The sequence below is a fragment of the Macrotis lagotis genome, chromosome 1 (genome assembly GCF_037893015.1).
Source record: "Macrotis lagotis isolate mMagLag1 chromosome 1, bilby.v1.9.chrom.fasta, whole genome shotgun sequence".
Taxonomy (NCBI): Eukaryota; Metazoa; Chordata; class Mammalia; order Peramelemorphia; family Peramelidae; genus Macrotis; species Macrotis lagotis.
Window position 1 is genome coordinate 730013514 of NC_133658.1, and position 72089 is coordinate 730085602.

At 36.5% G+C, this 72089-nt stretch overlaps 1 pseudogene; it reads left to right on the forward strand.

The window, feature by feature from the left end:
* Window positions 1-39411: 39411 nt before the first annotated feature.
* On the forward strand, window positions 39412-39890 carry LOC141506452 (large ribosomal subunit protein uL11-like; annotated as a pseudogene).
* Window positions 39891-72089: the final 32199 nt, after the last annotated feature.

The window sequence follows — 72089 nt, forward strand, 5'->3', positions numbered from 1 at the left end:
TTTGTGATGAGAAGGTCATGAGATGCACAAGTCTTTAATAGTAGGTGACCATTACTGTTGCTTTTTTTCAACTCTGTTCCTCTCAAAGACTCTCTGCCATGTCTGCTACTCTGAGGCTACTCTAGCATTAAAGTCACCCAGATAATAAGCTTGTACTTGTTGATAAGGGTCTCCAGGTCTTCATAAAATTTTCTTCGATTTCATCAGTATTCATCATGGTAGGAGCATAGACACTGATGATGGTGGCATGATGTTTTCCAGGAAGTGGAAATCTCATTGTCATCAGCCTGTCATTCACTTCTTTTGGTAGGCATTCAAGAATGCTGACTAGATTAACTTTTGAAAATCCACCCCAGCTTCACAGATTTTCCCTTCACTGCAACCACTCCAGAAAAATATGTATCCAGCTCCAACTTCAGTAAAGTGGTCTTCAATTGCCAGTCTGTTTCACTCAAGACTGCTATTTGGATATGATACTAGCTCTTGCAGCAAGAACTGTTGGACTTTCAGATTTACTGAATCTTGTGTTGTCTAAGAGTGTGTACACATTCCATGTACTGATGATTGGGTGATGGAATGTGTGCCATCTTCTCTGAAGATGTTTTTGTAGGGAGTGTTCAAAGAAGACTTGTACCTTGGTGTGAGGGCTACTGAATTCTCTTCAAAGCTGCTTTCCAGTTTTGATGTCCACCTGAGCCACCTTACTCTCACCTGTGGCTCCAAGAAGTTGTAGCATGCACAGTGACCACAAACCATTTCCACAGGCAGGCTAAACCAGGTTGAGGGTAACAGAGGGAGTCTCAAGCTCATCAGTGAGTGGGGGGGGTTGTCTACCCCAAGCATGTGAAGTCTTATGCTGGAGGAATAGGCAGAAGAGAGCAATTCATTTCAATGGCCATGAAGTCAACTGAAGCAGGTAGTGTGGAATGCTTAGAGCTTGGTTAGATAATAAAGATACTAAAGTCATCCATTGGTTCTGGAACCATCACCAGTTGTCTGGATTCTGTCTTGCTAATGGATAATGACTTTGGAAGAGAGAGTGAGGCAGATGATTTTGTACAACTCTACCTCACTTAAATACAAATTACCCACTTAACAAAAGACATCACTCTTAACCATTCCTCAAAGTCCTGTAGCAACAGGCAAATGACAAAGCAGCAGGTGCGGATACACTGGGAGCTGTAGTCACAACACTGCACACAGGTGGCCCAGGCCATGAGATTCAGCAACCCCTGATGATTGAGCAGTCCTTTTAAGGTTCTCACTGCTCACTTCCTGATGTGAGGAAGGGGCTATAAGACATACCCTAAAAATCATCTGCTTATCCAACCCTGACTGGATTACCACAGCAGGTAGTGTGGTTGAGACACAAAAAAAAGTCACAAATCCTGTTGAATGGGGGGGAGAAAGATTAAGTTACTTTAATGATTAACAGATATTATTAATTAATATTTGGCATAGGAATTTGATATTAATGTGATTAATTAACATGATCAATCTAGAAAATCGCAAAAATGTCAATAGAAAATGATGCAAAGTGAAATAAGCAGAGTCAGGAAAATAATATCCACAAAAACATCAGCAATATAAAGTGAAAGAACAACAACTACAAACCAGTCAATATTGAATTGTGAAATTTAAAAAAGAAAACATACCAAAAAGACATCTCTTTTTTTTCTCCTCATCCTCCCTCTTCAACTCCTTCAAAAAGTCAATGTTTGGGGCAGCTAGGTGGTGCGGTGGGTAGATCACTGGCTCTGGAGTCATGAGGACCTGAGGTCAATTCCAGCCTCAGACACTTAATAATTACTTAGCTGTGTGACCTTGGACAAGTCACTTAACCCCACTTCCTGGTAAAAGCAAAAAAAGGTCATGGTTTCTGATGTGGAACATTGCATATAATATAATTTTTCAATATGTTAATTAGCTTTTCCAAATTTTTCATCTTTCTCTTTAAAAAGCAGTTCTTTAGAACTTCCAGTGGAGAAAGATGGTGGAGTAAGGCAGGAACTCTCTGGAGTCCTCCAAAATTTGCCCTTACCAATCTAGGATTGGTAAGAAGTTTACCAGCATATCAAGAGAGGTCTATCTCACTGGGATGAGGGGGATCATGATGGGCAAGCAGCAATGGTAGAACATATGCTAGGGATCCTGCAATGAGATAGGCCACATCCCTAGTGCTGATCACCAATGAAGTTCTATCCTTGTTGCTGACCATTAACAAATCCTCACCAGCAGTGAGATGCTACCTACAAAACAAGGCAGCAGCAAGATCTTATTTCCCAGATCAAATCAGTAGGGAGGCTCTGCTTTCAGTGCAAACCAGCAGGGAGTCTCCCTTTCAATAAAAGGCAGAAGAAACTAGTCCCTGAAGCCCAGAGCAAGTCAGCAGCAAGTCCCCAAGTCCTAATACAAGAAGCATGCAACAGTGTAAGAGCTGAACCCAACACTTACATAAAAATACAAATTCATAAAATAAGCAGAAAAGTGAGCAAAAAGCTAAAAGATAACTTGACCATAGAAGGTTATTATGTTGATAGAGAGGATCAAGGCACAAATTTAAAAGAGAATACCAGTGTCAAAATCATTCCATGAAAAGCTTCAAAGAAAAATGTAAACTGGTCTCAGGCTTAAAAGAATTTCTAAAAGAATTCAAAAAGAATTTTAAAAAGCAAAAAAAAAGTGGCAGCTAGGTGGCGCAGTGGATAGAGCACCGCCCCTGGAGTCAGGAATACCTGAGTTCAAATCCAGCCTCAGACACTCAATAATTCCCTAGCTATGTGGCCTTGGGCAAGCCACTTAAGCCCATTGCCTAGAAAAAAAAACTAAAAAAAAGCAAAGGGAACTAGAGAAATAATTAGGGAAAGAAATGAGACTAATGGTGGAGAATCATGAAAAAATAGTCAACAACTTCATAAATGAAACACAAAAAATGGAAAAATATATACAAAAACATCCCAAATTAAACAATTCATCAAAAAAGTAGAATTGGTCAAATGAAATGAAAGTACAAAAATTCATCGAAGAAAACAACTCCTTAAAAAGTAGAATTGGCTGAATAAAAAATTAAGCATAAAAGATCACTAAAGAAAAGTATTCCTTAAAATTTAGAATTGAACAAGTGGAATCTAATGATGCCATGAAACATTAAAGGGTTAAAATAAAATCAAAAGAAAGAAAATGTGAAATTTTTCATTGGAAAACAACTGAAATAGAAAACAGATCCAAGAGATGATTTAAAAATTATTCAACTACAATGAAAGCCATGATCCAAAAAAAACCCCAGAGACTTCATATTTCAAAAATTATCAAGCAAAACTGCACTGATATCATTGAATTAGAGGGCAAAATAAAAATTGAAAGAATCCACAAATGAAAGCTCCCAAGAATCACAGCCAAATCCCCAAACTCCTCAGAAAAAAATATTGCAAACAACCAGAAAGAGACAATTCAAATATCAAGGAGTCAGGATCCCACAGGTTTTAATTTCATTTAATTTAATTATTTTTTTAAAAAGTTAATTGAGTTACAGGAGGAAACAGACAATAAAAGTAAATTAGTGAAGGATATCAGCTTTCCCCTCTTGGAACTAGATAATTCAAATAATTCCATTTACAAGAAATATATCTAAAAGACAGACATCACATTATCTTTTAGCTTTTTGCTCACTTTTCTGCTTATTTTATGAGTTTGTTTTTTTTAATGTAAGTGTTGGGTTCAGCTCTTGCACTGTTGCAAGCTTCTTGTACTAGGACTTGGGGACTTGCTGCTGACTTGCTCTGGGCTTCAGAGACTAGTTTCTTCTGCCTTTTATTGAAAGGGAGACTCCCTGCTGGTTTTCACTGAAGGCAGAGCCTCCCTATTGATTTGATCTGGGAAATAAGATCTTGCTGCTGCTTTGTTTTGTAGGTAGCAAAGGAGCTAGGATTACAAATGAGAATCATCTGCCTAGCAAAATTAAATATACTCTTTCAGGGGGAAAATGGCTATTTGATGAAATAGAGGACTTTGAAGCATTCTCAATTAAAATATCAGAACTGAATAAAAATATGATCTTCAAATATAAGGCTCAAGAGAAACATAAAAAAGTAAACAATAAATGAGAAAAAGAAAATAAGAGATTCAATAAGGTTAAACTGGTTAAATATGGTTATATTTCTACATGGTAAGGTGATATTTGAAGGTCTCAAGAACTTTATTAGTATACAATTGAATAGGAGTCTACATAGACACATGGTATGGGTATACATTGACTATGATGGAATGATATCCCAAAAAGAAAAAGTAAGGGATGAAAAAAGAAGATTGCTGTGGAAGAAGAGGGAAGGGGGAGATAGGATGGGGTAAATTACCCCACATAAAAGAGTATTGCAGCGCAGGGGGACATGGAGGGGACTGGGCAATGCTTGAATCTTGCTCTCATCATAATTAACTCAAAGAGGGAATAGCATAAACACTCAGTTGGATATAGGAATCTGTCTTACCCTATAGAGAAGTAAAATTGGAGGGGAAATAAGAGAATGGAGGGAGTAGGGCTGGGGAACTGATAGAAGAAAGAGCAAATTGGGGGAGGGGATAGAAGTAAAACTTTTATGAGAAGAGGCAAGACTAAAGGTGAGGAAGAGAGAGCAAGAAAGAGGTAAACAAGGGAAAATAGGATGTAGGGAAATAAAGTTATCCTAACTGTAAATGTAAATAGGATGAGTTCACCCATAAAATGGAAAAAGACGGTAGAATGAATTAACAACCAGAATTTTACAACATGTTATTTACAAGAAACATATCTAAAACACAGAGACACAAATAGAATAAAGGTAGGGGAATGGAACAGAGTCTATTATACTTTAACCGAAGTAAAAAATAGCATTGGTAACCTCAACAAAGCAAAAGCAAAAATAGTTATAATTAAAAGAAATGAGGAAGGAAACTATATCTCATCAGAAAGACACCATAATCAATGAAGTAATATCAGTGCTAAACATAGATGCATCAAATGTATTAACATCTAAATTTTTAAAAAAGTTAACAGGAGGAAATAGACAATACAAGTAAATTAGTGAAGGATATCACCTTTCCCCTCTTGGAACTAGATAATTCAAATAAAAAAATAAACAAGAAAGAAATCAAGGAAATTAATAGAATTTTGTAAAAAGTTATATATAATAGAATTCTGGAGAAAATTGAATAGGAATAGAAGGAGTATACTTTTTTTCTCTGCTATACATAGCACCTAAACAAAATTTGATCATGTATTAAAACATAAAAACCTTACAACCAAATGAAGAAAGTAGAAAATTTTTAAAGTATCCTTTTCAGGTCAAAATGGAATAAAAAATTAAATTCACTAGCAGGCCATGGAGATATAGATTAAAATTTCATTGGAAACTAAATAATCTAATCCTAAAGAAAGAGTGACTCAAAAAATGTCTCATCAATTATTTCATTAAAAAGAAATGGCAAAAATTTACACCCCATAGCAAAAAAACAGCATTTAAAGGAAAAGTTATATCTCTATGATTACATCAATAAACTAGAGAAAGAGCAAATCAGTGAATTGGCAAGCTCCTAAAAAAGTAGAAAAAGCACAAATTAAAAATCTCAAATTAAACACCAAATTGAAAATTCCAAAAATCAAAAGAGAGATAAATAAAAAACAATTAATTTTAGCAAGGTCACAGAATATAAAATAAATCCATATAAATCCTCAGCATTTCTAATATTACTAGCAAGATACAGGAGTTAGAAAGAGAAATTCCAATTAAAATAACTTCAGACAATATAAAATACTTGCGAGTCTACCAACCAAGGCAGACTTAGAAACTCTATGCAAACAACTATAATACACTTTTCACACAGATAAAATAAGACTTAAATAACTGGGCAAATATCAACTGCTCGTGGATAGGCCAAGCTAATATAATAAAAATGACAATTCTACCTAAATTAAACTAAATATTTAGTGCCTTACCAATCAAACTTCCAAAACACTACTTTAATGAACTAGAAAAAAAATATAACTAAATTCATATGGAGAAATAAAAAGTCAAGAATATCAAGGGATTTAATGAAAAAAAAAGTGCAAAAGAAGGTAGCTTAGCCTTAACAGATCTAAAATTATATTATAAAGTATCAGTTATCAAAACTGTCTGGTATTGGCTAAGAAATAGAATGGTGGATCAGTGGAATGGAGTAAATGCAAATGAGCCATCAGGAAATGATTGCAGTAATCTGCTGTTTGATAAACCCAAAGAGCCCAGCTTCTGGGATAAGAACTCTCTCTTCAATAAAAACTGGTGGGAAAATTGGAAGTTAGTATGGTAGAAACTTGGGTTAGATCAATATCTCACACCCTATACACCAAGATAAGATCAAAATAGGTGTGGGATTTAAGCATAAAAGACAATATTATAAGCAAACTAGAAGAACAAGGAATAGTTTACCTGTCAAATCTATAGAAAGGGAAGCAGTCTATGACTAAGGAAGAGATGGTAAACATTATTAAAAGCAAACTGGATAATTTTGATTACATTAAATTAAAAAGCCTTTGTAAAAACAAAACCACCATAACCAAGATCAAAAGAAATGTAGTAAATTGGGAAACAATTTTTACAACTAGTGTTTCTGACAAAGGACTCATTTCTAAAATATAAAGAGAACTAAGTCAAATTGATAAAAAGGAAAAAACAAGTCATTCCCCAATTGACAAATAGTCAAAGGATATGTAAAGATAATTTGCAGATGAGGAAACAAAATTATCCATAGTCATATGAAAATTTGCTCTAAATCATTACTGATTAGAGAAATGCAAATTAAATTATCTCTGAGGTACCATCTCACACTTCAGATTGGCCAATGTGACCAGAAAGGACAATGACCACTGTTGGAAGGGATATGAAAAATCTGGAACACTAATACATTGTTGGTGGAGCTGTGAACTGATCCAACCTTTCTGGAGAGCAATTTGGAATTATGCCCAAAGGGCAATAAAAATGTGCATACCTTTTGATCCAGCAATACCACTACTGGGTCTATACCCTGAAGAGAATATGAAAAAGGTAAAAATATCACTTGTGCAATAATATTCTTAGCAGCTCTGTTTGTGGTAGCAAAGAATTAGAAATTGAGGGGATATCCATCAATTGGGGAATGGCTGAACAAACTGTGGTATATATATGTTATGGAACACTATTGTTCTATTAAAAACCAGGAAGGATGGGATTTCAGAGAAGCCTAGAAAGACTTCAGTGAACTGATACTGAGCAAGATTAGCAGAAGCAGTAGAACATTATACACCCTAACAGCAATGTGGGGGTGATGGTCAACCTTAATGGAGTTGCTCATTCCATCAGTGCAATAATCAGGGTCAATTTTAGGATATCTGTGATGGAGAATACCATTTGTATCCAGAGAAAGAACTGTGTAGTTTAAGCAAAAACTGAAGACTATTACCTTCAACTTTTTTTAAAAAAAAGTCATCTTATATACTACATAATTTTGCTATCTCTAATATTTTATTTTTTCTTCATGGATATGATTTTTTTCTCAACACATTCAATTTTGGTCAATGCATAGCATTCAAACAATGTAAAGATTATCAGATGGCCTTCTGTGGGGGGAGGGGAGGGAGAGAAGGCTGGAGGGAAAAGTGTAAAATTAAAAACCCTACCAAAAATTAGAAGCTACTATTGTACATAACTGGAAAAAATAAAATATTTATATAATAAAACGAGACAGAGAGAGAGAGAGAGAGAGAGAGAGAGAGAGAGAGAGAGAGAGGAATAAAACTTAAAGGAAACCTTTGAACTAATAAATAAAAATTTGATTTAAAAATGGAAAAAAGAAAAACAAATAACCAAAAATGAAAGGAATTTTTTTGGGGTCAACTAAGTGGTGCAGTAGATAAAGTACCATCCCTAGAGTCAGGAGGACCTGAGTTTTTATCTGTCATCAGACACTTAATGCTAATTTAGCTGGGTGACTATGGGCAAATCACTTAACCCCATTGCCTTGCAAAACCAAAAAAAAAAAAAAATGAAAAAAGGGAAAAATGAAAGGGATGAATTCACCATTAATGAAGAGGGGAAAAGAAACAATTATTGGGAATTTTTACCCAATTGTATGCAAATAAATCTAATAATCTAAGTGAAATTGATGACTATTTACAAAACTGTAAATTGCCCAGATTAACAGAAAAGAAAATAGAATACTTCAATGACTGCATCTTAGTAAAAAAGAAATTGAACAAATCATCATTTAACTCCCTAAGAAAAAATTACCTGGGCCAGATGAATTCACAATAGAATCCTACCATTTAGAGAACAATTAATTTATATCATATAAATATCATATAAATTATTTGGAAATATTGACAAAGAAGTTTTGCCACATTCTTCCTTTGACAAAAATATAGAACTGATATGCAAACCAAGAAGATTGAAAACAGAGAAAGAAAAATATAAACCAATTTCTCTAATGAATATTATTTTTGTTAAGTCAATGGGCTTAAGTGACTTGCCCAAAATCACACAGCAAGTAAGTATCAAGCATCTGAAGCCACATTTGAACTCAGGTCCTCCTGACTCTAGAACTGATGCTCTAGAATCCACTATGTCATCTAGCTGCTCCCTTCCTAATGAATATTGATACACAAAATTTGAATAAAATTCTAGCCAGGAGGTTATAGCAATATATTACAAAGATTATGCACAATGACAAGATGAAGTTTATGCCAGGAATTAAGAGCTGGTTCAAAAATAGGAAAATATCAGCATAAATTGCATATCAATAACAAATCCAACAGAAAATACATGGTTATCTAATAGATACAGAAAAAGCCTTTGACAAAATACAACACCCATTCCTATTAAAAACACTAGAAAACAAGAATAAAAAGATTTTTCCTTAAAAATGATAAGTTGCTCCTCTCTAAAAGCTTTATCTGTAATAAGAATAAGGTAGAAGCCTTTTCAGTAAGATCACGAAGTACAGATGCCCATCATAAGGACTGTTATTCAATGTTGTGCCAGAAATGCTAGCTATGGTAATAAGAGAAGACAAGGAAATTGAAGAAATTAGACTGGGCAAAATGGAGACAAAAATATTATTCCTTGCAGATAATATGATGAATAGAGAATCCCAGGTACTAAACTAAAAACCTAATTGAAATAATGAACAACTTTAGCAAACTTGCAGTATAAAATAGCCCATTAACATGTCTATGTATTACCAACAAAATCTAGCAGCAAGAGATAAAAAAAGAAATTCCTTTTAAAATACTTGTAGACAATATAAAATACTTGGAAATCCACCTGTTGAGTCATCTAGGAACTATATGATCACAATTATAAAATGCTTTTCACCCAAATAAAATCAGTAAATAAATGGAAAAATATTAATTGCTCATGGATAGGTTGAGTCAATAATCAAAATGACATGTCCACTTAAATTAATCTACTTATTTAATGCCATGCCAACCAAACTACTAAAAATTGTTTTATAGAGCTAGAAAAATAATAACAAAATTTATCTGAAAGAATAAAGTTCAAGAATTCAATTAATGAAAAAATGTGAAGGATTAATTCTTCCAGATCTCAAACTATATTATAAATCAGTTATTCTCAAAATAATCTATTTCTGCCAAGAAATAGAGCGTTGAATCAGTGGAATAGATTACAAGTATACAAGATACCATGACAAATGACCATTAGCAATTTAATGTTTGATAAAAGATCCAATATTTGGGGACAAAAACATTTGACAAAAAACTCTTGGCGTGGTTATGAAGCACATATAACTTAATGTTCCTCTTTTTCCTTAAGTCTTGATTGTGTTTCAGGCACTTTATTAAAAGCTAGGAATAGGGGTGGCTAGGTGTCACAGTGGATGGAGCACTAACCCTGGAGTCAGGAGTACCTGAGTTCAAATCCAGCCTCAGACAATTAATAATTACCTAGCTGTGTGACCTTGGACAAGCCACTTAACCCCATTGACTTGCAAAAACCTAAAAAAACAAAAACAAAAACAAAAGGCAAAAAGGCAGTCCTTATCCTAGAAGAGCCAGGATAAATAGGAATTAATAGAGAGAGGCACGAGAATTAGGGTTAGGAATAACACAGAGAAAACTCAGATTTGCCTGTATGCTTTCCTAGCTAAGAGACAGGGGCAGCAAGGAGGCAGGGGCAATAAGTGATACAGAGGACAGAGCACTGGGCTTGAAATCAGGAAGATTCTTCATTAAAGTCTGGTTTCAGACACTTCTTATCTCTATGCTCCTGGTCAAGTCACTTAACCCTGTTGGCCTCAGTTTCCTCTTCTGTAAAATGAGAGGAGAAGGAAATGGCAAATCATTCCAATATCTTTGCAAAGTAAAATTCAAATAGGTTCTGGAAGAGTGGGATATGACTGAAAATCAAATGAATAACTTTTCTAGCCCAAATAGCTTAATAGCAGCTATGGGATACTAACTAGACTTCCCTCTTAACCTGGAAGCCAAGCATTGCCTATTCACCAAAGCTCTGTCTCCACACCCCATTTCCATGACATAGGTATTCCATTTCTTCCTCATGCCTCTTCAGATACCACTCTATTGCAAGACTATTGTTCAGGTCATCTTGCCCCATGACTGTTTATCCTTAATATGTCACTGACACATTCGAATAGCATACCCAGGGTGAGCTTTAGTGAACAGATTCTTCTATTGTTCTAGGAAGTTTGTTTATATGTCAAATGTCTGGACCTCTGTCCTTGTTAGGTTAGTTTTTCTGTGACTTTCTGAGGCCTACTATTAATCTTTTATAACTTCTATTGTGTTGATTTCTCCAGCCTGTCTTCCCTTTCCCACCACCCTTTTCCCACCCCTATTCCTTGAGATAAATTACCTAGGAAAATACTGAGGTTGTAGACTCCTTAATAACACACTGAAACTAGCGCAAAAACTTCTAACACCTCAGCCTCTAATATTAGGTATAGACCAGCTACTGCTTCCAACTCTTGTCATATTTTTTAATCTTCCTTCAAATTTTAACTCTAGCTCCTATTACATCTGTATCATGGGAAAAATAGTATGTGAAACTGGGAATTTCATAATGACCCAACCTTGTATTGCATATTGAGACAGTCAAGGATGAGAGAAACAGAAAGATGTCTTATATTTCTAGCTGCTATGTAAACTCAAATGTGAATTTAAGGTTTTTAGGAACAATTTTATAAGAGAGACTTTAGAGTCTAATGTGATACTTGAGGTATAATACAGAACTCTGAATTAGACATGGATTCAAACAGGAGAGATTTTTCCCTTTGAAAAGGAGATTTATTGATACTCACATGCTTGGTATCATCTCTTTAAAGTAGTAGACAAGGGGGCAGCTAGGTGTTGCAGCAGATAGAGCACTGGCCCTGGAGTCTGGAGGATGTGAGTTCAAATATGGCCTCAGACACTTAATAATTACCTGTGTGATGATGGGCAAGTCACCTCATTGCCTTGCAAAAACTAAAAAAAAAAGCATTAAACACCTGTAGAAGAATGGCAAATGCCACAGGAAAAAAAAACTGAGAGCAAGCGTAGATGTCATGCTCCATGTACCTACAACAGACAGTATGAGACTGTAAATGATTAGCAAGTTTCTAGAAGAGTTGCTATTAGATAAGGGTCAATATTTTCCATGAGATCTGATGAGTGCTCTATTACACGGAATTATAGAATTTCAGAGTTGAAAGAGATACCATAGATCTCATTTATCTTGAAAAAAATCCTTCTCTAACATGGGTGTAATATATAATCATCAAGCAAGCTCTATCAACCTAGAGAACCTATATTCATTGCCCATCTTTGACATTTAACTAAGTTTATGAACCTGGAAAAGTCACATTAATCTTCTCAGTTTCCTCATCTATATGATGAGAGGATTAGTTTAGATGATCTCTGAAGGTCTCTTCCTATTCTCAATCTTAGTAGAATTCCTTCTGAATCAAAGAGGACCATACCATCACATACATAATGATATTGCTTACAAATTATGTTTATTAATAGGAAATGGAACATTTTGCAAAGACATCCTTTTCACTGCCTCTCCCAGAACCATTATCACCACATAATCTGATCTGTTTTATTAGGAAAAAGGACTTCTGATGATAGCCCATATGCTAGGGGAGTCCTTGGATTTATGGATGTGGGTCTGTCCTATACCATCAAGGAACTATGGCGCTCTAGCAATGCTGGGCAAGGCACAGCATTTGATTTTCTGATGACAGAGTAACAACAACTTGTCTTTCATTGGTCCAATCATCAGTGCAGTGATTTTTATGGTGATAGTCTTTGCCAATAAACTCAAGTCAACATGTCTCACAACAGACTACTCAACAATATGGTACAAATTTTCAGGATTATGACATAATCAACCTATCACATAGAAGTTTATACTCCTCCACTCTGCAAGTATACTCCCCTGAATTCTAGTTCACCAGACATCATCGGAACTGCAGTGATCTTCTAGATCTAGGGTACATATCTGAAATACAGTCATTTAGACTTTGGTCAAAGACCACTATGACAATCTACTGCAACTGTGTTGTTTTGGGATCTTGTTGGGGAGGGTATATGTGGAGATTTCAATAGCAGTAGCAAACCATAGAAATTTGTTTATATGTCTATGAACTGGGGGCAGCTAGGTGATGCAGTGGATAGAGTACCAGCTCTGGAGTCAGGAGGACCTGAGTTCAAATTCGACCTCGGATGATAATTACCTGTGTGACCTTGGGAAAGTCACTTAACCCCATTGTTTTGCAAAAAAAAAAAAAAGATGTCTGAACTGAAATCAAGCAAAGTATGCAAAATCAGGATAGCATTTTACCCAATGACTATAGTAACATAAAAGGAAACATTAAGTGACTCCTTAACTCTTTTTTTTAATTTATTTTTTATTCTCATTTTGTACAATTTTTTTTACATTAATAAAATATTCTTGTTTACAAATAAACAAAATACCCCTCCCCTCATGAATATAGATAGACTTGCTTGGGCAAAAAAAGTAAAGGGGAGAGAAAAAAAATTAAAATTAAAAAAAATAATAGTAATAATTGCAGGTATGGCCAGGTGGCGCAATGGATGAAGCACCAGCCCTGGAGCCACAAGCACCAGAATCCACATCCAGCCTCATAAACCCAACAATCACCCAGCCATGTGACATGCAAGTCACCCGATCCCCACTGCCCTGTGAAAACCAAAAAGAAGAAAAAAAAAAAAGACCCAAAATAAAATAAAATAGTAATAATAGTAGGGGTGGTTGGGTGGCAGACAGAGCATTGGCCCTTGATCCAGGGGCACCTGGGTCCAAATCCGGCCCCAGACACCCAAAGATCACCCTGCTATGTGGCCCCAGGCAGGCCACCCAGCCCCCCTTGCCCTGCACCATCCCCCAGATAATAATAACAGTCTTTGTTCCAACACCAACAACTCTGTCACCAGTGTATCACATTCTTTATGATAAGTCCATCACAAAAGTTACTTCCATATTTTTCCAACGTTGCCATTGCTGATTGCAACTCCCTCCTTTCTTATTTCTCCACTAGCATGTACTATATTTTCTCTCTCCTTTCACTCTGACTCTGCTGTAGGGTCGCTGAGTGGCGCAGCAGACAGATCCCTAGTCCTGGGGCCAAGAAGCCCTGAGCCCCCATACCACCCCTTAGGCCCAGAATCCACCTGGCCCTATGGTCCTGAGCAGGCCTTCCAATCCTAGCCCCTTGCAAGAAGTAAAAAAGAAAATGTGTTATATCTGACCACTCTCCCCCCCATGGTCCATCCCCACCCCTTCCCCCTGCTCCCCCCCTCCTTCTTACTCCAGATGTCTATACCCCATTGAGTATATTTGCTGTTTCCTCTCCTAGCCATCTCTGATGAGAGCAAAAGTTCCCTCATTCCCCCTTGCCTCCCCCCTTCCATATCATTGCAATAGCTCATTGTAATTAAAAAATCTTATTATGTGAAATATCTTGGACTATTCCCCCTCTCCTTTTTCTTTCTCCCATTCCATTTCCATTTTTTTCTATTGACTCCATTTTTACACCATATTTTATCTTCGAATTCAGCTTTCTCCTGTGCTTCAACTATAAAATCTCCCTCTACCTGCTCTATTAACTGAGAAGGTTCATATGAATATTATCAGTATCATTTTTCTATACATGCAGTTCATCCTCATTAAGTCCCTCATATTTCCCCCCTCTCCTCCAATCTCCATGCTTCACCTGAGTCCTGTATCTGAAGATCAAACCTTCTGTTCAGCTCTGGCCATTCCAAAAGGAACATTTGAAATTCCCCTGGTTCATTGAAAGTCCATCTTTTTCCCTGGAAGAGGACATTCAGCCTTGCTGGGTAGTTCATTCTTGGCTGCATTCTAAGCTCTTTTGCCTTCCAGTATATTGTATTCCAAGCCCTACGAGCTTCCAATGTAGTTGCTGCTAAGTCCTGTGTGATCCTGACTGCAGCTCCACGATATCTGAACTGTGTCCTTCTGGCTGCTTGTAATATTTTCTCTTTGACTTGGGAGTTCTGGAACTTGGCTATAATATTCCTAGGGGTTGGTTTTTTGGGGATCTCTTTCTCGGGGGGATCAGTGGATTCTTTCCATTTCTATTTTGCCCTCTGCTTCTAGAATATCAGGGCAATTTTCCTGTAGTAATTCTTTGAAAATGATGTCAAGGCTCTTTTCCTGATCATGACTTTCAGGTATTCCAATAATTTTAAATTATCTTTCCTAAGTCTGTTTTCCATATCAGTTGTTTTTTTCAGTGAGATATTTCACATTTTCTTCTAATTTTTCATTTTTGTGGTTTTGACATATTGATTCCTGATTTCTGGTAAATTCATCAATCTCCCTGAATTCTATTCTTTGTCTGAAGGATTTGTTCTCCTCAGAGAGTTTTCTTATCTCTTTTTCCATCTGGCCAATTTTGCTTTTTAAAGCATTCTTCTCTTCAATAACTTTTTGAACTGTTTTATCCATTTGACCTAAGCTGGTATTTAGCATGCTATTTTCTTCAGCATTTTTTTGGATTTCCTTGACTAAGCTGCTGACTTCATTTTCATGTTTTTTCCTGCATCTCTCTCCTTTCTTTTCCCAGTTTTTCTTCCAACTCCCTCATTTGATTTTCAAAGTCTTTTTTGAGCTCTGTCATAGCCTGAGCCCATTTTCTGTTTTTCTTGGAGTCTTTAGATGCAGGAGGTTGTGCTTCCTCATCTTCAGACTGAATATTTTGATCCTTCTTGGGCTCATTTGCAAAATATTTCTCAATAGTCTTCCTCTTATTTCTCTGCTTGCTCATTTTCCCAGCCTGGGCCTGGTTTTGGGGTGCTTCCTGAGCTTTTGGGACACTCCCACAGGGGTCTCAGTGTGTGAAGCTTTGTCCTCCCTCCTGGCCTGTGAATGACCATAAGTGCCCACCTCTGCCATGGGGCCGAGGTGGGGGGGCCCTGCTCTTCTATGGGGGGGCCTAGACTGCGATCAGGATCTGAATGTGGTCAGAGCCCCAGAGTCCTGTTCCAGGGGCAGAGGACAGAGCTGGGCAGTCTCTCTCTCTTCACTCCCCTCCCTCAGCTCAATGGGCCACCTGCTTCTGTTTCCGGATATGGGCTGCCGAAAGACCACGCTCCTCACTGTGTGCCCTGAGGGCTGGGCTCCACGTGCTCGCTCTGGCAGAGGTCCCCCGCTGTTCCCCCACTTTGTGCCCGGTGCTCCCAGGGGTGCAGCTCAGGAGACCCCCCCCACTGCTGTGAGCCACGGCTCCCAACCCCCTGGGGCTGCCTCCAGGAGGCTGAAGTTCTTTTGCTCTGGCAGGCCACCCCTCTGACCCCAGGAGCAGAACCTTTCTGCTCTTTTCCAGGTTACCTTGAGTAGGAGAACTGCCTCACTGGGTCCCTTTGTGGGTTCTGTCTCTCGAAAGTTTAGTTAGAGTCCTTAGCTTATGAGTTTTATCGGAGAGCTCCTAAGACTCAATCCTTTCTTGTGGCCATCTTGGCTCCGCCCCCCGACTCCTTAACTCTTATGAATGCAGTGACCCAACATGACTTCAGATGACTGATGATATGCCTTCCCTTTTTCAACAATGATATATATGATAGACTTTGGGTGGAGAATAGGGCAAATTTTTTCAGATATGGTAAATCCATTAACTTGTTTTTCTTCACTGTTGTATTTGTTACAAGGGAGAGTTCTTTAGGAGTGTTAAAGAGTATTCAAACAGATCTGTGACCTCATTGATGTGGATATTCCCTCTAACAGAGCAGATCACAACATAGCCAAGCCTGTCCTTGTCATCCTATAAGGTTACCACAGACAGTTTACTCAACGTCCTGGAGGACTGACTACTCTTCCTAGAATGGCATGGATTCCAATGGAACACTCAAAATGTCTACCTTTCATTCTTTGCCCTCACTGAACAGCCAGTCCTTCTCTTCCTAGCATACATGTTCCTGATTGCAATTTTTGCCTCTGTTCTATTTTGCAGTCCCTTGTTATTTATATATTGCAATATGCTCATATGCACAATACATCTTTCCAATGTCCTCTGTGGGATATTATATTTTAATTCTTCAGACACTGCAGTGCAGTGCTGTGTATTTCACTAGTAGAATGTTGGTATTAATGATATGGGCTTCAGTTTGTAGGAAAAGTTTTGAGGACTCTAAAGTATATTTGCAATATCTTGAAGGCAAGTTAGCCCATTATTTTTTTGTTTAATTTTCAACTTGTTATCCATTTGTACCATTTTCCCAGATACACATGCTGATAAGACAAGTTCAGTAAGTAAATATATGCATGTCATAGTCTTTGCAATAGATATTCTTCATACATTTGGTCTTTACTGTGGACCATTTTAAACTCTTGTGAATGGTTATGGATTCCTTCAATGAAGCTCTGAAATGTTTCAGTGCTTGATAAATAACAATAATGTTACGTATAGCTTTTATTCTTATTATCTCCTTCCAAATATAGAAAGTAAATAGATATAAATTCCAAAGACCTTCTAATGCTTATATTCTACAAATATATAGTTAGTTTTTTTACCATAAGTAAAAGTTTTCCTTGATTCATATGACCAAAGTCAGCATGTAAAGCTTCTGTGGACAAGATATGGACATATTTTGGGTGCCACCAGTTACTTCCTGAAGATGATTTTTTAATTCACTTAATTCAGAAAGGAAAAAAAGAAATTTTAAAAATTAAGAGAAATTTTAAATAGGGATCCTTGGTACTGTACGGGCTAAATCAATCAAGCTTCCCTACTAAGTTCAATTAATATAGTGAACTCCCAGATTAGCCAAGGTCAGAAATGAAGCAGACATGATCAAAGTGAGATTAGGACTGTGGATAGTTTATATCACTGTGAAAATCTTTGTATTACAAAATACTTCCAACACTTTGACCAATGTCCCAATTTCTAAAGTCATAATAGCATTTCTGAACAATAATTTGGAGAGATCTTCAAAGTTCCTTGTAAAGAAGACCTATGGTTTATATAATTAATTGTGGGGAGAGGTGAGGTTTGGCAGAGTAGAATATACCAAAATCTTCTATGTGGGCCAGTGTGTGAACTTTAGATAAGTAAGTAACTCAGAATAGATTAGGAACATGGCAATTATATTAAAATATATCTCTTACAAGTCTATAAAACAAAAGCTAATTCAGAGTATCAGAGAATGATACCATATAAAAGAATCTTATTGTAAGACTTTTTGTGCAAGAAAAAAGTGTTTTGAATTATAAAGTGAATAATCACATGTAAAATTAAGATGCAATTTGTACCTTTATGAAATTTGTACTTTTATGAACTGGATTTTCTAGTCATTAGATACACAGAAATATTTTGTCATTTCATAACCTTTCTTTTTTTTTTAACATATTATATGTGTAACACTGTGTTAAGAAATGGGCATACTTGGGGTGGCTGGGTGGTGCAGTGGATAGAGCAACAGCTCTGGAGTTAGGAGTAACTGAGTTCAAATCCAGCCTCAGACAGTTAATAATTACCTAGCTGTGTGGCCTTCGACAAGCCCCTTAACCCCACTGCCTTGCCAAAAAAAAAAAAAAAAAAGAAAAGAAAAAGAAATAGGCATACAAATAGAAAAAAAGAACATTATAATCCCTGTTAAAGGAACTCATATTGTAATGAGAGAAACAACATCAGTTGGAGATTTTAGCACAAAGTCATACAGAAAAGCCTATGATCCTTAGGTTTAAGTGGTATAGAAGATGGCAATGCATTTTCTTCAATGTAATTTTAATTGATAAAATGGGAACAGTAGTGTAGAATGAGATAAGATTAGAAAGATAGGATGTCATTAGATTGAAATAAACTAGACAAAGATTTAACTTTACTTGGAAGGGAATAGGATGCCATTAGAAGGTTATGAATAGGAGTGACAGGACCTCACATTAGGATTGTAAGTATGAGAGCAAAATAAATGGGATTTTTAGAGCAGAGAGAAACAAAGGAGGAAAGACTCTATTGCAATATGCCAGGTAACTATGGGTTGACTGTAGGATTAGAGAGTAAGGGATGAATAGGAGATTTATTTCAGAGGCAGCCTCAGTAGAGCTTGGTAATTGAATATGAGGGATGAAACAGGAAAAGGAAAGAGTCAAGGATTTTGAATATTTTTGAATGGATAAAATTGATGCCATTGAGAGAAATAATAGAGTCAGAAAGAGTTGGAGGGTATGACAAAAATATTAAGTTCCTTTGTAAACTTTTTGAGTTTAAGATACTGGGGATATATCAAAGTGGAGAAGTCTTGGGTAGTTTGAGATGATCTGGGGAGATTTGAAGAGAAGATGATTAGAATCAATCCTTGGGAAATATTCACCATGGAGCAGAAACCAAAAAAACAGCAAGTGATAGAGGAAGAAGACATTAGAGAGACAGGAGTAGAATCGGGTGGCATTTTAAACAGTAAAAAAAAGAAAGAATATATGAAGGAAGGAGATGCTTCAATAATCCCAGACACTGAAGAGAAATCCAGAAAGGTGTGCACATGGAAAAAAAGTCCATTGATTGGCATTTAAGAGATTATCATTGGCCTTTAACAGCAGTGGTAGAACTAGAATTCAGATTTCAAAGGGTTAAGAAGCAGACTAGTAAAGGCTTTAGGTAGGACAATTTTTTTCCCTAGAAGTTTGTTTTATTTTGTTTTGTTTTTTTGCAAGGCAATGAGGTTAAGTAACTTGCCCAAAATCACTCAGCTAAATTAGTATTAAGTGTATTAAGTGCCTGAGGTTGGATTTGAACTCAGGTTCTCTTGACTCCAGAGCCGATGCTCTATCTACTTCTAGCTACCCTCCCTAGAAGTTTGAAGTGAAGGGAAAGAATGTAATGGGAAGAAAGCTAGCCAGAGTAATATATTACTTTCCAAAGAGGAGATTTACCAGTTCAATTTGCACATTGTTCTCTATATATCTTCAGGTAACATTCTTCCCAGACATCAGAGGGTGTGGAATCATGAATCACAAATGAGAAAAGTTTGGTTTAGTTCTACTTAAATTATTTGCCACCAAACTTTAGAATGCCTTTAAAATTCTCTCTTCATTTATCTGCATTGAGAAAATTAAGTCAGAAAGTTGGCTTTATTCAAAGCACTGTGAAACAAATAACTAATTAGCCCTCCAGGAATGTATTGGGGAAAAAGTGAACCGAGAAAATGGTAAAATCAATGGGAGGCTGCATGAATTAGTTTCATTGCTATTTTGGTCCTACCATCCATCGTCAATAACCTAATGCTGTATTGCATGCAGACTTAGCATATGGACAAGTCAGTGGGAGTGTGTATCTTGATTCAGTGGCCAGATGATGACCTGGAGACTATAATGCTAGGATGAATAGATGGCCAAGCTAAAATGGATACTGCTGATTTGAGGTTTTCATTTTTGTCAGAAATAAATGAAGTTAGGGGAAAAGGCACTCAGGGAACTTTAACATACAAAAACCAGTAGAGAACTGGGAAAGAAAAGCAAATGACAGAGAAGGGAGAGAACTAACAGAGAGGGAAATGAGATTTTTAGAGAGAAAGATAACAAATAGAAGGGAAGGGAGCAGTGGATAGAGTACTAGGTCTGCAGTCAGGAAGATCTGAGTTCAAATCTGACTTCAGATCCTTACTAGCTATGTGACCCTGGACAAGTCATTTAACTCTATTTGCCTCATTGGAGAAGGAAATGGCAAACCACTCCAGGATCTTTGCCAAGAAAATTTCAAATAGGATCATGAAGAGTTGTACATGACTGAAAAATGACTAAACTTCCCCAACTAAAATTATAACCTTTATAGGAGGATACCCGATAGTCTCAGCAAAGTGTCTAAGAAATGTTTCCTGAAATGAATTGAACATTGCCAGTTAATTTTTGTGGGCAGTTAGTGACTCTGTGGGTAGAGCACTGGGCCTGAAGGTAGAAAGGGTTTAGTTAAAATCTAGTTTCAGACACTAATTTTGTGGCCTTGAGCAAGTTGAATAGCCTTTTCCTGCCTCAGTTTCCTCAACTATAAAATGGAGATAGTAATAGCACCTTCCTCCTAGGATTGTTGTGAAGATCAAATGCGATAATAATTGTAAAGTGCTTAGCACATAAGGAACAATTAATAAATACTTGTTTGTTTCCCCTTCCCTGGTATGCTATTTCTTGCATAACTTTATCTGTGTTCTCCATGTTTTTGTACTGGTCTGACATGAAATGCATTCTTTCCTCATCTCCATCTCTCAGAATTCCTAGTTTCCTTCAAGACTCATTTCAATCACTACTCTCTTTATAATATTTTTCCTGATCTCCCAACTATTAGTCCCTGTCCCCATCACTTTACATCTCTTGCATACGAGGTATCTCAAAGGTCTAAATTAATAAATACAGAGGTAGAAATGCTGAAAAACTTACAAAAACATCATTTGAAAGTTTTATTATTTAAATATCTTTCATACTTAGTTTTGTGAATTTTTATTAATAAAATTTTAATTTTAATAAGATAGAATCTTGTCATTTTCATTGCATGTGCAACAATTTCTGGATGATAACTTTCTCAGACCTGTAGGTTGGTAGAATACATTTCCTGACTTGACCACCTGATAGTCAAAAACAGGAGTTTTCCTGTCCCTCATCCCCTCCAACTTCTTTAGGGAACACTAGAAACCTCTGTAAAGGGGGAGTTGAATAGTCCAGACATAAGAAAAACTGTTGATCCTTTCTCTTCATGTTTTGGTAATATCCTATTGTCACTGGATCTTTGCACATATTAAAAAACTCCTTTGCAAATATGGCTAAAAACAGAAATCTGTAACCTGTTCTTCATACTTTTAGTATCACTATGTGGTTTTTCTGTATCGCCGTTATAGCCAGAAAATCTGGAGCTCTCTCTGTTATAAATGGCATAGTATAATAGTATAATGAGTACAAAAAGTCTTGGAAGGTAGATCACGGGTGATGAAAGCCATAGTGGGCAGTGGAGACAGATTTAGGAATAGTCAGAGGAGAGAGCCTGATTATTAAAACTCCAAAGGAGCTTGTGTTTGAAGGAGTTAAGAGAAATTATGGAAGGGGTACTAGGCTGTAAAGAAAGACAGACCTGAGTCCAGGGCTAAGTGGCTCAATCACAGAAGGTTGGCCCAGAGCTTAGGGGTCTGGCCTTGCAAATTGGGCAAAACATGAACTTTTGGACAGTCATTATTCTCAGAACTGCAAGTCACTTCCTTTTTCATTCATACTGCCTCAGACTTGCATAGTTTCTGAAAATCATATAGCTTTTCAACCCTTCTCCCCACAACTTCATTACTTAACAAACTCTCCAAATAATCACAACCCTCCTTGCTTCTTCTGGATTCCCTGCCATTTGTATTCTGAATATCTTTTGTTTTAGTTCAGTTTTTTTTGTGTGTTCTTTTTCATACTCACCCCTCACTGGTACTAAATGAGAAAATGAAGAAGGGCAGGCATCAAAGCAGAAAGAGAAAAGGATTTGAATTTAGCATCCTCACCATCTCTCCTGCCCTGATGCAGAACATCCTTAAAAAATAAAAATTCTAAAAAAAAGCCTTTTTAGCCACTTGTTTCTCAAAAAAGTATGATTTTTCTGTTGCTGAAAGAATGCAAAACCTCAGGCAGATTGTCTCTCTTCCAGTTTGAATTATCCAAGAAAATGCTTTCTTCCTTTAGCAAAAATAGTTAAGAATTGAGTGTATAGGAGTGGCTAGGTGGCACAGTTCTTTAGAGCACCGGCCCTGGAGTCAAAATCCGGCCTCAGACACTTAAAAATTACCTAGCTGTGTGGCCTTGGGCAAACCACTTAACCCCACTGCCTTGCAAAAACTAAAAAAAAGAAAGAAGAAGTGAGTGGATTATTGAGAATGGTCTTAGCACACTCCAATGTAACCAGCAGATGTTTCCTAACTGTAGTCAATTATAGATTAGTTATGGATATATTATTAAATCTCCCTTTCCCCTGTGGCCATGGATGATCATACATTGACTCTCTTGCAATATTTGCATTTTGTAAAATGTAAGAAATCAATGAAAAAGCTCTAATCAGCTCTTCCACTGAGAGGCAGATTAGGGCCCTGTTGATGGATTGATACTATAACTTTCTGCTATAAATCAAAAAAGCAGAGATTACTCTTGAATGAAAGCTTTGATCCTTTATTAATACTGAAAACTATTATTCTCCCAGCACATTATTTTTTATAAACCTGTAAGCACAGATCATGATGAATATGTCTTTGGGAATCAATGCTGTAATTAAAGAATTTATCCCATATAGATTCTCTTGCTGGTGGTTACAGGGTATATTTCATCTACTTTTCTCTGCAGAATTGATGAAATTTCAGTCCTGTTGCTGTACAATAAAGAATGCTCACAAAAATTAGTTGTGAATAAGAACTATATCCTGAAACAAGCTTCCCATCAAATAAGGAGAATTCTATGTAGGTAATGCCAAATACTGTTTTCCTGCCAAACATCCTCTTTTTGAAATGGAAGTTGTATATATGTTTGATGGATTTATAATTATGTAAGTGTTTTTAAAGCAATGTGTAAAATTTATAAATGCTTTTTAAAAATCTTCATATATTTTTTACTTATTAAAAATAATATTTCTCCAATTACATGTAAAAATAATTTTTAACATTCATGGATTTTTTTAAGTCTGGGGTTCCAAATTATTACTAAAACAATTTGATACTGGCTAAGGAATAGAATGGTGGATCAGTGGAAAAGATTAAGTACACAATATAGTATGATAAATGAGTGTAGTAATTTAGTGTTTGATAAACCCAAAGATTAAAGCTATTAAGATAACATTCATTATTTGGACAAAAATGCTGGGGAAAACTGGAAAACAGTATGGCAGAAATGAGGTGTAGAACAGCATCTCACCCAGTATACCAAAATACAGACAAAATGGCTTTATGATTTAGACATAAAGGATGATACCATAAGCATATTAGTAGAACATGGAATAGGTCAGATTTATGGATAAGGGAAGAATTTAGAACCAAACAAGATATAAATGGCATTATGAAATACAAAATTTATACTTTTGGTTATTTAAATTTTAAAGTTTTTGAACAAACAAAATGAATACAACCAAAATTAGAAGGAAAGCGGAAAACTGGGGAAATAATTTTATAGCAAGTATCTCAAAGTTAGCACTAAGTATTAAGGGTTGAAGTTATTCTTGCTTCATCTCCTTATATCAACATCCTAACTCAATACCATTCTGATCAATATTCAAGCTTATCTAGAATTATTAATCTGTATATGTCTCAAGAGTCCTGCACATGAAATGGTTAAAAATTGTATTTGAAACTGATATTTAGGATAGGAATAGAATGTCTTAGCTGAACTTGAGAGTCATGAAAGTCTTGAGTTCTAATCCTATCTCAGACATCCACTCATACTACAATGTAGGCAAACTCATTTTGCCTATCTCAGCCTCTATTTCCTCATTTGTATAACTGAGTTAATAATAATACCTATCCATCAAGGTCATTATAAGAACCAAATGAGACAATTACTATAAAGTGATTTGCAGAGTGAATTCTGATAAAATAGTAGATTGAGAGGTATCCTAGGGTTAAGCTTTCTTCTACCCCATATAAGCAAAAAGTCTCAAAATGCAGAAAACTGAGCAATGATAGAAAAAGGAAAAATGAAAGAACCTACCACAAGGTAATTCTTACTGGAAAACATAACCAAAACCAAGTTTGCCAGTACATCAAAGCTTAGAGCTGTTGAAATTTCAGGCATTGACTTTTGGAGTTAGGCTCTTGGCTATGTACCAGAAGGAATTCACTTCTAGAGTGGTTGAGACCTGTGAATCATATCAGCCCCAGGGCTCAAGAAGGAAAAGGAGTGGAGAATAAGAAATAAAGAATAGAGAAGGAACTTTCTAATACAGCATAAGAGGAAAGCAGACAAGAGAAGAGAGAGAAAAATGGAGAGGAGAAGCAAAGGCTTCTTGAAGTATTCCTTTATAAGTGTCTTGACTACCATTCCTTTCCATCCTGCCAGCTCAATCTTTGATGACCAGCTCCTTGAGACCATCATGGAGACTGAAGAAAGTTAGTTACAAAAAAAAGGTGGGAATCCAGAAAAGTGGGATGAGTAAAGATAGGTTATTTTATAGTGACCATTTGCAAGATCCCTAAAGTTGTGTCCCTATTTGTCTTCCACATTCTCTCAGGGTCAGAAATCTTGTATTGCTCTGAGAATCTCAGAGAAGAAAACATAGACAATTAGAACTGAGAAAAGGATTTAAGAGTGCTAGGTTTTCAAAAGAGAATTGACAAGGAAAATCAACATAGTGATTGATAAAGATAGACAAGATCTATTTGAGGATAAAAAAATAAACATTCAAAGAAAAGAAAAGTGGCAAAACATTTTTTCAAAAGTCTAATTGTTCTTTTGCAATCTTCTTCAAGGAGGTCCTATCCAAAGAAGATTCTTGTAAAAATTTTACAAAAATGGAAGAGCAGTATATATATATATATATATATATATATATATATATATATATATATATATGTATGTATGTATGTATATATACACACACACACACACACACTGCTAGTAGATATATGTCCTGATAGTGTCTTTTGTTATATTTTCATTAAATGTTCTTGGAAAGACTTTGCTCAATCGGATGTCTTGCAAAGCTTCTTTTAAACTGACTAAATCTTCCATTGCTTCTATCTACTTTCAAGTCAAGTTGACAAAAATTTATTAAGCTCTTAGATATGCCAGACACTGTGCTAAGCATGCTTTCAAGAAGGTCACCATCTAGTATGGAAGAAAGTATGTCAATAACTGTATACAAACACTATATATTTACAATAAATCATAGAGAATTTCCAAAAACAGGCATCATTAAGAAGAATCAAAAAAGACTGTGCAGAAGATGGCATTTTAACTGAGACTTCAGATTTTACCTGAAAACTTGTTTTATGAGAAAACATTGCTCATACTTGTCCATCATCCATATTTGCAAAGATTTACAAATCAGTTTGTGTTTGAACCCAGATTTAGTTTTGGCAGTTATCTTTTTGTTTAACAATTAAGTCAGATATTTGCTGACAAAAGTTGATTTTTTTAAATTAATGTACACTGGTTATCCTTTTGTACAAAATTATAATCAGTGTCAATAATTTCTATTGTCTAATTTAAATTTTCCTATTTTTATATTAAAATACATAATTCATTCAGGATTGAGTTCTTGTGATTACTCTCTCTCTTCTCTGTCTCTCTCCATACATTTGTGTGTTTATGTATGCATATATATTTATATATATACATACATACAAAAAAATAAAAGCCATAAGAAAGTATTTCTCATCATTGTTCTTTCTTTTAAATGTTGACTAATTTTTTTACTAGCTCTGACTAATTAAGGGTCTGAATGTATACAGACAGCTGATTCAGGAATAATTCCCACCATCAATAACAAGTCTTTTCTTGTCTGTTAAATTTTTCTTTTTTTCTTTTTGCAATTATTTGGAGCAACTTCATCTGTTTCTATAGTCTAGAACACCCCAAATCCAAAAGGTTAAAAACTCAAATAAACCAAAAATTTATGAGTTGCTGTTCATTTACCCTGAGTTCACCTTCCTTACCTCCCATACCATTGGCAGATGAATTGCACTAGCACACCCAAGAGCACTCACAGACTTACAACAAATCCCACCTTCTTAGCTCAGTTTCCCCTCACTCTTTCTAGTGCCTGGGAGATTCTGGCTCTAGCATGTGGAAATTTACCTTGACTATGACAGGAAACTAAGATACTTCAGCCCCTAAGAACAAAAGCCTGCCAGGTCACAACCCTATAGGACCAGTGCTGCAGAGCATTCTCTGAATGACCATTGCCAGGGGTGGATAATCTACAGAAGCAGCAGTAGAGACTGGAACTGGATCAATAGCCCTTAATTCCAGCAGAGCCAGTGTTGGCCCAGAACAGTGTAATAACAGAAACTGCAAAGTTCTGTACTGCCAGTGCTAAGTCAAAGAACTAGTAGAGAGAATGAGACAGGATACCAGTACAAGAAACTCTGGTATTGGGGAGAGAGTTCAGAGCGGGGGGAGGATGCTGAGACATATTGAAATCTAGCCCCCAAAGAAACTATTATCAGAGGGGAGGGAATTAGGAAGTAAATGACAGGGAACACAGGAGAGGAAAAAGACTGAAATTATTACAGATTTTAGGAAGTAGGAAATTCAAAGTCGATGAACATAAGCAGATAAATCAACAGTAAAAATAGTGAAAAACAGATGGAAATAGAACCTCTGGATTTGGTGGACAAATTTAGGCATATTTAAGTGTATATATACACACATATATACGTATATTATATATGTGTGTGTGTGTGTGTGTATGTACATATATATAGGGAGAGAGAGAGAGAGAGAGAGAGAGAGAGAGAGAGAGAGAGAAAGAGAGAGAGATTATCACTTAATGAGATAGAGGAATTTGGAATTCCTATGGAATTTGAAAAGAACAGAGAAACACAACATAATGTTCCTGAGAACTTCAAAAGAAAAATAAGAATTATAAAAATAGGGGTATGGCCTTTTCAGGAAAAAAAAATATTTAAAAAAAATACTGGAATCTGCAATGGCAAGCCTTGTCAAAGAAACAAAAGAGAGAATAATAGATTGGGGAAGCAAATATTTATTTTTGGTTTTTGCAAGGCAATGGGGTTAAGTAACTTGCCTAAAGTCACACATTAAAATAATTATTAAGTATCTGAGGCCTGTTTTGAACTTGGGTCTGCCTGACTCTAAGGCTGGTGCTCTATCCACTGCCTCACTTAACTGCCCCTGGAAAAGCAAAAATACAGAAATGAAGGATAATCTAAAAGACAAGAAAAAATACCCAATAACATTTAAAAAAATTTGCTCACTGTAAAGTCAAAAAAAAAAAAAAGAAAGAAAAGACAGGATGTATAGAGAGAACCTAAGGATCATAAAAAATACAAAGAGCAATGATGTAAAAGTAATTCCCATTCTAAATATCTAAAATATCTGAAGATTGCCCTCTCAAAGCATAAAAAGATTTAGATAGGTTAGATTAAATTACAAAGTATTCCTTAGAAGGAAAAAAAGAACAGGAATAATTAGTGCTGATGGCTAGACCATGCCAATATAATAAAAATGACAATACTACCAAAATTAATTTATGCTTTTTTGCTATACTAATCAAATTGCCAAAGGGATACTTTACAGAACTTGATAAAAATAATAACTGTATTCTTTTCTTAAAATGTGTTATTTATTTAAGGCAATGGGGTTAAGTGATTTACCCAAGGTTACACAGCTAGGCAATCATTAAGCATCCGAAGCCATATTTGAACTCAGGTCCTCCTGACTCCAGGCTCTATCCACTGTGCCACCTAGCTGCCCTTGTTATAGTCTTTTGAAAAAAATGAAAGATCTAATAATGTCAAAGGAAATGATGAAAAGAAATAAGGATGAAGCAACAACTTGGTAAGGAAACTGGAGGACCTGGAATCAGAAAGACTCATCTTCCTTAAATTCAAAACTAGCCTCAGATACTTACTAGCTGTGTGATTCTGGGCAAGTCACTTAAATTTGTTTGCCTTAGTTTCTCATATATAAAATGAACTGGAGGAGAAAACTGGCAAACTACTCCATTATCAATGACAAGAAAACCCCAAATGGGATCGTGAAGAATGAGACATGATTGAAAATGCCTGAATATAATACTGAAGTGATGAAGGAAGTATAACACTTCCAGATTTAGCACTGGCTAAAGAAAGGAGATAGATCAAAGGAACAGAGTAGACAAGGAAGATTTAAAAACTGAAGAACTCAACAGTGTTTGATAAAGTAGAAAACATAAATTACTTGAGCAAAACTCACAATTTTCCCCCCAATCTTACTTCCCTCTCCCACCCCCCACAGAAAGAAATTTGTCAGTCTTTACATTGTTTCAATGTTGTACATTGATCCAAATTGAGTGTGATGAGAGAGAAATCATATCCCTAAGGAAGAAACATAAAGTATAAGAGATAACAAGATCAGACAGTTTTTTTCCCCTAAATTAAAGGGAATAATCTTTGGACTTTAGTCAAACTCCACAGTTGTTTCTCTGGATACAGATGATATTCTCCATTGCAGACAGCCCAAAATCGTCCCTGGTTGTTGCACTGATAGAATGAGCAAGTCCATCAGGATTGATTATCACCACCATGTTGCTGTTAGGGTGTACAATGTTTTTCTGGTTCTGCTCATCTCACTCAGCATCAGTTCATGCAAATCCCTCCAGGCTTCCCTGAATTCCCATCCCTCCTGGTTTCTAATAGAACAATAGTGTTCCATTACATATATATACCACAGTTTGATAAGCCATTCTCCAATTGAAGGACATTTACTTGATTTCCAATTTTTTGCCACCACAAACAGGGCTGATATGAATATTTTTGTACAAGTGATGTTTTAACCCTTTTTCATCATCTCTTCAGGGTACAGACCCAGAAATGGTATTGTTGGATCAAAGGGCATGCAAATTTTTGTTGCCCTTTAGATGTAGTTACAAAATTCTCTCCAGAAAGGTTGGGTGAGTTCACAGCTCCACTAACAGTGTAATAGTGTCCCAGAGTTCCCACAACCCTTCCAACAATGATCATTCTCCTTTCTGGTCATATTGACCAGTGTGAGAGGTGTGAGGTGGTACCTCAGAGAAGCTTCAATTTGTACTTCTCTAATAAGTAATGATTTAGACCAATTTTTCATATGACTATGGCTTGCTTTGATCTCCTCATCTGTAAATTGCCTTTGCATATTCTTTGACCATTTGTCAATTGGGGAATGGCTTTGTGTTTTTAAAAATATGACTCAGTTCTCTGTATTTTTTTAGAAATGAGTCCTTTGTCAAAAACATTAGTTGTAAAGATTATTTCCCAGTTTACTACATGTATTTTGATCTTGGTTACAGCAGTTTTATCTGTGCAAAACTTTTTAATTTAATGTAATCAAAATCATCTAGTTTGTGTTTAGTGATGTTTTCCATCTCTTCCTTAGTCATTAAACTGTTTCCCTTTCCATAGATCTGACAGGTAAACTAGTCCTTGATCTTCTAATTTGCTTATAATATTGTTTTTTATGGCTAAATACTGTTTGTATCTTATCTTTGTAAAGGCTGTGAGGTGTTGGTCTAATTTAAGTTTCTTCCATACTTAACTTCCACTTTTCCCAGCAGTTTTTATTAAAGAGAGTGTTTTTATCCCAATAGCTGAACTCTTTGGGTTTATCAAACAACAGATTACTATAATCGTTTCCTGCTATTTCACCTAGTCTATTCCACTGGTCCACCACTCTATTTCTTAGCCAATACCAAACAGTTTTGATGACTGATGATTTATAATATAATTTTAGATGGGGTAGGGCTAAGCCCCCTTCTTTTGCACTTTTTTTCATTAAATCCCTGGAAATTCTTGACTTTTTATTTCTCCATATGAATTTACTTACAACTTTTTCTAACTCATTAAAGTAATTTTTTGGAATTCTGATTGGTAGGGCACTAAACATGCAGTTTAGTTTTGGTAGAATTGTCATTTTTATTATATTAGCTCTACCTATCCATGAGCAGTTGATATTTGCCCAGTTTTTAAAATATGATTTAATTTGTGTGAGAAGGGTTTTATAATTGTTTTCAAAAAAGTTTCTGAGTCTGCCTTGGCAAATAGACTCCAAGGTATTTTGTATTGTCTGAGTCTACTTTGAATGGGATTTCTCTTTCTAGCTCTTCCTGCTGTATCTTGCTAGTCATATATAGAAAAGTTCAGGATTTATGAGGGTTTATTTTATATCCTGCAACTTTGCTAAAATTGCTAATTGTTTCCAGTAGTTTTTTAGATGATTTCTTGGGATTCTCTAGGTATACCATTATGTCATCTGCAAAGAGTGAGAGTTTTGTCTCTTCCTTCCCAATTCTAATTTCTTTAAATTATTTTTCTTCTCTAATTGCTGAAGCTAACATTTCTAATATAATATTGAATAGTAGTGGTGATAATGGGCATCCTTGTTTCACCCCTGATCTTATTGGGAATGTCTCTAGCTTCTCCCCATTGAATATAATGCTTGGGGATGGTTTCAGATAGACTCTGCTAATTACTCTAAAAAACAGTCCATTTATTCCTACACATTTTTAGTAGGAATGGGTGTTGTATTTTGTCAAAAGCTTTTTCAGCATCTATTGATATGATCACATAATTTCTGATAGGTTTGTTGTTGATATAATTGATTATGCTAACAGTTTTCTTAATATTGAATCAAGCCTGCATTCCTGGGATGAATTCTACTTGGTCAAAATGTATTATCCCAGGGATAACTTGTTGTAATCGCTTTGCTTAGATTTTAAGATTTTTACATTTATATTCGTCAGGGAGATAGGCCTATCAATTTCTTTCTCTGTTTTAAGTCTTCCTGGTTTAGGTATCAGCGCCATATTGGTTTCATAGTGTTAGGCAGAGTTCCATCTTTCACCATTTTTCCAAAGAGTTTATGTAGAATTGGAACCAATTGTTCCTTAAATGTTTGGTAGAATTCACTTGTGAATCCATCAGGCCCTGGAGATTTTTTCTTAGGGAGTTCAACGATGGCTTGTTGAATTTGTTTTCCTGAGATAGGGTTGTTTAGGTATTAAAACTCCTCTTCATTTAACCTGGGAAACTTATATTTTTATAAATAGTCATCCATTTCACTTAGATTGTCAAATTTATTGGCAGAGAGTTGGGCAAAATAATTTTGAATTATTACTTTAATTTCCTTCTCATTGGTGATGAGTTCACCTTTTTCATTTATGATACTTTGGTTTTCTTCTTTCTTTTTCTTAATCAAATTGACCAGAGGTTTATCAATTTTCATGAAACCAACTTTTGGTTTTATTTATTAATTCAATAGTTTTTTTTGCTTTCGATTTTATTAATTTCTCCTTCAATTTCTAGAATTTCTAATTTAGTATTTAATCAGGGGGTTTTAATTTGTTCTTTCTCTAATTTTTTTGTTGCATATTTAGTTCAATGAATTCCTCTTTCTCTAATTTATTCATGTAAGCATTGAAAGATATATCCCCTGACAGCCGCTTTGAGTGAATCCCATAGGTTTTGGTATGTTGTTTCATTATTGTCATTATATAGAATAAAATAATTAATTCTTTCTATTATTTGTTTTTTGATCCACTCATTCTTTTAAATGGGGTTATTCAGTTTCCAATTGGTTCTGGGCCTATATCTCCCCGGCCCAATATTGCATATGACTTTTATTGCATTGTGATCTGAGAAAGATGTATCCACTATTTCTGCCTTTCTGCAGCTGATCATTAGGTTTTTATGTCCTAGTACATGGTCAATTTTTGTGTAAGTGCTATGTACTGCAGAGAAAAAGGTATATTCCTTTCTATCCCCATTCAATTTCCTCCATAAGTCTACCATATCTAGTTTTTCTAACAATCTATTTACCTCCTTAACTTCTTTCTTGCTTATTTTATGATTTGATTTATCTAGATCTGAGTGTGGAAGGCTGAGGTCTCCCACTAGTAGAGTTTTTCTGTTTTTGTCTTCCTGTAGTTATTTCAGCTTCTCTTCTAAGAATTTGGATGCTAGCCCATTGGGTATATATATATACATATATATATATTCAATATTGAAATAACTTTACTGTCTATGGATTTAGGAGCATATAGTTTCTTAGTTTCCTTCCTTAACACTATCTATTTTTGCAGCTGCTTTGTCTGAGATAAGGATTGCTAACCCTGCTTTTTTCACTTCAGCTGAAGCAAATATATCTTGCTCCAACCTTTTAACTTTACTATATGTATCTCTCTCTGCTTCAAATGAGTTTCTTGTAAGTAGCATATTGTAGGATTCTGGTTTTTAATCCACTCTATTTGCTTATATTTTAGGGAAGAGTTCATCGCATTCACATTCAAAGTTATAGTTACTAATTCTTTATTGCCCTCCATTCTATCTTCCCTCTGTTTGTATTTTCCCCTTCCCCCCAATCTGTATTCCCCACTATTTTGTTTCTGAATACCACCCCCTTTAATGTGTTTGCCCTCCTATATCCACCTCCTCCCCTTTTTCCCTTTTTCTTTCTCTTCCTTTTGTTAGTTCCCCCTTTTTTTCTTCCCCTCCCTCTCTCTGCTTCCCCCTCCCCTTTTGCCCATTTAATACTTGAGAGGTTATATGTTTTTTAGGTTAACTGAGTATGTGTGCAAGTTGACTTTAAGCCAAGTCTGATGAGAAGAAGATTCAGGTGTTTCTCATCTCCTCCCTTCTTTCCCCTCTATTACCATAGCTATTTTGTAACTCTTAGTGTAATGAGATTTACGCTGTTCAATCCCCGCCCTCCTCCCACCTCCTTCCTGTCCCCCTTTTTAAGGAGGTAGTGTTTTTAAATCATTCTTCCATCCCTTAATGTTGACACATCCAGGTCCCATGTAATCCTTACTGTGGCTCCTTGGTATTTACAATGTTTCTTTCTGGCTGCTTACAGGATTTTCTATTTTATCTGATAGTTCTGGAATTGGGCCACAACATTCCTTGGTGTTTTCATTTTAGGATCTCTTTTTGTAGGGGATTGATGTATTCTTCCAATAACTACTTTGCCCCCAGTTCCATAATATCAGGGCAATTTTCCATCACTATATCCTGTAAATCCAGGCTTTTTTTTCCTTCAGTGTTTTGAGGAAGTCTAATAATTCTCAGGTTGCCCCTCAATCTATTCTCAAGGTCAGTGGTTTTGCTGATGAGGTATTTTACATTTTCTTCTATTTTTTCTATTTTTTGATTTTGTTTAACAGGCTCTTGCTGTCTCATGAAGTCATTAGTTTCCACAGGCTCCATTCTTTTTTTTTTTAGAGAGGCATTTTCTTCATTTACCTTTTGCAACTCCTTTCCCAATTGGTCAATTCAACTTTTGAAAGAGCTTTCCATTTGACCAATTGAGGTTTTGAGAGAACTATTTTCTTTTTTGCATTTGCCCAATTGAGGATCTGAGAGAATTATTCTCATTTTGTATTTGTCCAATTGTATTTTCTAATGATTTGTTTTCTTGTTGCAGGGTGTTAATTGACTCTCCCAAATTTTCCAATTGATTTTTTTTAGGTTTTTTCAAGGCAAATGGGGTTAAGTGGCTTGCCCAAGGCCACACAACTAGGCAATTACTAAGTGTTTGAGACTGAATTTGAACCCAGGTATTCCTGACTCCAGGGCTGGTGCTTTATCCACTGTGCCACCTAGCTGCCCCTCCAATTGATTTTTAAACTCGTTCCTTATTTCTTCAAGGAAGTCTTTCTGTGCTGGAGACCAGATCACATTCTCCTCAGAGGTTCTAGGTCTCTCTGAGTTAGGGTCTTTTCCTTCCAAGAATTTTTCCGTGTATCTACCTTTCCACTGACCTTTCTTCATTTTGCTAAGACCTTGAGTTGGGGAGGGGCTGGTTCACAGAGGTTTGGTGTTGGGATCCCTAGAGGCTTTACTCACTGAGTGTAATTACTCTGGCTTGCCAGTAGGAGGTGCTGGTTGCTTCCTCTGGAGTGTCTGTGACCTTGATTGAGACCTTCTCCCTTAGCCCAGGACAGCGGAAAACAAATCCAGAGGTAGATATTCTTTTCCCTGGCTTTTCTTTCTGGGTTTTGTAGATCCAATTTCTGTTAAGAGGTTTGTTTCATATCATAGATGGGGAAAGATCAGGAGATTTTAGAACTGCGCCTGTCTTCTCTCTGCCATCTTGGCCGGAAGTCTAGCAATTGTCAAAATTCTTTTTTTATAAAAATTACTAGGAAACATAGAAAGTAGTTTGACAAAAATAAGGCTTAAGGGGGTCAATACACCTTTACACCATATTCCATAATATATTCTAAATGAATATATATAATTTTAATATTAAAGATTAGCTATCAAAATTAGTAGAAAAGCAGGTCACATACTCCTCATAGCTATGAGTAGAAGGTATATTCTTAAACAGACAAGATATAGAAGCAACTGCAATAAATAAAAGACAATTTTGAATACTTATAATAGAAAACCTTCTGAACAGACAATATTACTGAATCTAGAATAAGAAGGCAAGTGATCAGATGGAGAAAAATCTTTGTATCAAATTTCTCTAGTAAGAGTATGGTATTCAGGATATATTAACAATCAAATTAATATAAAGTCAATAACCATCCCCCATCAGATGAATGAACAAAGGATATAAACAAGAAATTCTCAAAAGAATTGCAAAAAATATTCCTAACCACTCAAAAAAAATGCTCCAGTTCACTAATAATAAGAGAAATATGCAAAACAACACATCCCTGATGTTTTATGTTATACTTACAAATATGCAAAAATAACAAAAAATGAAAAGTTAGTGTTTGAGGAACTATAAAAGCAAATAGACACATACATTGCTGATGGATCTATGAAAAAGTACACCCATTGTGGAAAGCAATCTGGAAGTAGGCAAATACATCATCTAGAATGTCCATACTCTTTGAACCAGAGACTCCCTTACTGGGCATTATACCCCTAGGAAGTCATTGGTCGGAAGAAAGTTCCCATATACTCCAAAATATTTGTAGTAGTACTTTTTGTGATAGTTGTAAATTGGAGACAGATACCCTCCAACTGATGAATGGCTAACAAATTTTGGTCTATGAATGTAAGGGAATATTACTAGACAATAAGAAATGATGTGTGATGAATATAGATAAGAAAAAAATCTGTATGAACTGATACAAAGTGAAATAATCAGCATCTAGTAAACAATATATAAAGTGACTGAAACAATATAAATGGAAAGAACAATGTATCAAAAAATCAAAGATACAAGCTGAATTTAAAAAGTAGAGCTTTTAATAAGAGATGAGATATGACATCCCCCTACCTCTTCATGACAGTGGAAAGCCCACAGGTGTTACACATTACACGTTCTCAGACTTCTTCAATACATCAATAGTTATGCTTTTTTTTTCCTCTCTTAAAAAATTGCTATCTGTTGCAAATTAAAGCATCTCTGAGATACCACCTCACACCTTTCAGACTGGCCAATATGACCAGAAAGGACAATGATTAATGGTGGAAGGGATGTGGGAAATCAGGGACACTAAAACATTGTTGGTGGAGCTGTGAACTCATCCAACCTTTCTGGAGAGCAATTTGGAATTATGCCCAAAGGGCAACAAAAATGTGCATACCCTTTGATCCAGCAACTACTCTCTGCCATCTTGGCTGGAAGTCTAGCAATTGTCAAAATTCTTTTTTTTTATAAAAACTACTAGGAAACATAGAAAGTAGTTTGACAAAAATAAGGCTTAAGGGGGTCAATACACCTTTACACCATATTCCATAATATATTCTAAATGAATATATATAATTTTAATATTAAAGATTAGCTATCAAAATTAGTAGAAAAGCAGGTCACATACTCCTCATAGCTATTCAACTACTGGTTCTATACCCTGAAGAGATTATGAGAAAGGGTAAAATCATCACTTCATAGCAGTCCTGTTTGTAGTCGCAAAGAACTGGAAATTAAGTGAATGCCTTTTAATTAGGGAATGGCTTAACAAACTGTGGTATATGTATGTCATGGAACACTATTGTTCTATTAGAAACCAGGAGGGATGGGAATTCAGGGAAGCCTGGAGGGATTTTCATGAACTGATGCTGAGTGAGATGAGCAGAACCAGAAAAATATTGTACACCCTAACAGCAACATGGGGGTGATGATCAACCTTGATGGAATTGCTCATTCCATCAGTACAACAATCAGGAACAATATTGGGCCATCTTCAATGGAGAATACTATCTGTATCCAGAGAAAGAATTGTAGACTTTGAACAAAGACCAAAGACCATTACCTTCAATTTAGGGGAAAAAAATCATTATCTTATTATGTAATTTTGTAATGTCTTATACTTTATTTTTCTTCTTTAAGGATATGATTTCTCTCTCATCACATTCAACTGAGATCAGTGTATACCATGGAAACAAATGTAAAGACTAACAGAATGCTTTTTGTGGGGCTGGGGGAGGGAAGCAAGAATGGGGGGAAATTGTAAAACTAAATAAAATCTTTCTTTAAAAAATAAAGATGAGAAAAAAATGAAAAAATTGCTATTTGTTATATGAGATGGCTCTGGGAGGGAGTGGGAGAGGATTATTACTTGGGATAATTATAGTGATATAAGCAACAGAAATTATCGGTAAAAGCGTATTTTTAAGATAAGACACTCAATTCCTGAGTCATGAGAATTTTTTTTACACTTTCTAAAACTTTGAAATCTCTTTCTCTTATACAGAAGTATCAGTCCAGCAACAATTCTAAATCTTTGTCTCAGATAACATCCTCTCTTGATCCTTTTATTTTCCTCTCAAAGTCTCTGCATTTCAATAACTCTATTAATTCCTATGGAGTCAAGAATGTTTTAGAGCAACTCAATCCAGATTAAACAAATTATGTTACACAAATCTAAAAAGGAAGAATTGAGAGAAACATGAGAAGATTCACATGGAGTAATACTAAATGAAGAAAGCACCATGAGAAAAGTACACAAATGTATTTTTTAAATGTCTTATAAACCTTAAGCACTTTATAAAGGCTTATTTATATTTCCAATATTGTTAGTGTCTATTTAACTTAAAAAGATAAAGTTCATACATTAACATCACTTACTATACTACAAATAATGTAAATAAAAAGAACTCTATAGAAAGACTATATATATATACATACATATATATATATGGTGCATACAAATACATACATTATAAATATATATATATGCACATAAACATAGCACGACTTTAGTGATCAAGGTTGTTGGACCCAGAGAAGAGATTAAAAATAATCTTCCCTCCCTTTAGTAGAGAAATGAGGGACTGTAAATGTAAACTATTTCATATGCTATGTAGACACCACTAGAGGACCACACCAACCAACCAAATGATTGGGGATGTGAGTTGCATAATTATATTTATTATAGTAAGTGATTGTTACAAAGCATCCTTCTCACTCATCTCTACCAGAATCATTCCATCCTAGGGCATGATTTATTGGAAATGAGATTATTGGAGGAGTCTCTAGGTCTTAAATGGTTTCTATTTCTCTTGTATCAACTTCATCAATGCTGAGCAAGCACTAACCTGATGATATGTGGTGATAGAAGTCAACTACTAGTTCATCCTAATTTGTCTTTGAGTGGGCAAATTGTCAGTATGGTCTTTTCTCTCAAACCTTCCATCTTTAAAATGTGAGCTACTCATCAGTATGGTACAATTGGTGGTAGCTTTAACCCTAGGAAAAATGTCAGTGTGCCATTCATAGTGCTATACTGCTCTGCTATTAGTTCATTCCCTAGAGCTCAGCAATGCTTTCCAAGATGCCAGCCCTTCTCTTGGGATGAATCTATTCCAGGTGGTCCTTCCCCTCATAAAGAAAAGAGAACTCTCCTCAAGGCTCTCACCAGTTTCTCCAAGATTGGTTGCATTACTGCACTGGACACCTTGCCAATGATGTCTCGAATGCTTGACTGATTGTTATTTTTTAATATTTATTATGAGGAAAAGTTTATCAGGAGAGGCAATAGGAAGACATATTTGGAAATGAATGTGATATAATTTAAAATAAATTATAAAAATGCACTAAAATCTTTAATAGGAATGATTTGTAAGGAGTTTCTCTTAATTAGATAGCTAAACATTTTTCTGAACTTAGATACCTCTTATAGCACAAAAAGCTAACAATAAACAGGTTCTAAAATATTAACTTGAATATACACTGCAAATACTTAATTTCCCCTTCTTAGGTAATATATTTGTTGAATGTTAATCATACACATTAGCTCAAAAACAGGAGCAAAAAGTATCAAGTTAATTTTGAGAAAGACAAGTTGTGGTTAGATAGAACTAGAGTGAGCCAAGTATTGGAGAAGCTGAGGAGCTTGCATTTCATCTCAGAGGTAACGAGTCACTAATGATTCTTGAACAGAGAAGCTAGATGGAAAGATTTGTTTGAAAGATGATTTTGGCAAATGTGTAGACAATGAATGTGGAGGAGAAACTGAAAGTTAAGAGTAGAATTAGGAAGAAGCTGCAATAGTCAAGGGGAGAAGAAGTATTAAGAGTGGTGCTGGATTGGGTGTATTGAGCAAAGACTGCCATTGTGAAAGAAAATGCAGAGGTAGAATTAACAAGACCAGGCAATTGATTCAATATGGATGAATATGGAATAGGGAAGGTGAAACTAGTTAACACAACACTTACACTAAGAATACAATGGGCTGCATCAATTGGGGAATGGCTGAACAAGTTGTGGTATAGGAATAGCAAACAGATTTAAGAAAAAACTGGGAAGATTTCCATAAACTGAAGCTTAGGGGAGTAAGTGAAACCAGAACATTGTATATCTTAACTGCAACACTATGCAGTGATCAACTCTGATAGACTTCACTCTTCTCAGCAATACATTGATCAAAGTCAATTCTAAAAGACCTGAGTTGGAAAATGTCATCCACATTCAGAGAAAGAACTATGGAATCTGAATGCACATCAGAACAAACTATTTTCACATTCTAAAATTTGTTGTTGCTTTTCCCTTCTCATGATTTTTTCCCTTTTTGTTCTGATTCTTTCTTCACAATGTGACTAATATGGAAATATGTGTAACATGATTGTACATGTATAACATATATCAGATCACCTGTTATTCTAGGGTGAGAGGAAAGAAGGATGAGAGGAAGAAAACTTTACAAAAATGAGTGTTGAGCTTTTGGTTCCCAGCTCAAGATGGTGTGACTTCTTTCCATCACCCCAAATACAGGTTCATCTGACACTAGCAATCACCCCACAGTGGAGACTGAACCTCCACCTTTGTAGTCGCCATGCTACCCAAGTTCAATCCTAATGAAATCAAAGTCGTGTTTTGAAGGTGTACTGGTGTTGAAATTGGTGCCACATCAGCTCTAGTCTCCAAAATTAGTGCCTTGGGTTTGTCTCCCAAAAAGGCTGGTGATGACTGGTGACTGGAAAGGGCTAAGAATTATAATGAAATTTAGCATTCAGAACAGACAGGCCCAGATTGACGTGGTACCTTCTGTTTTAACCTTGATCATCAAAGCTCCAAAGGAACATCCTCTGAACAGAAAGAAACAGAAAAAATATTAAACACAGTGGAAACATCACTTTCAATGAGATTTTTAACATTGCTCAACAGATGAGGCACAGATGCTTGGCAAGAGAACTCTCTGTAACTATTAAAGAGATACTTGGAACAGCCCTTTCTGTGGGCTGCAGCATTGATGGCAGACATCCTCATGATGTCACTGATGACATCAATAGTGGTGCTGTGGCAGCCCAGTAAGTTAAAAATTGCAAAGTAAGCTATTTGCCATAAATTAACATTTGACAACAACAATAACAAAATGAATGTTGACAATTATTTTTATATATAATTGGGGAAAATTAAAAATGAAATAAAATAAATAATACAATGGGCTGCCTTAGAAAGTGATAAATGAGGGACAGTGGATAGCACACTGGTCCTGGAATGAGGAGCATCTGAGTTCAAATCCAGCAAGTCACTTAACTCCAATTGCCTCCCCTCCCCACCCTGAAAAAAATGACTAATATAAAACAAAAGTCATAAAAAGAAAAAAATTAAGTGATGAGTGTCCCATCTCTAGAGAGATAGGTTCTCAAATACAAAGTAGATGGCTAATTGTTCAGGACTACTTGATGAGAACATTGCAGATAAAATGAATACTTTATCTGGAGATTTGTATATGAAAACCTATGAGTCCCTTTAAGCAACATGGCTTAGTGGATAAACATGGGACTTGGATTCAGAAAGATCTCAGTTCGAATTCCATTTCCTAGCTGTGTAGTCCTAAGCAACTCACCCAACCTCTCTGGGTCTCAGTTTCCTCATGTGTAAAATGGGGGGGGCCAGACTTGATGACTTCCAAGACCTCTTTTAAGTCTAAATCTATGATTCCTTCCAACTGTTTAATTCTTTGTAAAGTAAGAAAAATAATTAGAGACCTCTAGACCAGAAAAATTGTGACTCACTTTGGAAGTCTGAGCTAAAAATTCAGAAACCCTATTTCCTAGGTGAAATTTCTTTTTCAGTAGGCCATTTTATGTCTAAAGCTAAAAAGAAGCACAGTTTGAAGATAATTGACCAACCTCTAAAGGAAATTGCCCAACAATACTAATAAGAACACCTAACACTCCAGTTAGATACCATGGAGATAAGTCCAATTCTTGTCCTATTAAGGCCATTTTCCCCCCTATTGATCTAATAGGTTCCCTAATAAGAGCTAATCACATATTCCAAAATTTGGGAGCTAGCCATATGGGAAATCTACAACCAGATTTTCCCAGGGACCTTGTAATGATGGAACTTGATAGCTGTTACAAGGTAAAGGGATTAACCTCACTCTGTGTGGTCCCAGGGGACAGAACCAGGAACAGTTGGTTGAAGGTTGCAAAAGAATGAATCCAAGCTTGATGTGAAGAAAAGCTTCCAATCATTTATCCAAAAATGGGATCTCAGGAAAAAGGACATTCCATAGCCCTGTTTCCTTTACCTGAAGGCTTCCGAGAAAAGTTGGATGACCACTTTAGGAATAGGATGAACAGGATATTGTTTAGCTATGATTTGGATGTTTGTTATTTGAGTCCCAGTTTCTAATTTCTTCATTCATATCTTCAGGCTCCTATATTAAAATGTATTACTTGGTACAGTGGATACCATAGAGTATCTGAGTTCAAATGTGACTTCAGGCATATGCTAGCTATGTGAACCTGGGCAAGTCACTTAACCCCTACTTAACCCCTACCTTAGTTTCCTTATCTGTAAAATATGGATAATAATAGTTCCTACCTTCCAGGGTTGTTTGTAAGGATTAACTGAGGTAAAAATCACAAACTGATTAAGATAGTGCCTAGTACATAATGAGAACTATATAGACATTTATTATTGTTGCTATTATTATTATTACCATCTTATTGATGTGGAAATTCTTACTAATGGTACACATTATAATCCAGCTATATTTACTTATCCAATGCCATTCATTTTCTATAGTTCCTCCTCTACTCCTATTCTCTTCTCTGACATTCTACTATGTGCCTGTAGAAGTCAAAGGAGCATGACATCTTTTCTAGCCTATTTTTCAAGGACTTGTCTACAGGTCATTAATTAGAAAACAGATATTTATTAAGAACCTAGTATTTGCCAAGTATAGGTTAATTGCCAGGGATAAAAAGAAAGACCAAAAAAAAAACCCAGTCTGTACCTCCAAAGAGCTTACAATCTAAAGGAAGAGACACATGCAAACAACAATATACAAGCAAGATATGTGTTTGTGTGTGTATGTATGTATGTATGTTTATATGTGTATATATACATTTGTGTATAAAAAGATATGGGGCAGCACTGAGCTATGGTTCAGTGGAAAAAGTACGAGGTCATAGAGTCAATAAGGCCTGAGTTCAAATTGGGTCTCAGATACTTACTGGTTGTATGACCCTAAGCATTGACTGATTTATCCCTTGACTTAATCCACTGGAAAAGAAAATGACAAAGCACTTCAGTATCTTTGCCAAGAAAATCCAATGTACCCTACCTACACAAGTAAACAAGAATCACTATATATAACTATGGACCCATCAGTCAGACAACAAATATTTATTAAGTGCTTACTATGCACTAGAGACAGAAATTCCCAGACTAATTGCCAGAAATACAAAGGGGAAAAAAAAAGGATTTATTAGATATATCCTATATAGAGATAGACAGTTTGGTTTGATATACACATACAATTTATCCAGCATAGATAATGTATATATTCATGCATGCACTTATATGATACATTGTCTACTACTGCCTTCTCCCCTTATCTGGTTAATGTTTTCTATATACTTATGCACGCACCCAAATAACTCAGCTCCTTGAGGACAGAGACAACTCCATTTTTTGCATTTTTTGTGTTTTGTGAAGTAGCATTATTAATGTTTGGTTTTGACTGGAGCTGAGCAAGTGAATAATGTAAAGGGTCAGTGATCTGCTGGATTTCTTGGCTATGACTGTAGTGACTGAGGCTTCTTTTTTGTCTTCTTGACAGTGGAAGCTTAGGACCTTCCAGGATCCTTATGTTAAATCTAGTTAAAACACTTTTTTTTCCCTTTCAAGACTTGTCAGTTTGTCAGAAATTTTTGAATCAAAAAATACTGGCAAGAACAGACAAAATAAATAAGAGAGACTTCAAAGCATTTTGGGGGGCTGTGGTTACATTCCAAGTCCAGATTGTCCCTCCTTCAAACTATGGCATCATTTCAAATGAAGCACAGCTACACTGGTGCAGCACAGCTATATGGACCCATTAGAATAAAGTTCATTGTCATTTCCATTTTGGAAAAGGTCCTTCCATCAACAATTGTAGTATGACATACTTGCTTTAACTCCAATGGATGATTGTTCACTTTATCCCAAAAGATCAATTAAATGTGTAACCAGTAGATTGGCAGCTCCCACTATAATAAATTCTTTATATTTTTCCCTTGGAAAAATTAATTTAGGAAATGGTGAGAAGGCTTTACTTTTTTAACTAAGAGAAGAAGCCAGATGAGCTACTGTAAATGGTGTTTGAGGGAATATTATTTTGAGGGGAAGAGTAAATTCCCTCTGCATTTAAATTAAGCCCAAACTTTATCTGTTTCTACTCAATTCAATAGAAATAAGGAGGAACAATTTCTGCTCTGATCCAGTCATTTAAGTCATGTTTGAGTATTCACAACCCCATTTGAGATTTCTTTGGCAGAGATACTGAAAAGGTTTACCATTTCCTTCACCAGCTCATTTTACAGATGGGAAACCTGAGGCAGAGTTAAGTGATTTGCCCAGTCACTTGGCTGAATTTGAACTCAGGTCTTGCTGACTCCACTCCTGGAATTCTATTCACTGTGTCATCTAGCTACCCATTCCCCCTCCCCCTCATTGAACCAACCTTGAAGTCTTGTGTAATAAAATCAAGGATAACGATTGAAGGAACCTTTGAAGACATCTAGTCAAACCCACCAATTTTTGTATTCAAGGCTTCCAAATCAAATCAGTAAGCATTTTGCTAAACATCTACTATGTACCAGACCCTGGGCTAAGCTCTTAGAAAACAAAGAAAGGTAAAATAAAATAAAACAAAAACAAAAATAAATAGTCCCTGCCATTAAGGAGCTCATAGTTTCATGGGGGAGACAACATGCAATCAACTACACACCAAGAAATGGAAGACTGGATAAACTGGAGATAATCTCCTCCAGGAAGCCAGGGAAGCAAAGAGGCAAGAAAACTATTCTAGCCTTGCGGGACAATGACTGAAAATTTGTGGAGTCACAGGATTGAATGTTCTATTTGAAGAACAGCAAGGAAGCCTCCAGTGTCACTAAGAAAACTGGAAGGGAGCCAATTTTATATTTGATCCCAGAAGTGTTAGAGAAACATTGAAGTTTATTGGTTATGGAAGTGTCAAGGTCTAAGGAAAATTACTTTGCTAGATGAAAGGAGGGGACACTAGATTAGAGAAAGAGGAGGGAGGAAAGTCAACCATTAGATTATTGCAATAATTCAGTGTAATGGGATGAGAACTTGTGGTGATCATGGCAGAAGAAAGAAAGAACTAAATAGGAAAAATGTTGTAAAGGTTGAAACATTGAATTCTGATTTTTCTGACTTCACATTTGGAGCTCTAGTCACTGTGCCAACCTTCCCCATCCCTTCCTTGAACCAACCCTGAAGTCTTGTGCCATAGAATCAAAGATAAAGATTGAAAGATTTGTCAAATGATTGGGAAAAGGATGAGGGAAGGAGTGAAATGAAGTGAGAACTTCAAGATGGTACTTAGGTTTCAAGTCTGGGGGACTAATAGCATGGCGGGACCCTTGAGAGTAATATGTCACTTAAGAAGAGAGGAGAATTTGGTAGAAAGAAGAATTCAGTTTTGGATATGTTGATTTTAATATATATCTGTAGGACATATTATGTCAGTTAGGTGGTTTGGTGGATAGAGTACAAGTCCTAGAGTCAGAAAGACCAAATTTCCTAAGTTCAAATCTAGCTGAATGACCAAAGTCAGGTCACTTACCCCTATTGCTTCAGTTTCCTCCCTGTCAAATGAGCTCAAGAAGAAAATGTAAAACATTCTTCTACCAGAAAACTCCAAATGGGGTCGTTCATGAAGTGTCAAACACAATTGAAAACAACCAAGCAATAGTATAATTAAAGCAGTAGTTTCAAAAATCTTTCTCCCATAAATCTGGAATGCATTTTACTACTGCTTACATATAGGATCCTTTCTAATTCAATCAAGAAAATCTTGTCCTCTTTTTAGAGAGATCCATTAAGAATGTTTATACATTTTTTGACTGGGCATAGAACTAGGGACTGGGGCTATGATTGTGGTACAGTGAATAGAGCACGAGGCCTGGAGTCAGAACCTAGGCTTAAATCTGACCTCAGACTGTGTCTATTAGCTGTGTGAACTTGGACAAGTAACTTAATCTTGATTGTCTTGTATCCAGGGTCATCTCCAGTTATCCTTCATAACTGACCACTGGACCCAGATGACTCTGAAGGAGAACGTGAGATTGAAGACTTTGTACAGCCCTCCCTCCTTAAATCCAATTCACTTTAAGCATTGGTATCAAGTTTTCAGATGAGGAAACTTCTTTCCCCAAAGAGATTATCACCTTTTCTACAGTTTGGAGTCTCAGAGGGTTGCCTAGAGAAAGGAGGGTTAGGCCCAGGGCCACATAGCCAATTTATATCAGAGCCAGATCTTCCTAGCCTGAAGGTCAGATTACTACCCACTCTATTATCCTATCTTCCTCTTATTTTGGTTAAGGACTACCTCACCCCTCTCTCCCCACCCCAGAAATTTTTTTTTCCTGAAGAGAATTTAGCTCTTTTAAGGAGGCAAAAATTTGTGGTGACACTGAAGAATGCAAGATGTTTTGATGAAATTTAACATTTAATGTGACCTTGGGGTAAGTTGATTAACTTCTCTGAACCTCAGTTTCCTCATCTGTAAAATGAGATGATATCTAAAGTCTTTTTCTGCTCTAAGTCTATGAATCTAAGGTCACCATTTCATGTTTCTCTCTTACACACACACACACACACACACACACACACACACACACACACACACACACAAGCACTCTCTGCCTATTAAAAGTCTTAAATCGGGCTGCTAGGTGGCTCAGTGAATAGAGCACTGGCCTTGGAGTCAGGAGTTCCTGGGTTCAAATCCGACCTCAGACACTTAATAATTACCTAGCCATGTGGCCTTGGGCAAGCCACTTAGTCCCATTGCCTTGAAAAAATCTAAAAAAATAAATATAAGTCTTAAATCATTCACATTCCTTTGAAAATCGAGTTAGTCTTGTTTGTAGTTGGATAAGTAACAAGCAAATACACAAAATGATCCCTATGCAAAGATTTTGTCAAATGCAGAAAAACGGCAACAAAATATGAATGCTTTCCCTAAAACCGATCTAGGTCAGTGAATTGTAGCAGCAGCCTGTCATATAGGAATCTAAATATTCCTTACCAATCCAAGTCACCAGACACAAAGCTATAGGCACTAAGAATTAAAACTTTATATGTCCTCATCATTCTGATTGACTAGCTTTGTCAAAGAGAAAGAAAGACAAACAGACAGACAGACAGACAGAGACAGAGAAGAAAAAGACAGAAATAGAGTTAGAGAAAGAAACAGAGACAGAGATGGATGAATCCAAAATACAAAACCTTTTCTATTTGTCAGGGGAAAAAAGAAGTATACAATGAATGCAATATATTTTTCAGCATAAGTGTCTGGCTATTCTCAAGTTCTCCTGTACAATATGTTGCTTTTCAAAAGAACATAGAATCATTCAGGTCCAGCTAATTCTAACTGTGATCATCATTAAGATTTTTCTCAATGTTTGCTTCTTGTTATCTCCATGGGCTTTGCATGTCATTTACATGAAACAGTATTCAATGACTAGTTCTCTCAGACAGTCTTCCCTCATGTTAAAATTATATAATTGCTCCCTTAATTTTGTCCTTGTTTCATTTTTTAAAAAGTGTAACTCTTTGTTACCATTGTCACTGAGCCAGAATCCCATACCAGAAACCTTCACAAGAGATGAAAAGATATGCAAATACAGATGATGAAACCATCTAGGTGAAGCTACATTGGGCAGAGAACAAATTGGGCACCAGAGCAAGATACTTTTGATAATAAGTTTTATAAATGCACATATTTTGATGACATAAAAATCCAACTCTTCCTGATTGTCAGGCAATTATTTTGTGATGATTTGAGTCTCATATCTTCTTCTGAAGAATAGTGCTGTAGTGCACCTGTATCCCCCTCCTCAAAAAATTTTTCCATATTGCCTAGGTGACACAAATGTCAAGTCTGATTGGCAATAGAAAGGCTGAGAAAAGCAAAAGATAAAAGGATTTGGATTGACTTTTCAATGGCTTAAAAACCTCAGGAAATACCTTTTTTTCCATTTGTATTATTAGCATATAGAAACTGCTTTCTTTGATTCTCATGCCATTATTGTTGAACCCTTCCAGTGGTTCCAGTTGCACCAGACTCCTTGTGACCACATTTGGGGTTTCCTTGGCAGAGATGCTGGAGTGGTTTGCTATTTCCTTCTCCAGTTCATTTTACAAATGAGGAAACTTAGACAAATGGGTTCAGTGATCTGCCCAGGGTCACAAAATTAGTAAGTGTCTGAGGCCAGATTTGGTCTTCCTGATTCTTGGCTTAGCACTCTATTCACTGTTCCACATAACTGCCCTTCTTATGACATTGGCTTCAACTTCTATTAACCCACCTCAGAATACTCCACCTGTAATTTAACTGTACAACCAGTAGGCCACAGTTACAAGCAATAATGATTTTTTGTCCTTCATTTTTGAAGAAGACCATGACATCAGGGAGGTGATGCCATGACCAGATTGGATTTGAATTAGGGGAGGCTGTGCTCACTTTCTCAACTCTAGAGTCATCTGGTTCCAGTGACCAGATAACTGGAGATAATCCTAGAAATGAGGCAATCAGGGTTAAGTGACTTGCCCGAGTCAAGTGGCTGAGAGTGGATTCTAATTCCTATCCTCCCAACTCCAAGACCAGTGCTCTATCCACTGTGCCACCTAGCACATGAGCCTCCATTTTCTTGTCTGAAATTAGGTTGCATTATGGATAGAGTATGAACAGTAGAGAATAGGCATTATACAAGCTCAACAAGGATGCTACTCCCTTATAGTGAGATTGTAAAAGTGAATTTGTGTCATTTCCCTGTAATGCGCTCTCACCTCAACTGGTTTCCTGGGTTCTCTCCCAGACTCAACTCAAATACCACCTTATGCTAAGAAATCTTTCTTGGTTGTTAGGCCTTCTCCACCATTGGTGTTTTTTCTCTGAGAATCAAAACATAGTCATGTTATAATGTATTGGCTATTTTAAAGACAAGAGGTCCACTGTATATGTCTGAACATAATTTTTGTGATACAATAAATATATATTATATACTTCTTGTTTTTTCTTCATGGCTGACCCAATAAATGATTTCCTGGTCAGTAAAAGATCAAAGAAAATGCCACAATTGCAGCCAGGAGCAGTTAAATATCTAATGTTCATGTATTCATATGAAAGTCTCATAGTCCTGCAAGATTACCATTAAGGGAGCAAGGGCTACTTTGTGTTCACCCTGCAAAGCACTAAAACCCTATAACCAGGGAAGAATAGGGCAGAGAGACATGACAGCAGGATGGTCCAGGGAAATCTTCAAGGGATCATGACATTCCATAGAGTACAAGGACTTAGACTCTACTGCTGTCTCCCTTTAAGCAAAGTGAGGATTTACCCATGGACTCCTGGGGAAGTCACCCTCAGGAAGGAATGCTTGTAGTCAGTCATTGAGGCATACTGAGAAGACTTCCATGGCTTTAGTCAGAACAGAACTATAGTTAGAGGAAGCGTAACTGGAGCTTTGAGGCCACCAATATGATGTAAATTCTTTCAATTTACTATTTAATATTTATTTCAATTAAGTATATTACTGGAGACAAAGAAAAAAGTGAATCAATCCCTATCCTAGAGAAGCTTACAATCTGGTCAAGGAGAGAGAATATGTGAACATATATACATTTGTTCAAAACTGATATAAGTTGATTTGGGTTTTTATTCTGAGTGGGTAATACTAGCAACTGGGAATACTAGCAACTGAAAATCACATTTTTTTTTGTATAAAGTGGCACCTGGGTTCAAGTCAGTTGTGTTATCACAATCAGCATTAGCATTAGCATCTAAGCCAACATGGTGATTCACTAATTTGCCCATAAATACTTCTTGAACAGCTTTGGACAAAAAATGGAACTGTGAGTGGATTAGAAGGAGCACATAGGGAGAGAGTTAATGAAGGAAAAAATAGCTATAATTAGCTACAGTTAAATTTAATAAGCTGAAAATTGAGTAGGAAGTTTTTAGTTCATAATAAGTTTAGAAGTAGAAGGAACTACAGGGGCCACCATCCTCACCCCTCCTATTTTACAGATAAAGAACTGAGGCCCAGAGAGCTTGTTGAAAAGAGTCATGAAATGGAGATGGGTTGAGTTTTTCATCAGCATTATATTTTCACTTTTAAATGCCCTCTCACAGTGACAACAGTATAAGGATGATCAACTTGTGAAAGACTTAGTTACTTTGTTAAAAACAATGACCAAAAAAATTCCAAAGAACCCATGATGAGGGGGCAGCTAGGTGGCGCAGTGGCTAGAGGGGGCAGCTAAGTGGCGCAGTGAATACAGCACTGGCCCTAGAGTCAGGAGCACCTGAGTTCAAATCTGGCCTCAGACACTTAATAATTGCCTAGCTGGGTGGCCTTGGACAAGCCACTTAACTCCATTGCCTTGCAAAAACCTTAAAAAAAAAAAAAAAAAAGAACCCATGATGAAAAATGCTATTCACATCCAAAGAGAGAATTGATGAACTCTGAGTTTAAACTCCTTAAACTCTACTTTTCTTAGATTTTATGTGTTTGTATTTTCTTTTACAACATGGCTAATGTTGTAAAACATATTTTGCATGACTTTGCATATATAATCAACATCATATAGTTTGTTTTCTTAATGCATGGGGAAAGGCAAGAAAGAGGGAGAAACAATTAGAACTCATAATTTTTTCAGATGAATGCTAAAATTTTCTCTATGTTTAATAAGGAAATATTTAATGAAATAAATAAAAATATGTTTTAAAAATACTCTGTTGTGAGTTTCTTTTCCATAATTTTACAGAAACACTTAAAATTCACCCTGCATTATCAGGAAAACAATGTAATATATACAGTGATGTGCTGGTAAATGTTTAACAGATCCTCCAAAAATTCAAGACACTTCAAAATTTAATTTGAATTAACATTTTCTCCATTACTTTCTTGAGTCTAGATGAGTAACAAAACAAAAAATCAGTAACTATCTGTAGATTTGCCAATTTTCAAGTTGTATAAATGCTCATTCTGAAATTTAGCATTTAGCTGTCATTAGTCTGTATGAATTATTCTCATAATACGGTGTTCTAAAATATTCTCCAGAATGGTTGGATCAGTTCACAACTGTGCATTAGTGTCCCAGTTTTCCCACATTCTCTCCAACATTTATCATTTGACTTTTTTGTCCTATTAACCATTGTGATAGGTGTGAGGTAGAATCTCAGAGCTGTTTTAATTTGCATTTCTCTAATCAATAGTGATTTAAAGTATTTTTCATATTACTTTGGATAGCTTTGATTTCTTTGTCTGAAAAACTTCCTGTTCATATCCTTTGAACATATCAATTGAAGAATGACTTGTATTCTTAGAAATTTGCCTCAGTCTCTATACAGTGGGAAAATGAGACCTTTATCAGAGTTATTTGCTATAAAAAACTTTTCCCCAGTTCTCTGTTTTTCTTCTCATTTTGTTACATTGATTTTGTTTGTGCAAACCTTTTTAATTTTATTTAATCAAAATGATTCATTTAACATTTTGTAATGTTCTCTATGGAGCACCTGTTTTTATGAAGAAAGAAACTAAATAAGAGAGTGATTGGGACTTCGGGGGGGGGGGGCAGAGCCAAGATGGCAGCATGAAAGAAGCATTTCCCAGAAACTCATTCCCCAATAAACTCCAAAAGCTGTCAAATCATGACTCTCGCCAAAATTTAGAGGGACAGAACCCAAGAAAAACTGAGTGATACATTTTCCCAGTCCAAGATAACTTAGAAGTTCTGCCAGAACCAGGACCAGGGGTTGGAAAAAAGCCTCAGCCATAGCTCAGCATAGCCCAGTGCAGTTCAGCCTGGGGATCACCAGGAATATCTTGAAGGAGTGGTGAGAGAACTCTGCTGCACAAGAATGAGTGTGGAGTGAGGAGCACTGGCCTCAGAGCAGCCCTGTGGTGAGAACCTTGAGCAGGAATCTAGGGAAACCAGCCTGCACCTCCAGAGCATAGCCCACAGATGGTAAGGGGGTCAGGGAGACTGCAGAAATATCTTTGCTCAAAAAAATAAAAAATAAAAAAAATAAATATCTCTGCTCTCCCTGAGGCAGGACTCTGCTGTTTGCCACACTCAGATCCAGGTTGCAGTTTGGCCTTCCATACTAAGATAGTAGGGCTCCTCCTCACAACTCCAGGGCAGAGGGCAGTGCCTGTGTTCATCTACATATCAAAGTGCAGGCAAGAGAACATAAGACCTTGGAGGAATAAAGGTCCCACTAGGAGTGTCCCAAAAAAAAAGCCCCAAAGAAGGTGTCCCAATAAAACTCAAAAACTCAGGAAGCACCCCAAAATCAGGCACAGGCTGGAGAAATGAGTATACAGAGAAAAAAAGAACACCATTGAGAAATTCTTTGTCTATGATCCCAAGAACGATCAAAATATTTAATCTGAAGATGAGGAAGTACAAGCTCCTACATCTAAAGACACCAAGAAAAACAGAAGTTGGGCTCAGGCTATGACAGATCTCAAAAAAGACTTTGAAAATCAAGTAAGGGAGATTGAAGAAAAATTGGGAAAAGAAATTAAAGAGATGCAGTAAAAACTTGAAAAAGAAGTCAGCAGCTTAGTCAAGGAGATACAAAAAAATGCTGAAGAAAATAACATGTTAAAACCATCATAGGTCAAATGGATAAAACAGTTCAAAAAGTTATTGAGAAGAAGAATGCTTTAAAAAGCAGAATTGGCCAGATGGAAAAGGAGATAAGAAAGCTCTCTGAGGAAAATAAATCCTTCAGATGTAGAATGAAACTAAAGGAAGCTAATGACTTTATGAGAAGTCAAGACACGATACTTCAAAAGAATAAAAAATTGGAAGAAAATGTGAAACATCTCATTGAAAAAACAACTGATCTTGAAAACAGATTCAGGAAAGATAATTTAAAAATTATTGGGATACCTGAAAGTCAGGATCAGGAAAAGAGCCTTGACCTCATTTTTAAAGAAATCCTACAGTAAAATTGCCCTGATAGCCTAGAAGCAGAGGGCAAAATAGAAATTGAGAGAATCAACTGATCTCCCCCAGAAAGAAATCCAAAAAAAAACCAGTCCCCAGGAATATTATAGCCAAGTTCTAGAGCTCTCAAGTCAAAGATAAAATATGACAAGCAACCAGAAGGACACAATTCAAATATCATGGAGCTGCAGTCAGGATCACACAGGATTTAGCAGCAACTACATTAATGGCTTGTAGGGCTTGGGATATAATATTCTGGAAGGTAAAAGAGCTTAGAATGTAACCGAGAATCAACTACCCAGCAAAACTGAACATCCTCTCAATGTATACCATGGAAACAATGTAAAGACTGGCAAATTGCCTTCTGTGGGGGGTGGGGGGAGGGAAGTAAGATTAGGGAAAAAATTGTAAAATTCAAAATAAATATTTAAAAAATGCTTTAAAAAAATAAAATAAAATGGTGTGATGCCACCCCCCCCCAAACTGAACATTCTCTTCCAGGGGAAAAGATGAACTTTCAATGAACCAGGGGAATTTCAAATGTTGTTGAAATGACCAGAGCTGAACAGAAAGTTTGACCTTCAAATACAGGACTCATCTGAAGCATAAAGAGCAGAGGATAATGGTAAAATATGAGGGACTTAATGATGATGAACTTCATGTATTCCTGCATAGAAAAATGATATTGATAATAGTCATATGAACCTTCTCATTTAATAGAGCAGGTAGAAGGAGCTTTTATAAATGAGGCACAGGAGAGAGTTGAATTTGAAGATATAATATATTGTAAAATGGGATTCAATGACTAAAAGGAGAGGTGCAATAGGCTAAGATATTTTGTATAAATATATATATATATATATATATATATATATATATATTTACAATGAGCTTTTGCAATGATATGGAAGGGCGAAGGCAAGGGGGAATGAACGAACCTTCACTCTCATCAGAAATGGTTCAGAGAGGAAACAGCATACATACTCAATAGGGTAGATATCTAGAGTAAAAAAGAAGAGAGAAGGGAGAAAGGGGGAATGGGGGGGATGTAGGTGACAGAGGAGAGAATAGATCATAGGAGAGAATAGTCAGATATAACACATTTTATTTTTTACTTCTTGCAAGGGGCTGGGATTGGGTGGCCTATCCGGGATCATGGGGCCGGGTGGTTGCTGAGTCTCAGGGGTGGTATGTGGGCTTGATGCCTCTTGGTCCCAGGGCCAGTGATCAGCCCACTGTGCCACTCAGCTACCCTACAACACATTTTAGAAGAGAGACAGAGTAAAAAGAGATAGAAAGTACAATATATGGTAGTGGGGATGAATGGATGGAGGGAATTACAATCAGCAACAGCAATAGTGGAAAAATATGGAAGTATCTTTTATGATGGACTTATCATAAAGAATGTGATCCACCTGAGACAGAGTTGATGGTACCAGAAGATAGACTGAAACACATTTTTTTCTCTTTCCTTTATTTCTCATGAGGGTCTATATTTTTTGGGGGGAGGGGTATTATGTTTGCTCTTAAATAAGAGTATTTTAGTAATGTATAAAAAAATCACTTGTACAAAAATATTCGTAGCAGCTCTGTTCGTGGTGGCAAAGAATTAGAAATTAAGTAAATGTCCTTCAATTGGGGAATGGCTTAATAAAATGTGGTATATGTATGTGATGGAACACTTTTGTTCTATTGGAAGCCAGGAGGGATGGGAATTCAGGGAAGCCTGGAGGTATTTGAATGAACTGATGCTGAGTGAGATGAGCAGAACCAGAGGAACATATCTAGTTTTCTGCTGACAAATGTAGTAAACTTTGCAATGCAACTGCTGTCTCTTAGTTCTTTTTTTCTCCTTTGCACATCAAAGTCCCAGGACTTGCTCACAAGTGTTCCTACTGTTTTAGTACCAATTCTTCTCTTCTCTAATCAGAATGCCTTATAACTCAGCAAAAGTTATGGGAAAAGACTCAGCTACACATTTTTCAATTTCTCTTTTCTCTGAAAATGGCAAACATTCTTCAGCTTTTTTTTTAAAGAGCATACTGTCTGAAATTGGCTCTTCTCAACAATACAGTGGATTAAAGACAGTTCTAAAAGACTTGCAATGGAAAATGCCATCCACATTCAGAGAAAGAACTATGGAATCTGAATGCAGATCAAGACATATTATTTTCACTTTTTTTTTTAATTTTGTTTTTTGTTTTTGTTTTTTCCTTTTGTTTTTTCTTTTGGTTCTGATGCTTCTTTCACAGTGCAACTAATATAGGAATATGTGTAACACAGTTATACATGTAACCTATATCAGACTACTTGCTATCCTGGAATGAGGGGAAAGAAGGGTGAGAGGAAGAAAACTTTACAAAAACAAATTTTGAAAATTATCTTTGCATAAATTGGAAAAATAAATAAATAGATGGGGTTTTTTGGCAAAAAGAGTATACTGTCTTGAGACTATAAGAATATGCAAACAGGAACATACACAGCAAATCAAAATAGGAGCATGAAATAAAATGATACTGAATGAATCCTTATTTTACATATCACTCAACATTTACTTTTCTTAACTCTCTTTGCCTTGCATCCTGACTCCTCTTCTGTCCATTTTTAAAAATTTTAATTATTTATTTATTTAGGGGTTTTTTTTTTGTTTTGGTTTGGTTTTTTGCAAGGCAATGGGGTTGAGTGGCTTGCAAAGGCCACACAGCTAGGTAATTATTAAGTATCTAAGGCCAGATTTGAACTCAGGTACTCCTGATTCCAGGGCCAGTGCTCTATCCTGTTCTGTCCATTCTTAATCTTACTACTGCTTCAATGCTAGCTAGTTCTCTATCTTGTAAGGTTAATCCTAAACAACTTCTTCAACACTTAGCAGTCACTGGTGGGAACCTAAGGCTGGGCTGGAAGTCTAATTTTCTCTTTATGGGCTCCAAAACTAGAAGGAGCAAACCTATCCAATTGAAATGAATTTGGAGAAGCATGTACTTTGTCCTAGGTATCAAGATTCAGGAGGGATGAACTTTCTCCCCACATGAAGGTGACATAGAGGAAATATTAAAAAGGAACATGTTGATTTCCATCCCTTTGTTAGCTAACCTTGGTGGGCCACCTGGAAACAGCCCAGGGCCAATGCCTCATAAAAAGGGCATTGATATTATGGAAATCATCTCAACCAGGGACATGCAATCAGGGAAGTTAACTTCTGCTAACCACAGTAATACATAAATGAATCTATTTTTTTTTGTACATAAGTACTTTTGGGCTCAGAATCTGTCCTTCCATGAATTTAACATACATTTAAAACTGGACCACATCCCAAAATATTTTTATATTTCATCAAGGGCACCCCATCTCCCTCCAACCACAAAGAGCCACCCCTCAGAATTTCTCAAGGGTTTCCTGGATCCAACATATCTCTTTACCTTCCCACTAGAGTCTCTGCCCTGGAGATCTGAGTCTTCTGGATCACCTTGAATCAATGCAGAATCAGTGGGATCAGAAAGTAGTCTTTGTACCACTGCTACCCACTTCCCCACTCCCCCACAAACACAACCTCTTCTTCTGCCTCTAGAACTCTGTTCTATGCTGAATAAGAGATCATCTCTGCTCACATTTCTCCTATTTTCCAAGTGCTCTCTGAAACCTAACTTTCTCCTATAAAGTTATTCTCACAATACCCTTTCCAAGGCTGACTGGTCCTTGTCTCACATCTCCAGACACACAGGAACAGGAGGAGGATGCTGACCTATTCCCTTGATCCTTAATGATCCTTTCAGACACTATCTCTGCTACTATTCCATAATAATAATAACAATCATAATAACTAATATTACACATCTTTTTAAGGTTTGCAAAGTGCTTTACACATCAATGCTTGCTCACCACAACTCTGTAAGGTAGGTGCTATTTTTATCCCTACTTACATATGGGGAAAATGAGACTAAGAGAAATTAAGTGACTTGCTTAAGGTCAAATAGCTAGTAAGTATCTGAGGCTAGACTGGAATTCTAGTCTTTCTGACTCTTAAGATCAGCAAGAACCATGTCCACTGGATAAAATACTGATCCTGGAGTCAGAAAGCTGTGTATTCAACACCAGCCTCAACCACTTCCTAACTGTGGAACCCTGAGGAAGTCACTTAACTTCTGACTGCCTCAGTTTCCTCAACTATAAAATGGGCTATATAATGGTACCTAACTTCCAGGATTGTTGTAAGAATTGAATGAGGTGATATTTGTAAAATATTTAGGACAGTGTCTGGAGAAAATAAATATGCATTTCCTTTGTTCTTTTAACATATAGCTGCCCCACACTTACTCCTTTAAATGCATTCCCTTCTGTCCAAAATCCTTATTGCTGTCATCCATGGGTCTCCATGTGGCTTTTACTTTTCCTCAGTAAGTTCAGTACCTGATTAAAAGTCTTTTTTTCCCTCTCAAGCATTCTAGCCTACAACTTTCTCAGCCTTCTTAATTCCCATGATATCTATTCTTTAGTCATTCTTTCTCTCTTTTTTTTTTGGCAGGGCAGTGGGGTTAAGTGACTTGCCCAAGGTCACACAGCCAAGTGTCTGAGGTCAAATTTGAATTCAGGTCCTCCTGACTCCAGGGCTGGTGTTCTATCCAATGTACCACCTAGCTATCCCATTTTCAGTCTTTCTTAACTATGATCTTGGAATAATTATGACTTAAACACTCTGCACTCATCCTTCTCAATTGAAATTGGCCTGAGGTCCCATAATTCTTATAGTTCTCCATACAATAGGTCGTCCGCTATCCGAAATTCAATAGCAATGGACATGAAAACCATTGAGCCAAAATATCAAGAGCTTTAGAACTGAGTGAGAAAGACATAAGGCCTTAAGACAGACTCATCTTGGAGCCAAAAGGGAAGGGATTGGTAGTAAGAAATTATATAGTGTCTACTAGGTTTCAGCCACAATGTTAAGTGCTTTAGAGAAGTAGGTTTGCATGAATGTGTAAATATGTGTGTGTGCATGTGTACATGTGTATGCATGTATGTATGTCTGACTAGTTGACTGACTGGCTGGCTGGCTGGCTGGCTGACTGGATGGATAGTTGGCTGGATAGATATCTGGGTGTTTATTCCCTTCCCTCACCCCTTGGCTGTAAGATGAGCCTGTCTTCAGGTCAAATGCTTTTCTTTGTTGTTGAATTATTTTTCAGTTGCATCCAACTCTTTGTGAACCTATTTGCGATTTTCTTGGCAAAGATACTGGAGTGGTTTACCATTTCTTTCTCCAGCTATTTTATATATTGAGAAACAGCAACAAACAGTAAAGTGTCCTATCTAAGTCACATAGATAAGTGTCTGAGGATGAATTTGAACTCCAGAAGAGGTCCAGCACTCTACCCCTGTGGTTAGGATGCCATGAATTAGATTGAGGGTTGCCAACAAGAGAAGGATAGTGTTTGGAGCCTCAGGAAATTTACAGTGAAAGACTGAAGATGAATTTAATTGTAGAATTAAAGAATCTTAGTCAATAATAATAATAACTGATATTTATTTAGCACACTAAAGTTGTGAAACACTTTACATATATTATCTTATTTATATATATTAGCCTATTTGATTCTCATAACATTCCCATAGGTTAAGTACTCTTATTATTTACATTTGACAAAGTAGGAAATAGACTAGGGAAGGTTAAGTGACTTACCCCTGGTCACATAATTAATTAGTGTCTGAGTTAAGACTTGAACTCAGGTCTTCTTGACTCTAAATATAGCACTCTATCCACCTAACTTCTTGAAGTCACTCTGCCTTTCTGAGCCTTAGTTTCTCTGTCTTTAAAATGAGGAAACTGGACTAGATCTCTTATGAATTCTTTTAGGTCAAAATCTATTATTCTCTGACCTCTCTGGAATTTAGTTTCCTCATCTATAAAATAAAGGAATTGAACTAGATGCTTTTCTCACCTTATACTTATTTTCCAGAAAGGTATTCTTATATAAAATAATTCTTGTCATAGTATAGTAGAAAGATCAATGGACTTGAGGTCAAAAAAGATTTTAACATCATCTCTGATGTTTAGTATTTGCCTGACCATGGACTGGTTACTTAACTTCTATGATCCTTTTCTCCACAATAATAATAAATTACAATTACAATGAACTACTAATAAATTTACTACTATAAATATTGATATAATTAATGTTATTTTAATTCAGTTATTTGGGGAATCCAATAATAAACAACATACACAAGCCTTTAAGATCATGTAAGGATCAATCATCATCATTATCATCATCATCACCATCACTGTCATGATAACATTATCATCATCACCATCATCATTGTCATGCCTTCACAAAAGTCTGATGTCACATCATGATAGATAGTTGACTGGTCTCTTAAAACCTATGCATGCAAAAAACATGCTCTTGCAGTTTCTATAGTGCTAAAAAGGCACCAAGTTAAGGTCTGTTTGTTGAGGACCTAACTTGGAAATGCAGAGATGTTCATGATCAATAGGCTAGCCACCTTTTGATGATCTCTTTGGCCATGGCAACTGATAAAATGAAAAATAACAAATAGTTCACTATCCTCTTCTGTTTAGGGAAAACTGGTAGCAGAGTAGTAGACTAGAAAATGATAAATATGAATGTTTTGTCCTTCATTTTCAAAGAAGACCATGACATCAGAGAGGTGATGCCATGACATACACATGAATTGGATTTGAGTGAGAGGATGCTATGCTAAGTCACCAGCCTTACTTGAGTATGAACCACACAATTTTTATATTATCCATACATTTTAACTTGGTCATCTTGATTCTAAATTGAGATCATTGTGCAATAATTTTTACTGATTTTTTTTTTATTGAAAGGCTTAAAACATATTACTCTTAACATTCTCACAATAAATAAAGAAACAAAAGAGTTTCAGTGAAATGGAAGAATAGATCATAGGTATTCCTTGGAAAGTAAAGTCAAGCAATCATCATATCAGAAGAAAGGGAGTAAGACTTCTACATAACACATATAGAGGAGGATAGGGACAAGAGTCACACAAGCTAGTTAGATATATAGGTTGGTATTAGTATCATTGGAATGCACATCCAAATCATTGAAATTACAGATAAATTTAGGTATTTAACAGTTTACCAAATCTATCATTTTATCAGGCTAGAACTGCTAGGGAGGAAGTTACTCTGTCAGTGCAAACTGGCACTTTTTCTTCAGTTAGTTTTAGAAAGTTGCCTGGGTCACGGAGAAGTTAAATGACTTGTGCCCAGGATCAAAAAGTCAATAATAATATCATGGGGTCTTTCTAATTCTAAGGCTAAACTATTTATCCAATATGCCTCTTTAAGTACTGCTATTACTTCTATTATTACTATTATCACTGCTAACCAGTACTACTACTACCATAACTACCATGACTACCACTACCACTACCACCACCACTACTACTACTACTACTACTACTACTACTACTACTACTACTACTACTACTCTACTATTGCTAAGTTTACCTGTGGATTTTATTTGCAATTGGGAGGGTATTATTCATTACTTTGGGTGGAGTGGGGGGAGACCGGGAGGGGGAGAGATCTTATAAGAAAAATCCTAGCTAATCAACAAATGAAAGTCTAGAAAGAAGAGTGTGACTGAAATCAGCCTAAAGTAGAATATTTCTGTGTTATCTTTTTCCTACCCATTTGAATGGAAGCAACTTCTTCCTTAACCAAAGAGAAATTGTCATTTCTCCTAATTCACCCTGAGGACTTTATTTAACTTTCAAATCCAATAGCAACAGTATGCTCTAGTCCTACCTGACCCTAAGTTTCCAGCAGTACTATTTCTTTTCCTTAGCTAGGAGGGTTAACCCCAAAAGTCTAATTTATATACCTGAGTCCATGGCTTTAGCTTTTTTTTTTTTTAGGTTTTTTGCAAGGCAAGTGGGGTTAAGTGGCTTGCCCAAGGCCACACAGTTAGGTAATTATTAAGTGTCTGAGACTGGATTTGAACCCAGATACTCCTGACTCCAAGGCTGGTGCTTTTATCCACTATGCCACCTAGCCTCCCCTCATGGCTTTAGCTTTTTAAGGCAGTACAGTAGTACACTATGTTCTTAGAGATTAGGTTTCTTTTGACAGAAGGCAGCCTCTTCCTTTGGTCATCTCAATGTTGGAAAACCACTTAGTTTTTCATTTTACAGATAAAGAAACCAAAGCTCAGGAATAAAGGACTTGCCCATGGTGATTTAAAGAGTTTCAGAGCTGTTCAGAAGCAAGGTCTCTTGATTGATTCTTAATCATAGGATATTACTGTCAGTTTATTTAACTTAGACCTGGAAGGAACATAAAAATCAGCTAGTTCAATCCCTTAGTTTGACATGGAATGGTAGGGTCAAAACCATTACCTCATTTTAGTCTTGATACCTTAGCTAGGTGAGAACAGATCTTGAGGGCAGTTAGATAATGCAGTGAATAGAACAGGCTCTGGAGTCAGGAGTATCTGAGTTCAAATGTGACCTTACTAGCTGTGTGACTCAGGACAAGTCACCTGTTTGCCACCCCCCCCCTAAAAAAGAAAAAGAAACAAAGGAAAGAGAGCATCTCAATCAATAAGCTTTAGAATGATTGTAAAACATACTTTGGAATTGGAGTGACTGTGCATAAAAGAAGTTTGGATAGGCTGAGAAAACTTGATAACAAGCTCTAAAAATTAAAACTGATTCAACTTCAGTACATCCCTAGGGAGGAACCATCTGTGGGGAAAGGACTTAACTTTGCCTGAGGAAGACCTTGCAAACTTCAAAGGACCCTGATGGTATTGAACTTCCTATCCTTCCATAAATTTCTTATTAGTATCACTGGATGAACTGACAAGCAGTGTTTGCAAAGGAAATCAAGAATATATCAGATATAGATTGATCATTCTTAGGAAGAGCTTCTTGAGAAGTCCACAATAGGAACAAAGAGTTGTAAGTTGCCCCATTGCTACTTATGATCTCTAAACTGGAATCCACTTTTCCTTGAACTTCTTATGTTCTTGTGGGAGAATCTGTCACAACCTTTATGTTGCCAGGGTAGGTGGATGGGGAGTGGAGGAACTGTTGATGTCCAGCTCCATCCCACAACTCTGGTCCATACTGCCAGTACCCCCCCCCCAAACAGATAAAAATGTAATTGGGATGTGCTTAACTAGATAAATAAAAATATAATAAAACATTAAATAATGAATAATAAAACAATTAATTAATTAATGCCATATCAAGGGAGGAGGGAGAGTTAAAGATTGGGTGAAATATGGAGCAGCTCCACTGACTATTCTTTTCTATTTTCTTTTTCTAGTAGATGATTATTTTAAATGTAAATTTAATTTAAATGTAATTTAATTTAAATTTAAATGTAAAACAAGTAAGCTAATTTTTAAGTAGCAGAAAAATACTGAGTAATGAACATTGTTCCATTACAGCAATAAGACCAGGAAGAAACACTGAACAGAAGCAGTGAGCAGAACAATTTGCCTTTGTTTCAGCAATTTCTCTGAGAAGCTCATATATTATTCCCTGAAGTTTTCTTTCTACTGTAAGTGGTGAGCCTAAGAAAGACTCCAGCCAATACAAAGCTTAAGGTCAGTTTTTGGAAAGTGTTTTCTGTCTTTTCCTTTTGCAACCCTGACCTCTCTTTTCCCAGATCTTTCTTCAATTCCCTCCTTCATGTTCCTCTCCAAAGAAATTCTAAAAACTTTAGAGTATAGTGGAAAACTTTGTCTTCTAATTCTAATCTTCCAATAACTTAGATAAAATCCAATTCTCCAAATCTCCTCACAATACAGTCAATCTAAGTCTTACTAATCTAAGACTTAAATTTATAACTGTCAAAAACTGAAACAAAGGGATTAAAATTGTCCAACCTACAATAAAAGAGACTAAGGCAGAACTCTAAGACAATGGCCTTTATTAAAGGGTCCATGGTCCTCTCTAATGAAGTGGACCTCAGATCTTCCTAATGATCTGAGATTCCTCTTTTTTCCCAAGATCTTATTTTTATAATATTTGATACCCAAATGTGCAAAAGAGGCATGATGAAATACAGAATCTCATTAGTTGATAGCCTAGTCCTTGAAAGTAAAAAATGGCATATCAAGGGGAGAAGAAGGGTGAAGCTTGGGGCATCTCCACTGACTAAGTGGTTATAAGATGATCACTTCTGATACTGGACAAAAGAGAAAGCTCCAGAGGTACAAAAATAAGTTGGAGAACTTTTCATGTAATTGAGTCATCTCTGTCACATTGGACTTGGTCACCATGAAAAGTAAAAACAAAGGTTGTGAATTTACATTCTATAGTTCACAACTCTGAGGTGTAATATACAGGATTTATGGAACTAACATACAGAACTCCTATAGAATTATATCAAATGAATTAATACTAATTGGAATAGAATAAGGGTCCAAATGAATTATCCATAAGTTTTGTCTAACATGACTCATGCATACGTCATGTGAGGCAATATGGTAAGGTGGACAGTGTTGGTTGAATTTAAAGGATCTGTATTCAAATTCTGACTCTATTTCCTTTTTGACTTTAGGCAAGTATTTAACTTTTGACTCTCTCTTCCTCATATGTAAGATGAGAGGACTGGCAGGAGAACAATTTATACAACATTGTTTGGACAACTTTGAAATAATTAAAAAAGATCAAGTCATGGCAGCTAGGTGGTGCAGTGGATAGAGCACTGACCCTGGAGTCAGGAGGACCTGAGTTCAAATCTGACCTCAGACACTTTATAATTGCCTAGATGCATGACCTTGGGCAGTCACTTAACCTCATTGCCTTAAATACATTCTTAAAAAAAAAGATTAAAAAAAAAGAAAGATCAAGGCAATGATCAATCCTGATTCCATGATTTGTGGACAATCATGAATCATGCTACCTACCTATTTCTGACAGAAAGGTGCAGAATAAGATATTTTAAAATTAAATTGTACATATGTAAAAATGTTTTTAGATTATATATTCACTTTTAATATTACTGTCTTAAACTATTTATCCCTGTAAAATTAAGGTGTAATCAAAACTACTTTTAAGGAGTGGCAGAGCCAAGATGGTGACAAGAAGGGATCGAGTCTTAGGCGCTCTCTGATAAAACTCATAAGTTAAGGACTCTAACTAATATATATATATATATATATATATATATATATATATATATATATTAGGACATGACCTGTGCAAGATTTAAAAATTTTTTTATGCTTGTCTATCTAGATTTGTTATAAAGGTTGTCTTTCCTCTCAATTTTTTAAATTGGGCTGAGGGAGTGGAAATAAAAATAAATAAATTATTTTGATTTTAATTTTAAAAATTAAAATAAAATTTGCCCAAATATTTTAAAATGAGGGAGTTAGACTAGATGATCTAATATTCTCCTCTAGTTCTAAATCTACAATCACAAGATAGTGCAACCTATTTTCAACTAAAGTATGATGGCTTCTCATGATGCCTGTTTTCCTTTAATAATTCATCCCAGAATTCTGAGAGGAATGAAAGTCAAATTCATTGGCCTGCAGTTTTGAAGGTCTTCTTCTGTCCTTATTTTGAAAATCTAGACATTTGACTTTTTCTTATCTTGTAGTATTTCATACATTCTGTGGGATCTTTTATAGTCTCTTCCCAAATCTAAGGAGCCGGCTAAAATATGATCAGCTTTCCTCTCCTCTGTCACAGTCTTAACAGGCCACAATAACTTGGTTAATTTCATATGCCCTGATTTTACTGGAACATCATGCCCAGTGGGCAATATTATTTTTATGTGTTTTTTTAAAATTTCCATGAGTGCAAGTGATTCATTTGGGTGGAATGAGAAACACCCTTGCAAATTCACAATTGCAAAGTTTGCAACCTGAGTAGGAGGCACTCTTATTTGCTCCCTTTGGAATGCACAGTAATTATAAACAGGAAAATTATAAAACTAACTGTAGTTTTTCCAGTGGTCCATTTCCATTGGACAATTGTCAGAAGAAATATCAATTAGGTGGAGAATAAAAAATATGATGTCTTGGCACTGTGACTGAATGACAGTCTGTTGACCCAGAAGGTATGGAGAAGAATTTGAAATACATGTTAAGATACTTTATCAAATAGCATCAAAGTATATTTCACCTCAAAGACTGTGGACTCAATTTTTTTTTAAATAAAGGTAGGATCTTTCACCCAATTTGTGCATTGGCAATTCATTCACAGAATCAGGCAGGATGGTATCCCATATAATGTGGTCAGGAGATTTGGCTCTGGAGACAAGCATTATGGTCAGTTTAGGGCAGTAAATGAAATACTCTCCCACAATCCTCTGTCATGGTGGTCCTCAACTGAATAGGACTAATATCCGATATCATGATAGTATTTGCAATAAAATCATTAAAGTTATCAGAGTACTAGAAAAAGTAAGAACCTGAAAATTGGGTAAATTGAACAATTGTAGGACTAGGAGAGGTTGTAAGGCCAGATTTAGTTATTTTATTAACACAGACACTACCATATCGTTTGAAACATCCTTCGAAATATCTATCTTCCAACATCCAGGGCTGGCAGAAAAGAAAGAAGGGATATTCTGGCTCAGGAAAGCTATAGGACAATAGACTGATAATGAGGACCATAGGAAGATGAGATCCAGTTAATGATATTGTGTTATCTAAATTAAGTATCAATTCAAAGTATGCTAGCTTGATAAAGAATTTGATGGTTTGGGGTACCATCATATGGTACAGGGACACATACAATGAATATATAACAAGAATTAGGCAGTATTCAGAAGGAGCTTGAGAAAAAAATATATTACATTTATATGTAATGTCCCATAATGTTTGTTTATGATCTATTTTAAAATTAAATTGTACATATGTAAAAATGTTTTTAGATTATATATTCACTTTTAATATTACTGTCTTAAACTATTTATCCCTGTAAAATTAAGATGTAATCAAAACTACTTTTAAGGAGTGGCAGAGCCAAGATGGTGACAAGAAGGGATCGAGTCTTAGGCGCTCTCTGATAAAACTCATAAGTTAAGGACTCCAACTAAACTTTCAAGAGACAGAACCCACAAAGGGACCCAGTGAGGCAGTTCTCATACTCAAGGTAACCTGGAAAAGAGCAGAAAGGCTCTGCTCCCCGGGGTCAGATGGGCGGCCTGCCAGAGGGGTGGCCCACCAGAGCGAAAGAACTTCAGCCTCCTGGAGGCAGCCCCAGGGCGCTGGGAGCCACAGCTCACAGCAGCGGGGAGTCTCCTGAGCTGCACCCCAAGGAGCACCAGGCACAAAGTGGGGGATAAGAGGGGGACCTCTGCCAGAGTGAGCATGTGGAGCCCAGCCCTCAGGGCACACAGCAAGCAGCTTGGTCTTTCAGCAGCCCAGATCCAGAAACAGAAGCAGGCAGAGCCGGTAAGCAGGAGCCTCCAGGGCATGAGCCCATTGAGCTGAGGGAGGGGAATGAAGAGAGACTGCAGAGCTCTGTCCTCTGCCTCTGGAACAGGACTCTGGGGCTCTGACTACATTCAGAACCTGATCATAGTCTAGGCCCCCCAATAGAACAGCAGCCCCCCCCACCTCAGCCCCATGGCAGAGGGGGGTGCTTATGGTCATTCACAGACCAGGAGGGAGGACAGAGCCTCATACACTGAGACCCTTGTGGGAGTGTCCCAAAAGCTCAGGAAGCACCCCAAAACCAGGCCCAGGCTGGGAAAATGAGCAAGTAGAGAAACAAGAGGAAGACCATTGAGAAATATTTTGCAAATGAGCCCAAGAAGGATCAAAATATTCAGTCTGAAGATAAGGAAGCCCAAGCTCCCGCATCTAAAGACTCCGAGAAAAACAGAAATTGGGCTCAGGCTATGAGAGAGCTCAAAAAAGACTTTGAAAATCAAATGAGGGAGTTGGAAGAAAAACTGGGAAAAGAAAGGAGAGAGATGCAGGAAAAACATGAAAATGAAGTCAGTAGCTTAGTCAAGGAAATCCAAAAAAATGCTGAAGAAAATAGCATGCTAAAAACCAGCTTAGGTCAAATGGATAAAACAGTTCAAAAAGTTATTGAAGAGAAAAATGCCTTAAAAAGCAAAATTGGCCAGATGGAAAAAGAGATAAGAAAACTCTCTGAGGAGAACAAGTCCTTCAGACAAAGAATAGAATTCAGGGAGATTGATGAATTTACCAGAAATCAGGATTCATTACTTCAAAACCAAAAAAAAATGAAAAATTAGAAGAAAATGTGAAATATCTCATTGAAAAAACAACTGATATGGAAAGCAGATTTAGGAAAGATAATTTAAAAATTATTGGAATACCTGAAAGTCATGATCAGGAAAAGAGCCTTGACATCATTTTCAAAGAATAACTACAGGAAAATTGCCCTGATATTCTAGAAGCAGAGGGCAAAATAGAAATGGAGAGAATCCACTGATCCCCCCGAGAAAGAGATCTCAAAAAACCAACCCCTAGGAATATTATAGCCAAGTTCCAGAACTCCCAAGTCAAAGAGAAAATATTACAAGCAGCCAGAAGGACACAGCTCAAATATCGTGGAGCTGCAGTCAGGATCACACAGGACTTAGCAGCAACTACATTGGAAGCTCATAGGGCTTGTAATACAATATACCAGAAGGCAAAAGAGCTTAGAATGCAGCCAAGAATCAACTACCCAGCAAGGCTGAATGTCCTCTTCCAGGGAAAAAGATGGACTTTCAATGAACCAGGGGAATTTCAAATGTTCCTTTTGGAAAGGCCAGAGCTGAACAGAAGGTTTGATCTTCAAATACAGGACTCAGGTGAAGCATGGAGATTGGAGGAGAGGGGGAAAATATGAGGGACTTAATGAGGATGAACTGCATGTATTCCTGCATAGAAAAATGACACTGATAATACTCATATGAACCTTCTAAGTTAATAGAGCAGGTAGAGGGAACTTTTATAGTTGAAGCACAGGAGAAAGCTGAATTCGAAGATAAAATATGGCATAAAATGGAATCAATAGAAAAAAAAGGAAATGGAATGGGAGAAAGAAAAAAGAGAGGGGGAATAGGCCAAGATATTTCATATAATAAGATTTTTTTTTATTACAATGAGCTATTATAATGATATGGAAGGGGGGAGGCAAGGGGGAAATGAGGGAACCTTTGCTCTCATCAGAGGTAACTAGGAGAGGAAACAGTTTATATATTCAATGGGGTATAGACATCTGGAGTAAGAAGGAGGGGGGAGCAGGGGGAAGGGGTGGGGATGTGAATAAAGGAGGAGAGGATAGACCATGGGGGGAGAGTGGTCAGATATAATACATTTTCTTTTTTACTTCTTGCAAGGGGCTGGGATTGGAAGGCCTGTCCAGGACCATAGGGCCAAGTGGATTCTGGGCCTAAGGGGTGGTATGGGGGCTCAGGGCTTCTTGGCCCCAGGACCAGGGATCTGTCTGCTGCGCCACTCAGCGACCCTACAGCAGAGTCAGAGTGAGAGAGAAAATATAGTACATGGTAGTGAAGAAGTATGAAAGGAGGGAGTTGCGATCAGCAATGGCAACGTTGGAAAAATATGGAAGTAACTTTTGCGATGGATTTATCATAAAGAATGCGATCCACCCATGACAGAGTAGTTGGTGTTGGAACAAAGACTGAAGCACATTTTTTTGTTATTATTATTTGGGGGAGGGTGCAGGGCAAATGGGGCTAGGTGGCCTGCCTGGGGCCACATAGCAGGGTGATCTTTGTGTGTCTGAGGCTGGATTTGGACCTGGGTGCTCCTGGCTCAAGGGCCAATGCTCTGTCTGCCACCCAGCCACCCCTACTATTATTACTATTTTATTTTATTTTGGGTCTTTTTTCCCCCTTCTTTTTGGTTTTTGCAGGGCAGTGGGGATCAGGTGACTTGCATGTCACACGGCTGGGTGATTGTTGGTTTTACAAGGCTGGATGTGGGCTGGGGTGCTCATGACTCCAGGGCTGGTGCTTCTTCCATTGCGCCACCTGGCCATACCTACAATTATTACTATTATTTTTTTTAATTTTAATTTTTTTCTCTCCCTTTCACTTTTTTCGCCCAAGCAAGTCTATATTCATGGGGGAGAGGTATTTTGTTTACTCGTAAACAAGAATATTTTATTAATGTAAAAAAATCATTTGTACAAAATGAGAATAAAAAAATAAATTAAATAGAAGGCGGGCCATTTGCCCCACCCCCGAAAAAAATACTTATATGAAAAAAAAACTGCTTTTAAGTTTGTCCTTCATTCTCCAACAAGACCATTATGTCAGGGAGCTGATGCCATGACAAGCATACAAATTGGATTTGAGTGAAGGGAGGATGTGCTAAGTCATCAATCTCACTTTCTCTTCTGGAGCCATCTGGGTCCAGGGACTAGATATGGATTAGAACAACTGAAGATGACCCTAGATGCTAGGCAATCAGGGTTAAATGACTTGCCCATACCCTGCTTACATTGTACTAGTATCATTATTATGACTTGACTAGGCTTAGGATATCCTACATTAATTAAAGGTTTCAGATTAGTGGCATGAAGGGGTATCAATGGAATTTGTGTTAAAATTTATAGCTGTTAGTAATGTCTTCTTCAATATTGTATAAGATAATGAGTGTTTTTAAAACTAATTTATCACCTCCACAAAGAAAATTAACTTGCATCTATGTCCCAAATCACTACCATTTATAGCAAGTATTTTCTAAGGAAGTTCATTTACTCTCATGGAAATCCCATACAAATTGTACTGAAATCTCCAACTTCCTTAATTCTGATGCCTTCTTCATCCTGTATATTTCTTGTTTGTACCTTGCCTTGCCCAGTAGACCATTAAGAGCAGAGTTTTTTTTTTATGATTTATTCTTTTTTGTTTATCATTTATATCCTAGTGCTTGGTTCAGAACAGCTGGGTGGTTCAGTGGATAGAGCACTGACTTTGGAGTCAGGAGGACAAGAGTTTGAATCTAGCCTCAGACATTTGTCACTTACTAGCTGTGTGACCTTGGACAAGTTACTTAACCCATATCTAGCCACTGGACCCAGATGGCTCCAGAAGAGAAAGTGAGGCTGGTGACTTGGCACAGCCCCCCTCTCTCAAATCCAATTCCAGTGCTTGTCATGGCATCACCTCTTTGATATTATGGTTTTGGAGAATGAAAGACAATATCATCAGTGCTTATCCTGAAGCTTGGTATGACTTGGTTGAAATGGAGACCTGGAGTTTACTATCTAGTTCCAGAGAAGGTTTCAAAGATATTATAAACAACCACTACTTACCATCAAGAGTATATTAAAAAATAAAATAAAAAATAAAAGTTAAATTAAATTTAAAAAATAGTATATTAAATCTGGGGTGGCTAGGTGGTGCAATGGATAGAGCACTGGTCTTGGAGTCAGGAGCACCTGAGTTCAAATCTGGCCTCAGACACTTAATAATTACCTAGCTGTGTGGCCTTGGGCAAGCCAGTTAACCCCATTGCCTTGCAAAAACCTTAAAAAAAGAGAGAGAGAGAGAGTATATTAAATCTGATCTATACTGTTAGACAGTATACTGCTCATAGTAGTGCAAAGCTTGGTTCTTGAATGTGGTTTAGCCAGTTGAGACTTTGGCAAAAATTTTCAGATTTGGAGAGAGACTTTCAAGTACAGGAAAAGTATTCAGATGCAAAGTAGACATTCCCCACCCTAGAAGAAATTGGAGTCTGAAACCTTGAGCCAAGATAGAGTAACTCACAAAAGGGAAAGGGTATGTAGAACAAAAGAGGTTAGATCTCTCACCTTCAACATCAGGTTTCAATCAACTTTACTCCTGGAACCATTGAAGAGAAGGGACTTCTGAAGATCCTTGCCCAGTCTCAAAGAATAGTCTAGTACCCAAGCTAGAAAAGAGTGAAGTATGCCCCAGGCAAGCTGGTAGTTAAAAGTGAAAAAGATGGACAGATTGACCAACCAAGAACAAAGTCAAGGAATCTCTAGCAGAGTTATGCCACATCCTGGGAAAAGCCATGTAACCTGTCCTGCCCAGACTTTTTCTCTTACAAAGATTATGTTCAAAATGTTCATGATTCAAGGATGAAAAAAAATCATAGCTTAAATTTTTCCCCTTTTAAAATTCATGATAAATGTTATTTTAATTTCCATTGATAAATACAATATCCAATGTGTGTATATATAATATATATATATATATATATACATAAATAAAGAAGATTAGGAAAAAAAGTTTAAAGACTAGATGTTAAACATGCAATCAGAAATTTCTATTATTTATTTATTGCTCTGAAAATAATTTTAACAGTAGAAATAAAATCATTCTTGGTTTTCATGCCCCGTTGTGAACTATTTTGTGTTTTAAAGGTGATTGTTAATGGTTCATAACTTTCCTCATAACATCCTCATATTACTTAGGTAATCAAATGATCATTATTATCATTTTACAAAGATAAAGCTGAGACTTAGAAAGATCACCTAAGGCAGCAAAGAAGTAAATGATTTACTGGAGCCCTGAACTTACTTGAACCTAGGAGACTGGATAAATTGGCAATTAGGTGGCACCATAGTGCACAAAGCATTAGGTCTAGAGTCAGGAAGACTGGAGTTCAAAATCGAACCTCAAACACTTATTAGCTGGGTGACCCTGAGCAAGTTACTTAACCACTGTCTCAGTCTCCACAACTGTAAAATGAGAGTAATAGTATCACATATCTCCCAGAGTTGTGAGAATCAAGAGTTAATGTTTGTAAAACACTTAGCATACAGTAGGCATTTAATAAAAGCTTATTCTGTTCCCTTCTTCTGTGTCTAAGGCCTCAAATGGTATGGCATGCAGGGGACTCACATCTCTAGAGATTGTTGTAATGCAACGATGTTGAATCTACATAGCCTCATTTGGAGCTTTCTTGGCAAAGACACTATAATGGTTTGCCATTTCCTTCTCCAGCTCATTTAACAGTTGAGGAAACTGAGGCAAACAGAGTTAAGTGACTTGCCCGTGGTCATATGATACAGTTATAAGTGTCTAGGATCAGATTTGAACTCAGGTCCTCTTGACTCTAGACCTAGTGCGCCAAGCTCTACATCCCCTGAGTCTAGAGAATGATCAAGAGATTGTGAACAGTATCCTTACTCCATATTCAGTGTGTCTTTCTATGTTCCTCATCTCACATCATATTGGCATGAGACTGCAGCTCTGTCACTGATAAGTTCAGCCCAGTACCTACAAACTGAATGGTCACTGCCACCTTCTACCACAGTGTTTTGGAACAATATAAAATCCTAAGTCTTAGGAAGCTAGTGGTAGTAGAAGACCTGAACAAAAAGGGACCCTCATCTCCTCTAGAGCCTGAGCCCCAGAGAAACAGGAGTACTAGAGCAGTGGTTCTGAACATACCTTCCATCAATTTGTTTCTCTTAAAAATTATATTTTGCTAATTGCATTTCAATATAATTATTTTCCTTGTAGTATTTCCTTTTATTCTCATGTATCTCTGTTATCCTCCTCATTCTTTTAATGGCAATATTCTTTTGTGGCTCTCTCCTCCTCCCAATATGACCATTCCTTCTAGAACCCCTTTGCTCTTTATCCAGGTCACTCTAGATAATCTTGGTTGACCCATCTGGGTCTGGATAAATAGTATGTTATTAAATGTAATTGTAATTGGAAATATGTAATTAATTGTACTGTTTTACTTCATGATCTCAAGAGTCTCAGATAATTCAATCATTTCCATGCAAATGGCAGCTAGGTAGTACAGTAAATAGAGCCCAGGGCTTATCTTCCTGAGTTCAAATTCAGTTTCAGATACTAGCTGTGTGACGCTAGGCAAATCACTTCACCCTGTTGGTCTTAGTTTCCTCATCTGTAAAGTGAGCTGGAGAAGGAAATGGCAAATCATTCCAGTATCTCTGCCAAGAAAATCTCAAATGGGGTCTTAGAGTTGAACATAATTAAAAACAACTAAATAACAACAAAATACAATTCACAAATCTAAAATCTACTTAAGAACTCCAGACTCACACTTGTAA